General features: G+C 36.5%; 7 protein-coding genes across 15 annotated transcripts; 5 read left to right on the top strand and 2 right to left on the bottom strand.

Moving 5' to 3' along the window:
• The first annotated feature begins 6,913 nt into the window (after positions 1-6,913).
• Positions 6,914-15,480, top strand: LOC110603713. Of its 6 annotated transcripts, none has more exons than XM_021741573.2 (15): positions 6,914-7,246; positions 7,792-7,919; positions 8,004-8,075; positions 8,155-8,242; positions 12,083-12,177; positions 12,269-12,325; positions 12,539-12,592; positions 12,666-12,728; positions 12,895-12,957; positions 13,200-13,364; positions 13,487-13,642; positions 13,835-13,915; positions 14,030-14,091; positions 14,216-14,336; positions 15,117-15,480. In XM_021741573.2, exons 1-14 carry the CDS (start codon positions 7,075-7,077, stop codon positions 14,292-14,294), a joined length of 1,335 nt encoding a protein of 444 aa, XP_021597265.1. In that variant the 5' UTR covers positions 6,914-7,074; the 3' UTR covers positions 14,295-14,336; positions 15,117-15,480. The 6 variants fall into 6 exon arrangements, with proteins under 6 accessions (XP_021597265.1, XP_021597263.1, XP_021597262.1 ...); XM_021741571.2 differs by having other exon boundaries at positions 8,155-8,268; positions 12,076-12,177; positions 12,678-12,728; XM_021741570.2 differs by having other exon boundaries at positions 8,155-8,268; positions 12,076-12,177.
• Positions 15,481-16,660: 1,180 nt separating this feature from the next.
• On the bottom strand, positions 16,661-21,416 carry LOC110603712 (cryptochrome DASH, chloroplastic/mitochondrial). Of its 2 annotated transcripts, XM_021741569.2 has the most exons (13): positions 20,968-21,413; positions 20,668-20,807; positions 20,318-20,542; positions 20,096-20,221; positions 19,904-19,978; positions 19,338-19,454; positions 19,192-19,238; positions 19,019-19,095; positions 18,753-18,828; positions 18,303-18,372; positions 17,796-17,919; positions 17,574-17,623; positions 16,661-17,116 (listed from the first exon to the last, which is right to left on the bottom strand). In XM_021741569.2, exons 1-13 carry the CDS (start codon positions 21,383-21,385, stop codon positions 16,901-16,903), a joined length of 1,761 nt encoding a protein of 586 aa, XP_021597261.1. In that variant the 5' UTR covers positions 21,386-21,413; the 3' UTR covers positions 16,661-16,900. The 2 variants fall into 2 exon arrangements, with proteins under 2 accessions (XP_021597261.1, XP_043807886.1); XM_043951951.1 differs by lacking the exon at positions 17,574-17,623 and having other exon boundaries at positions 20,968-21,416.
• A 254-nt stretch (positions 21,417-21,670) lies between these two features.
• LOC110603715 (protein FAM32A-like) lies at positions 21,671-23,576 on the top strand. Its single transcript, XM_021741575.2, has 2 exons — positions 21,671-21,928; positions 23,064-23,576. Exons 1-2 carry the CDS (start codon positions 21,802-21,804, stop codon positions 23,321-23,323), a joined length of 387 nt encoding a protein of 128 aa, XP_021597267.1. The 5' UTR covers positions 21,671-21,801; the 3' UTR covers positions 23,324-23,576.
• A 2,021-nt stretch (positions 23,577-25,597) lies between these two features.
• LOC110602815 (pre-mRNA-splicing factor ATP-dependent RNA helicase DEAH7) lies at positions 25,598-39,248 on the top strand. Of its 2 annotated transcripts, none has more exons than XM_021740379.2 (17): positions 25,598-26,224; positions 26,583-26,724; positions 26,971-27,189; positions 27,281-27,348; positions 27,750-27,996; positions 28,231-28,395; positions 28,487-28,632; positions 28,835-28,932; positions 33,954-34,062; positions 34,628-34,805; positions 34,912-35,141; positions 35,233-35,409; positions 35,943-36,014; positions 36,130-36,306; positions 36,901-36,962; positions 37,064-37,216; positions 37,334-39,248. In XM_021740379.2, the coding sequence occupies exons 1-17, from the start codon at positions 26,222-26,224 to the stop codon at positions 38,931-38,933; spliced, it is 3,846 nt and encodes a 1,281-aa protein (XP_021596071.1). In that variant the 5' UTR covers positions 25,598-26,221; the 3' UTR covers positions 38,934-39,248. The 2 variants fall into 2 exon arrangements, with proteins under 2 accessions (XP_021596071.1, XP_021596070.1); XM_021740378.2 differs by having other exon boundaries at positions 28,213-28,395.
• Positions 39,249-42,592: 3,344 nt separating this feature from the next.
• On the bottom strand, positions 42,593-43,179 carry LOC122722048 (flowering-promoting factor 1-like protein 2). The gene has a single exon (XM_043951591.1). The coding sequence runs from the start codon at positions 43,077-43,079 to the stop codon at positions 42,777-42,779; it is 303 nt and encodes a 100-aa protein (XP_043807526.1). The 5' UTR covers positions 43,080-43,179; the 3' UTR covers positions 42,593-42,776.
• A 10,511-nt stretch (positions 43,180-53,690) lies between these two features.
• On the top strand, positions 53,691-55,959 carry LOC110603599 (probable plastid-lipid-associated protein 8, chloroplastic). The gene is made up of 4 exons (XM_021741380.2): positions 53,691-54,035; positions 54,114-54,237; positions 54,357-54,536; positions 55,582-55,959. The coding sequence occupies exons 1-4, from the start codon at positions 53,787-53,789 to the stop codon at positions 55,770-55,772; spliced, it is 744 nt and encodes a 247-aa protein (XP_021597072.1). The 5' UTR covers positions 53,691-53,786; the 3' UTR covers positions 55,773-55,959.
• Positions 55,960-56,820: 861 nt separating this feature from the next.
• LOC110603598 (protein ACTIVITY OF BC1 COMPLEX KINASE 1, chloroplastic) lies at positions 56,821-63,860 on the top strand. 2 transcript variants are annotated; one of them, XM_021741378.2, is made up of 14 exons: positions 56,821-57,298; positions 57,429-57,635; positions 57,837-57,926; positions 58,033-58,179; positions 58,537-58,701; positions 58,917-59,057; positions 59,147-59,326; positions 59,616-59,811; positions 60,015-60,142; positions 60,378-60,449; positions 62,881-62,993; positions 63,083-63,230; positions 63,340-63,409; positions 63,525-63,860. In XM_021741378.2, exons 1-14 carry the CDS (start codon positions 56,963-56,965, stop codon positions 63,587-63,589), a joined length of 2,058 nt encoding a protein of 685 aa, XP_021597070.1. In that variant the 5' UTR covers positions 56,821-56,962; the 3' UTR covers positions 63,590-63,860. The 2 variants fall into 2 exon arrangements, with proteins under 2 accessions (XP_021597070.1, XP_021597071.1); XM_021741379.2 differs by having other exon boundaries at positions 56,829-57,282.
• Positions 63,861-69,706: the final 5,846 nt, after the last annotated feature.

Genomic DNA, 69,706 nt, shown 5'->3' with positions numbered 1-69,706 from the left:
TAGGCAGATTATAAACATAATCACCAGGAAGGTAGGGAACTTTTGGAAGTCTTAGAAAACATTTGCCTATGAGGGTCATCCGTCCGAAATCTCATGAGAGTTTTGGTATCGTTCATATTTTGATAGCAATTTAGTTCTACGCTTATATGTAAATGGAGAATATACTTTTTAATAATAAAGCTAACAAAGTGTTTTCATATAGTATGTTCTTTGGTAAAAAGGGACAACAGACCACTTGTGCGTTGGTCCCACGAATCAAGGCCACAAGGCAATTCTCGCCAAGCCAAGTCACAAGGTAGTTTTCACTAGACCACTCGGACGTTAGTCCCACAAATCAAGGCCACAAGGCAGTCCTTGTTAGGGGAGGTCACAAGGCGGTTTTCGTCAAACCACTAGGGCGTTGGTCCCACGAATCAAGGCCATAAGGCAGTTCTCGCCAGGCCAGGTCATAAGGCGATTTTTGCGAGACCACTCGGGCGTTGGTCCTACAAATCAAGGCCACAAGGCAGTTCTCGCCAGACCAGGTCACAAGTCAATTTTTGTCGGACCACTCGGGCATTAGTCCCACGAATCAAGGCCACAAGGCAATTCTTGTAACATCCGAATAGGGGGGTGTTACAATTCTCGCCAGGCTAGATCACAAGGCAGTTTTTGCTAGACTTGTAACATCCTCTGGGCCCACACCAGTGAATATTGTCCGCTTTGGGTTCACGCCCAGCGTCCTTCCCCTCACGGGTTTATTTCTGGGTCAAGGGATTTACTACCCTGTCTTCCCAAAATGCGTCCACTGGGGTCTCTTGGGGCTTGCCCTTATAAGGCTTCCCCCCTCCTTACCTCTTTCCGATGTGGGATACTTTTAATCCACCTCATGGGGTTCCTTCCCCCCATAAGGCCTGAGCGTCCTCGCTCAGCACACCGTACTCATGAGGCCCAGGCTCTGATACCAATTGTAACATCCTCTAGGCCCACACCAGTGAATATTGTCCGCTTTGGGTTCACGCCCAGCGTCCTTCCTTTCACGGGTTTGTTTCTGGGTCAAGGGATTTACTACCCTGTCTTCCCAAAACACGTCCACTGGGGTCTCTTGGGGCTTGCCCTTATAAGGCTTCCCCCCTCCTTACCTCTTTCCGATGTGGGATACTTTTAATCCACCTCATGGGGTTCCTTCTCCTTATAAGGCCTGAGCGTCCTCGCTCAGCACACCGTACTCATGAGGCCCAGGCTCTAATACCAATTGTAACATCCTCTGGGCCCACACCAGTGAATATTGTCAGCTTTGGGTTCACGTCCAGCGTCCTTCCCCTCACGGGTTTGTTTCTGGGTCAAGGGATTTACTACCCTGTCTTCCCAAAACACGTCCACTGGGGTCTCTTGGGGCTTGCCCTTATAAGGCTTCCCCCCTCCTTACCTCTTTCCGATGTGGGATACTTTTAATCCACCTCATGGGGTTCCTTCCCCCCATAAGGCCTGAGCATCCTCGCTCAGCACACCGTACTCATGAGGCCCAGGCTCTGATACTAATTGTAACATCCTCTGGGCCCACACTAGTGAATATTGTCTGCTTTAGGTTCACGCCCAGCGTCCTTCCCCTCACGGGCTTGCCCTTATAAGGCTTCCCCCCAAGAGACCCCAGTGGACGCGTTTTGGAAAGACAGGGTAGTAAATCCCTTGACCCAGAAACAAACCCGTGAAGGGAAGGACGTTGGGCGTGAACCCAAAGCGGACAATATTCACTGGTGTGGGCCCAGAGGATGTTATAATTGGTATCAGAGCCTGGGCCTCATGAGTACGGTGTGCTGAGCGAGGACGCTCAGGCCTTATGGGGGGAAAGAACCCCATGAGGTGGATTAAAAGTATCCCACATCGGAAAGAGGTAAGGAGGGGAGAAGCCTTATAAGGGTAAGCCCCAAGAGACCCCAGTGGACGTGTTTTGGGAAGACAGGGTAGTAAATACCTTGACCCAGAAACAAACCCGTGAGGGGAAGGACGCTGGGCGTGAACCCAAAGCGGACAATATTCACTGGTGTGGGCCCAGAGGATGTTACAATTGGTATCAGAGCCTGGGCCTTATGAGTACGGTGTGGTGAGCGAGGACGCTCAGGCCTTATGGGGGGAAGGAACCCCATGAGGTGGATTAAAAGTATCCCACATCGGAAAGAGGTAAGGAGGGGGGAAGCCTTATAAGGGCAAGCCCCAAGAGACCCCAGTGGACGTGTTTTGGGAAGACAGGGTAGTAAATCCCTTGACCCAGAAACAAACCCGTGAAAGGAAGGACGCTGGGCGTGAACCCAAAGCGGACAATATTCACTGGTGTGGGCCTAGAGGATGTTACAATTGGTATCAGAGCCTGGGCCTCATGAGTACGGTGTGCTGAGCGAGGACGCTCAGGCCTTATGGGGGGAAGGAACCCCATGAGGTGGATTAAAGGTATCCCACATCGGAAAGAGGTAAGGAGGGGGGAAGCCTTATAAGGGCAAGCCCCAAGAGACCCCAGTGGACGCATTTTGGGAAGACAGGGTAGTAAATCCCTTGACCCAGAAATAAACCCGTGAGGGGAAGGACGCTGGGCGTGAACCCAAAGCGGACAATATTCACTGGTGTGGGCCCAGAGGATGTTACAAGACTACTTGAGCGTTAGTCCCACGAATTAAGACCACTAGGTAGTTCTCGCTAGGCTAGGTCACAAGGCGATTTTCACAAGACCGCTCAGGCATTAGTCTCATAAATCAAGGCTATAAGGCAATCGTCGCCCAAATAGGCCACAAGGCAAGTATCCACTGTACCTCATGTTTGGGTGTTAGTTCCATTCTGGAAACTCACTAAGTCTCTTATTTCATGGAATACAAAATAGGCCACCGATTAGGCGGGCGTTTGCCCCTTGAGCAAATTTTTCCTAAAAAAAAAGTATTCAGACCATATAAATGTTCAATGGAAAAAATATATGAAAAGTTACAAAAGGGTAGGGTCATCAATCGTATTTACCAAGTTTCTATTACATTGACATTTTTGGGTGAAACTCGAACAGAGGGTACATCATTAGCATGCTCCTCTTCGACAGGAGTATCTTCAGCATGCTATCCTCCACCCTCATTTTCCTCTTCAGGGAGGATGTCTTCTATCCAACAAAAATTCTCAGAAGGAAAATGCTTCATCAGCTCCTTCTTCACAGAATCTTAGCCATGAACAAACATCTCCCCACCCTGAGCCACTGTCTCCTAAAGTTTCACCTCGAGCTCAGCTACCCTGATTGAGGCAGCCCAGGCCTCCTTAGCTTGAGCCTGCAACTTCAAGACCTAGCACTGCAATAGGGCCACTTGATCCTCCGCATATTTAGCACGACTCTCCAGGCCTAAGTTAGAGGAAAGGGCCACGTAAGGATAAGCCCGAAGCTTATCCACCGACTCTAGGGTCTCCTTCATTGTACCCTCAACTTTGGCCACATGGGCCTTCAAGGTTGAACACTTTTTGGCTAAAAGCTCCTTGTGCGTCTCATTTGCACCAAACTCTCACTTCAAGGCTCTAAAATGCTCCTTGGCCATAAAGGCTCAAAGGGCATTCTCTAGCGCAGAATGGATGGCATTAACAAACAGTTCGTCCGTCTCAACCTCATTCAAGTGGTGGCGATCTGCAGGCCTTAGGGCGCTCTTGATCATCAGGAGACTCAAAGAAGGGTCATCAAGGAGAGAAGGTATCCAGTTTAGCGCCAAAACTAAATGTTGAATGCCGGCAGGCTAGAAGGACTCGACCCTCGCAGGAACGGAGAAAGAAGGGGCATCAGCAGGGAACACAGGATCTGAAGTAGGAGTAGAAGCACCCAGAGTCGAAGATTCAGGCACAAGGCGTGCTAGCCCCTAGGCCGTAAGCGGGGGAGGGGGAGGAGGAAGTACAATCACCTCCTTTGAAGGTCGAGCACGTTTGGCAAGGGGACTAGCAACAGTAATAGCCTTACCCTTTCGAGCAACACGTACCGTTTCAGCGAATTTGCTTGACCCATCCATATCTGAAAATAAAAGGAAAAGTAAGTATGAAAGTCAGTTCGAAAAACAAAAAAGGATGAAAAGAGAAGTACCATGATCCCAAGATAGGGATGTACTTTCGGGAAGGATGGACGAGTGAGGAGCACGAGTCTGACTGCTCTGTTAGGATAAGATGGCTTTCCTTAATGCCTGAGTAATATCAATCTTCCTTAAGGCTTTAGCCATTGCCATAAGAGAAGCTAAAACCTTATCTTTTTCTCTCCTCGGATGAACTCCATTCTTCTTCAACTCTACCCAATAGTGCCAGTTAGTTTGAAGACGCCCAAAATCCCCCAGCGAATGATATCAGAGGATAAAAAACTTATTTTTTTCACCGTTTCAAAAAAGAAGGCGTCCGGTAAAAAATTTTCAAGTACTTTCGACTGCTAAAGTACTAGAATTTCTCATTTTTACGGGTACCCAGTTGTTATAGCTGGAAAAAAAGCACTACGCTTGGTTCAATGTGATTATTAAAATATACGAATTGAAAGGCCACCAAGATTTTCTAGCTGTTAGGGCGAAACTGGGTAACATAAAGTTTGTGAAATTGGAGTACCTCCATAAAGAAAGGGTCTAGGAAAACGGAGACATGCCTTCAACTGCTCCTTGAAGACGATGATAGTATCGCTAGTGAGGATCAAATCATTTGCACGAACGCGGAGAAGGAGCAAAAATTTGGAAAGAATTCCAATGAATGTGATATGTGTCAAACAAATGATCCACGTCGCTATCTGAGAAGACGAACATGATATCACTAAGAGAGCTACTTTTATTCTCGGAGGCCTCCCTCAATGGAACAATGGGGGGCTGGTGCTCGGATGGGGCCATCAGAAGAGGAGCTGAAAATAGAGGCCCTGCTAAGGGAGGAAAATGTGTTCCTATCCATTTTAAAAAAAGGGGAGGGGACAACAAAGTTACCTTGAAACAAGGTAAAGACCTTAATAGCTATGAGAAGGGAGTCATAGAATAAGTTCTTCTAAAAAAGAAGTTGCAGAAAAGTGATGCTTGGAGAAGGCGAGGGACCTTTATAAAGATGGTTTCGATGGCATGCATTAAATGCGACATGATAAACATTGTAGTAGTTGTCAAAATGATCGGTAGGTGAAGGCGACGTGAGTAGCAAGAAACTAATCTCGGAGGGCCACATTCTTGAACGTTGATAAGAGATGTTCTCTTCGAATATAAAGAGTTGAAGACTAGCAGGAGGACCTCTAATGTTACATAACATCCGCCCAAAGTAAGCTATGAGCTGTCACCATAAAGCATGGACCACATGGCAAGAATCTGACAAGTGAAAAAAGCGGTCCCGCCATAGAAAAGGGAGACTCGGACACTTTAACATCCAGATTATCGTCAAGACTCGCCTCCACTGATAGGCCGAGTCTTGGCACAGAGTTACCGTTATTAGGCACATTCTCATTTCGCCTGTGATCACGGGATCACTAACCTATTAGCTAGGAATGTCCATTATCGAGCAGTTGGCCACATTATCCCCAAATTTTCAAAAAACACTATATTTATCTCCATCTTCTTAAAGTATAAAAGAAGAACAATTTCAGAGGCAAAGATATATTATCTCTAATATCATTCAAACTCTAAGTAATCTATTAGTTATATCTATTCATCAAGATACTGACTTGAGCATCGGAGTTGCTACCATTGACACCAACTACCACTTCACGATTCCTCTCTTACAAGTTCCAGCCAATCACAACATAGTGTCATTCCAACCATATCATCAAATCTAATATCAGTAATATTACATTGAATATTATAAGTTCCTCTCTTGACACAGAGTTACCGTTATTAGGCACATTTTCATTTTACCTGTGATCACGGGATCACTAACCTATTAGCTAGGAATGTCCATTATCGAGCAGTTGGCCACATTATTCCCAGATTTTCAAGAAACACTATGTCTATCTCCATCTTCTTAAAGTATAAAAGAAGAACAATTTCAGAGGCAAAGATATACTATCTCTAATATCATTCAAACTCTAAGTAATCTATTAGTTCTATCTATTCATCAAGATACTAACTTGAGCATCGAAATTGCTGCCATTGACACCCACTACCACTTCACAACACTACCACTTCACAATTCCTCTCTTACAAGTTCTAGTCAATCACAACACAATATCGTTCCGCCTATATCATCAAATCTAATATCAATAATATTACATTGAATATTAAAAGTTACAACATACAATATAAACTTACAATATTTTAATATTACTAAAGATATTTCATTTTCTATGTTTAAATTAAACTTTTAAACAATATTTCATTAAGTAAATCTATTACTTAAAAATGATTACATCTTATTTCAAAGGTTCTCTTTCGAAACTCAACACCTACCCTTTGTTATGATTCAAATACTGTTTTTTTCTATCGCCTGCCCACCTCCTTGATTTGTGCGCCGTGCAGAAATAATACTGATGCAACTCTCCAATTGTTTATTAGGTAATTTATATTATATGTATTAAAAACTCATAATTTCGTTATAAACAATTTAATATTTAAAATTTTATTTTATTGATAAAATAATCATAACTCTATCAGTCAAACATAAATTTAATTGTTATAAATATTTAAACTGTGTAAATAAAATTATTATAAAAATAAAATTTAAATATTAAATTATAATAATTTAATAAATGACTGTTTATAAAAATGAAATTTTAAAAAATTATTTCCCATTGAAAAAGCAGGGTTAAATTGTCAGTTTTAGAAAAATCAGGTATCACATTGTAAACTCGTCCTCTTTATATGAGGGAGTTCTTGTTTGTCCAGAGTAACCGCTACCTGTCCGTTCCCCGCACGACCTCTCCATGTCCATCCCTTACAGACACGTGTCAGTAGACTCAACGAAAAATGTACTATAAATATTGGTAGTGTTGACTCCGTTCACGATTTGAATCTCGTTGATATTTTAATCTTATAACACGTTTATAGGTGGCACTTGGTACCGCAAGCAACCTCTCGCTCTCGGAGAATCTAACCCGATAAAATCTGCTTTCCCCTTCTCTGCGTTTTAGCGAGATTGGGTTTCGGTTTCATGGCGGTCTCAAAGCTCCTCTTTTTCTCGTTCTTTTTTGCCCTAGTTTTCTCCACCGTTTGGCCTGATGAATCTATCGAAGCCGACGCTCAAGTCCTTGGATCGGACGCCGCTGATTCCTCCGCTTTGAAGATCGAACTTGACCAGCTCAAGTTTAAAATCCATGACCTTGGTTCGTGTGCTTATCATACCTTTGCTTTGTTTAAATCGAAACCATTTCCAAAAGGAAGTTCGCATGTTCCATTTTCAGTCTATCCTGAATTTGTTAACTTTCCTTCTCCCTGTTTTTGAGTGCTATTGTTGCTGAAATCTATTTTTGATCTGTATTCAAGGTTTCTCAGTACCTGAGAATTATGATTATATCGCCATATTTGAAACCGTAGAATATTGCTTTGCGTGTTCACGACTTGAGATATGCTAGTGATGGATTGCTATTTACTTTTTTTCACGTACAGCTCCTCTTCCCATTTTGAATTTTACATTATCATTTATCGCATTTAGCCGGATAATGTGGCAATATAAGATTGGCAGGGCATGTATTACTACTCTAAAGAAAATTAACTGTAACAACTATGTGAGAAATTGTGTTTAAAATGTTTACTATAACCTGGTTCCCACGTAGATTTTCTTCCCCATTCTGGAATGTTTTTATTTAACAATTTTTTGACCTTTTGAGTTCTTTGATTGTCGATCTGCCCTGATTATTGGAATGTGAAGAATCCCGTGTCAACGAGAAAACTCAAGAATTGAAGAGCAAAGATGATTTAATATCGCAGAAGGAGAAAATCATTCAAGAAAATTCTGATAGTATTGTGTCTTTGCAGAACGAAATATCTTCCCTCCTGGTAAGCATTGTGCAAAATCACGTGCTAAGAGAGAAACTTTCTTCTGGTGTTTATCATATGAACTTCTATTCTTTTGCTAAATAGAAAAAGGGAAAACTAGACACTGCAGAACAGGTGGGAAAGGCACATGCACGGGCAGGCGAACTGGAGAAGCAGGTTGAGATAATTCTATGCGCAAAAAATGCTAGTTTTGAAAGAAGTGCTGGATATTGGTAAATGCTACTTCTCAATGCAGGTTGATAAACTTAAAAAGGAATTGGAAACACAACAGAGGCAGAAAGATGCTCTGGAAGCAAAAGCTAGTGAAGCTGAAAAGAAAATAGGTGAATTAAACTTGAAACTAGAGAAAGTAAGCTATTTGTTCTTTGGAATTTTAGAAAATTCCTAATTTTTTTGATTGTCTTTCTTTTTCTTCTTTTTTTTTTTTTCTGTTGAATTTGGTAAACTTTCCTTCTTCAGTTGCTAAAATTTTGCAGGAATTTCTTTATACTTTCAATATTGAAGATGGATAGACATTCAAGAATCAGGAAAACCTATTTGTTACAAAATTGGTGTGACATAAGAAATGTATTCAATTTAAACACTTCCTTACACAAGAAAATTAGGGGCCAAATAAGTTGATAGATTTTCTCTTTAAATTCCTACTACACTTAACAACGGCATGCCACCTATAAAATATGGTATACACTGGGCATGGTGCAGATGAATGAGGCTAATAAATTATAACACAAACTTAACTCAACTAAGCTTAGATCTTAAATTATATACAGTAGGAGTTGGCCATGAGGATGTTATGTATTATAGGGGAAAGAAGAGAAATGTAAAGGAGAAAAATATCTAATTAGATTTAAGGGTAAATTGGGTATAGATTCATAAAATAGTTAGACAGCTGAAAGGTTGTTATCCAACTGGGTTTATGTTAGAAAAACAGTATATATTTGTGCAGCTTTTTCTAGAGAGGCTATCGAAACACATTAATACAGTATGCTATTCTCTTTGCCTCTCTAATTTCTCTCTCATCTATTTCTTTTCCTTCTCTACTCAGAATTCTTCTTCTTTCTCTCCCTTAATTCCTTTTTCAGTACTGTTTAGCAAATTGCTACAATACAATTGGTATTAGAGTTGTGTTTCAAAGTGGATAGTGTGTCAATTGGGTCGCAAAATGACTAGATCTGTAGTGATGGGTGCTGATTCTGTTAAATTGGATAGGTTGGAGGAACAAATTAGAATTATGCAAGAAAAGTCTAGGAAAAATATGGAATTGCTGAGAGAGGAAATCAAGCAAAATGCTGTAGTGACTAAAAATTTTATTATGGAGGAATTTCAATCTCTTCGTTCTGGAATTATAAATGTTAAGGGAAAAGGGGTAGTCAATAAAGAAAGTGTGATTAATGGGACTACTGTGAGTGTTGGGGGAAGGGGAATTTTACCCATACCCAAAGAAATTGTGAACCAACAGCAAGGATTTAGTTCTAGAAGTGGAAATTTTGCTGGAGGAGTGTTTGGGTCTTTAATTGATTCTGAAGGTAAAAATATATCTCATTGAATTAATAATTTTTGATGGTAAGGAGCCTAGAGTGTGGGTGAGAAAATGTATTAAGTATTTTGAAGTATATAAGGTTCCAAATGAGGAGAAGGTAGGAATTGCTAGCTTATTTTTTATTAACCGAGCTGATTTTGGTATCACAATTGGATTAAGGGTAGAGGTCCTCATTCTTGGAAGGATTTTGAGAGGAAGTTGTGTGTGAGGTTTGGGAATCAAGTGTTTAAAAAATATTGTAGAGGAATTTATGAAGATGAGACAAGAGGGAAGTGTAGAAGAGTATCAAAATAAGTTTGAAGATATAAGACTTTAGAATGAAGAGGGTGATGCCTCATTTAGGGGAAGACTATTTTCCTTGTGGATTTATCGGAGGAATGAAGGATGAAATTAGACCAATGGTTAGAATGCTAAAACCTATAGGCCTTGCCCATGTCATTAAGATTGCTAAATTTCAAGAACAACTCTTGGGTTATGCTAAGAAAATCAATTATTTTTCTAAAATCACTCATCCTTGTTCCAAGCCAAACACCTCCATTCAAAACCCATATTCATACAAATTCAACCAACCAAATCAGGTCTTTCCTTATCCACCAAATCCACCTGATTTGGAAGCAACAATTAATTCCAAAATAACCCTTGCAGCCATCAAAACCCAGCCAAACAGTAGCCAAATATCAGTAAATCAAACACTAAACAAGACAACTCTGAACCCAAATCCAGGAGGAGTGAGGCAATCAAAACCTAGCTATAGATGTGGAGAAATGTATTTTCTGGGGCACTAATGTAAATAGAAGACCCTAATGTCCTTGAAGGTGAGGAAGGGGATATAGTAAAAGGGGATGAAGAGCGACATGATGTGTTAGGAGATGAAGAGAAAAATCTAGTAGAGGTTTTGTCTTTAAAACCATAGAAGGCAATGAAGGATAAGCAACCATAAAGGTGCTAGGGCAGTACAGGAATAGCCAGCTTTTAATATTGGTAGATAGTGGCAGCACCTATAGCTTTATGGATGCAAAAGTGGCCGCTGAATTGAAATTGCTAAGGTACCTAAAATGACTGTGAAAGTAGCATATGGAAGGAAAATGACCAGTATGCATGTGTGCCTAGTCTTTACATGGTGGGTCCAGCATCACAAGTTCACCTTTGATTTCAGGATTTTGGAGATGAGAAGTTTTGACATTATTTTGGGAGTGAACTGGATGCAAGTGTTTAATAATGTTTTATTTGACTTCCACAACACCAAGGTGACTATCATGCAGCAAGGTATGCAAGTGGTTTTATAGGGTATAAGGGCTATTGCTTCTAATTCTAAGTTGCTATCTTGCAACATCTCCAAGGATCTCATGCATAAAAGGGGAAGGGACTTTCAATCTCCAGCTGCTTTCACGTTCTTGCCTATTGCTGAGACATCAATGCCTTTTGTTTTTGAGTTTTTTCAAAAGAGAACATATATTGCAGTCACTTGAAGAAAATTTGCAGGTTGCTCAGCAAGCAGACAAGAAGCGGATTGAGAGTGCATTTGAAGTTAGGTGTTCCTTTCTAGCCATACAAACAGACTTTCTTGGCTATGAGAAAGTCCTTCAAACTCCTAGCCAAGTTCTATGGGTCATCTAAATTGTTTCAAAGATTGGTTAGGTTGCTTATATGCTACAGTTGCCCCCTAATTCTATTTCATGTCTCCTTGTTGAAGAAGAAGATTGGGATGATATTACTCCTAGCAAGACCTGCATACCATGTCCTTGATTTTAAACCTTCTTGGGGACAAGAAGGTTACTCATGAAGAGGGTATTGTTACGTATTATAGGAGAAAGAAGAGAAATGTAAAGGAGGAAAATTTGGGTTGAGGTAAATTGGGTATAGATTCATAAAGTAGTTAGACAACTGGAAGGTTGTTATCCAGCTAGGTTTCTGTTAGAACAGTATATATGTGTGCAGCTTATTGTAGAGAGGCTATCTAAACATATTAATACAGAATGCTATTCTCTTGGCCTCTTTAATTTCTTCTTTTCACCTATTTTTTCTCCTTCTCTACTCATAATTCTTCTTCTTTCTCTTGCCTAATTTTTCAGTATTGTTTGGCAAACTGCTACGTTACAAAGGATCCTTTAGTCAAAATTAGCTTTTTCATTGATTTTTTTTAGTAATAATTATCTTTTATTTTTTATTAAATTTTGAGCGAAAATTGGCTTGGTGTTGAGATAAAAGATGGGCTTATTTATTCATTTCAATTTAAGTTCCATAGTTAAATTGAATTTTCAAAAATTTTATGCCATGTTAAGCAATTTATAATTTGATAACATTTTGAAATAATTATTATTTCCTAAATTAACATTTTTTGGCTTTGCAATAAAAAATTCATATCTTTTCCCTTTGTTTTGAGAGAAAGCTGGTTTCTTACATTCTTATTTCTGCATGCACACTTGTACCTTTCAACCTGGCACATGCCCATATTTGTGTGGCATTCGCTGCTGAATTTAATTTTAGTTATGCAATTGAGCTATTGCATCTCTGTTTTTGCCCATTCCCTTTTATTTGGGTCATACTATATCACTTTGAGGCTTTAGATGTATTTATGATTTGAGATTTGCTTTATATTTCATATTTTGGGATGAGATGAAAGAAACGAACGTCATTCTCATCTTACAGCTACAGGAGGTTAGTGATGAACAGAAGAACAAACTCCGCAAGACAGAGCGTGCTCTTAAAGTTGCTGAGGTATTTATCCTATTTATGAAGTTTGCAGTAAATTTAGTTCCTAATCTGATCATAGTTCTTATATGCTATTTATCCCTAAATAATTTTGTAGGAAGAAATGGTGAAGGCCAAGCTCGAAGCTTCCTCAAAAACTCAAGAGTTAAATGAGGTAATAACTATAAAATTTAACTAAGCCTGAATTATCATCTTGTGCTTTCTATCCTTTTTGTGCTCATTTTCTTCTTTAGATGTGTATTTTAAAAATCTTACATCAAATTGCTTGCACTGAATCTCTTCATTGAATTGTAAATTGACCTATTTTTTGTCATGGAAAAATCCAGATAAAATTTATTGATATTGGTGTTTGTTGTCCAATGCTCAGGTTCATGGTGCGTGGCTTCCACCTTGGCTTGCTGTACATGTAGTCCATTGTCAGGTAAACTGGTGCAATGTGTTATTTTGGACCAAACAAGCTTCTTGTATGGCATGATGATATTGTATTTTGGCAGTCTTTGGTCCAGACACATTGGAATGAGCATGGAAAGCCTGCCATGGACTTGTTTTTTGCAAAGGTAATAATCTTGTAGTTGCAGGAACATGCTCGTTTTTCCTATTTATGTTATTTTCTGTAGATTTTTAACTTAAACATAGTCCCAAGTTGGAATACTGGTCTCAAGTGTACAGTAAGTTTTTATAATAAAATGTTCATCACTAAAGGGACGATTTGAAATTTGTTAGGCCGTGGAGAAAAAAGCTCATGCCAAAAAGTGGGCCAAACCCTACTTGGAAACAATTAAAACTGTAAGATCATTTCTTTATTCTCTATGTTTCTGCTTTGACTTCCATTATTTAAAGACAGTAATCATGCAATCACTTTTTTTTTTTTTTTCCTTTTATTAGATAATGCATATTCTTGCTATGAGCTTATTGAAATTTGTTTTACAAAAAGAGACTGCTAGTTTAGCTTTTTGCTAATAATTGTCCTTCAGTAGAACAATGGTTGATTTTTTTATACTTAATTGTTCTTGATTTGTCGCTTGAAGAAATGGATCCCATCTGTGAAGGAGCAATTGTTGCTGATGAAAACTCATGTTGAACCACATGTGCAAACACTGACTGCAAAAACTATTGAAGCTTATGAAGCCTCAAAGACTACGTTGCATCCACATATCATTAAAGTGCAAGAATTTGTAGATCCATATTTTCAGGTGTATATCTAATGTCATTGGACATTATATATGCTATTGTAGGATACATCGAAATGCTTAATATATCTAATATTAATGTTTCTGCCATCTTAAGCTGCATCTGAATGCTTAATTTCTTCCAGGAAGCTAAGAAGTTCAGCAAGCCATATATTGATCATGTTGCCATGAAGACAAAACCCCATGTTGATAAGGTTAGGGTGGTTTTGAAGCCCTACACAAAGCAGGCAGTTCATGCTTATGGGAAATTTTTGGAGTCTGCAACTACGTACCACCATCAGGTATCAATGCCGTTGTTTATGTATCAATGTTGCTATGTAATGCTCTGTTGTATGTTGGTAAGATGAAATATTTGCTTTCTAGTTTTCTTGTGACTATTTCTGGGTAATAATATGAAGTGTTTATCTCATTACTACTTGCTATTGAAAAAAATTATTTCAGCAGATTAAACTGTTCTCCTTTTTCTTTTAAAGGTGCAAGGCACTGTACAAGAAACACTTAATAAGCATGAGCTGACAAAACCTCTTGCCACCCAGGAGTTGATCTGGTTTACGGTATAGATGTGTATTGTCCAAGTTTGTTTATTAAACAGTTTGAAAAAGAACTTACATATCGGAAGCTACCTAAATTGAACTGCTAACCAACTTAATGGTCTGCCAATGTTCTAGGCCTCTGCTTTATTGGCCTTACCCATCATCATTTTGTCCAGAATTAGTTCGGCTGTTTTCTGGTCAGTTTCTTAATTAATTATTGTCAAATATGTGTTTCATTTACATAATTACATTGATCTATTTTTAGCTTATTTCATTTGTGATTTGACTTAAATGGTTAGATTTGTTTCTCTCACATTGCAGCAAAAAGGCAAACAGACCTACAAATGCTAACACCAGCCGCTCCCGCCGCAAGTCTAAACGGGGGTATCCAGACAAGTAGAGTGCCATGCGGTTATGTGCTGGTTCTTTTCTTTCGAGAGCGGTAAGCTTCGTTATAATTGCTTTTACAGTATATAGGGTGCATTTCGTGCAATCACTATTTATGGATTTCATGCCCTACACTTTTAAAGCAACATTAATAATCTACTATGTTAGCACTGTGGTTACTTAACGGTATTTTTGGGATGGCCATGGGTCTAGTTTGTTGATTTGGACTTGCCTGTTTTTGAACTTTTAAAATGAGAGTGGGGTGCTCATTTCCGTCCCTTGTGGTAGTTTGGATTGTCACTGGAGGCTAGCATTCAATTAGTTTAAATAAAATGTGAATTGAACCAAACTAAGAGAGAAAATCGAATCAATTCGGTTAGGTTCGAATATCATTTTATAACATTCCTCAAACTTTGCTTTTTCCTTGGCCTGCTAAAAGACATCATTTAAGATTAAGGCGCCATTCATTTATGGAAACTATTTTCCAGGAAAATATATGTTTACATTTTCTGATATTTGGGCACTCAAAAAAATTAGTGAATGGAAAATATTTCCTAGTTGAAGGAAAAATAAGATTTCTGTCTGTCTTTCTTCAGTTTGGATCAAAAAAATAAATTTGACTGAAAAACTGGACCAATTTAACAGAATCAGAACAGTTTGGGCTCTTTTGCTTTTAATTGAAAACTGCTAAGCTTTGCCACTTTTTACTTCATTTTTTTTATTCTTTCCCTTATTTTTCTTCTGTCCTTTGCATTAAAAGAACATATTAACAACCTGCCAAGATATAATGCTTATGGCTGATTTTTTTTTCTCCTTTTTGCTTGCTATTTGCTAGATCTTGATTCAGTCTCTGTTGCTGATGGGAATTTGCCCTTTGCATTGCCACTTGGTTCGACGAAGTTCAGTTCTAGTCAAGAATTTCGATGTTTTTGGAGCTCCTGCATATTTTCTTTTCTTTTAGTCACTGTGAAAAATGTTTTAGAACCTTTTCACGCCGTAGATTGAAAAATCCTGATAATCGTTAGATGTTATGGGGTGTAATTCTGTTAATGTTGGTAGAGACTAGTTGTAATCTTTAATTTATTTTGTTCGGGGAGTTTGTTCTTAAATTACTGTTGAAAAAACTAGAATGTACCTCTTAGTTTCATTTAACAATTGCTTTTAACGAGAGTGGACTGGAGCAGAGGCATTTCGAGCCATTATCAATGGTTTAGTGGTATGAGTAGGTGAAATATATGGAAGCAAAGGCATAATTGGTATTCTTTTCGCATTGGTTTTGGAGCGGGCGATTTTTTTATCTTTTTAATTTTTGTGTTCTACGTGTTTCTGTAGCCTCGTGATGCTAGCCTTGCATCATCAAGAGATGCTAGTCTTGTATTGGAGTGAAACTGAGAGGTACACATTCTCATCCCCTAATAACTTCGGAAAAAAAAAAAAAAAAACTATGTAAATCGATATAGAAAGATTTTGTAATTTGTCAGGTAAAATGAGATCGAATTTTTGAACATGAAAAAAGAAGTGTGGTTTTATGTACATGCCTTAAATGTGGTCGTGGTATATATTTTTTATTCCTTTTTCTAATTTACAATTTTGAATCTTAAATTATACTTCATTTTAGGATGTAGGATTTTAAGTTATTGGAGCTTCAAATTTCTGTAAGTGCATCCAAAATAGGATTTTGTGAATTAAAAGTCATATTTATGATTTAAAGAAAAATATTTAATTTCATGAACAAGCATACTATATTTATAATGAAAAAGGTTTTTTCTTTTTTTGTTTGAAACGAAAAGAAAATTTGTGTTTCATCTTTCCTAATTTATTAATATTAGTTGTATTGAATCAATTTTTCAAAATTTTTGGGGTTAGGACTTTTCTTCTCCACTCCCAGGTCCCAAAGATGGCTGAAGAAATTTGAAGGTGGATTAACTAAAAAGGAGAATGCAGGGATCTCAATTCCTAACACATAATATCACACTACCTGCTGGGTATTTTACCCATTTGTCAGCCCCAAGTAATTTGATACATAACAAAAAAAAAAAAAAAAACAAAACTGAAAGTGCTTTGAACTAAACATAATTCATCCATACATTCTACCTTAGCAAACTTGGGTATTAATTGAATCATCCCTCACTCCTTCAATTATTTATTAATTGAGACAAAAAGATGAGAATAGTCTAAATTAAACCTTGTTACTAAATGTGACGGTAAATTTGAGCATTTGTTCAAACATAAAACAATAACATAAAGACACTTTATAATATATTGTTGATAAAATAATTTATACTAATATTTATTAATTAAAACTTGATTCTTTCAATTTCTATTCGAAAGGCAACAAAATCAGTAACGAAATCAAAATTTTCAGCATAACCAATCAAATTGAGCAGATAACAGAAATACATTTTACCATTATAATCGAATTTGACTTGAGGGTGCAGTTAGTTTATATATACCCTATTATTTTAACTCTTTGGAAACTTGTACAAAGTAAACGCGACTCCAATAAACTGCACCTTTTTCAGCAGATAAGAAGATCGCGCACATGTTATAGATGAAAAGTTCGATGAGAATGCCAAATGAATTCTCAAAACAAGCAATGTCACTCGCTAACTGAAAGATTTATTTTTTCTTCCTTTCCAATCTCTTAAATCCCTTTGTTTGTTTTTCAGCAAAGGCTGTCCCTTGACCATTGTGCTTCTTTGGGGTCCCAAATTTAAGTGGTACAATTTGCTCAATATATGAGTTTCCAGGAAAGTGTCTCTTATCTTTCTGAAGCTTTTGCAGCTCCGGCAACCAGTATGCAACATATTCACCTTCAGGATCATAGGTTTGTGCCTAAAAATCATAAAACCCTCATATTAGGCCCAAATGATTAACATATCATTCCACTTCCATAGCCTGCTCAATAACCTTCATGGCATATCCAGCCGATCATCTACTAATATGTAGTGAATTTTAAACTACATCATCTTCCTTGTTGGATGTGATGGAAACTCTTAACTACAATCTATCTTTTTTAATCATCTATAAATACTTGGCCCACGGAGATAGAATATAGTTCTTTAAAAATATTCTATTTTGTTGTTTGGAATACGAGAAAAATCTGATTTTAGTATTTGAAAACCAAATCCAATTTCAAGTATAATTTCCATAATTACTGTTATATTGTATTTTATTGGGATTCTCAAAATAAGAAATCTAGATACAGCATTCCTATGTTATTCCATTACCATAAACCAACTAAACATGATATTATTATTATAACAGGAAAATATGTGGAATGTCCACCTACTTGCTTTGGAATGCTGAAATAACGATCTTCCCTAGGGTCATTTCCAACTCCTTCACAGTAGAAGAGAAGATGAGTAATTCACAGAAATAAACACCTGCTAATAGGTAACAACTACTAGAGCTTGAAAAATTCAAAATACAGATGCTCCTAGAATGTTATACGGAGTTAGCATAGCCATATGTGGATGAATTACATAAATATTTACGGAAAAAAAAGCCTTACCTGCACCATAGGTCCAATTCCCATAATTGGAACAGGGGTCATAATCCAAGAGGCATGTCTCAAACCATTCAGCCCCCATACGCCAGTCAATGCCCATATCTCGAACCAGAAAGGAACATACAATCTGTTTATAAATAAAATAAAAAAAAAGAGGTTAATCACTTTTATGGTCCAGATTACGATAAGATATTAACTTCTGTTTCACAATAAATGATTATAATTTTTTTCATAGTATTAAATGACTTAAACTTAGTAGGGTATATATGAAAAATAAAAATTAATGTTAGCTTAAAATATTTTAAATGATAAATAATTTGAGATGAATAAAATTATCTAAAATGACCGTTATTATGGTACCGAGGTAGTAATTTATAGAATAAGGCTAATTGAATTACAAACACACATAAATAAATAGGCAGGGATATGAAAACAAATGGAGTTGTCATCTCGTTAGTGTAGCAGGTCAAATAAGGATGGAATGTGAAAGTATAATCATTGGCCTAATACCTGTCGTCCTCGATTTGACATGAACCCCGTGGTGGAAACTTCCTTCATGTTGGCATCTATGAGAGGGTACCTAGAAATTGGCAAATGGCAACTATACATAACGAATTTAAGGTGCATTACAAACTTCTTGTGCAAACAAGCTCAATATATTCTTATTAGGCAATGCATTTGATTTGCACTAACCATATCCATACATGGAAAAAGAAAGGAAAGCAGCAAAAGGAAAAATGCAGCGCTGATACAGATAATCTAGTTAGAAAACCAAGAAAAGGAAGTTTCAAAGGAAACAAAATAATAGCAAGAATTAATTTTTGTCTTTTTGTTTTCATCAACAAGAACAGTGAATTTTTAGTAGATCTGAAGCTTTTCATCGTGGCGGCTGAATTCTCCTGTGAGGCAAACATAAGAAATGGTGACACTTCACAAAAATCCTTGAATCAAACAACGTACCCCGTACAACCATCTCTCCAAGATTCAAACAACCTCTGCTCTTGACTCCATCTTTTCTCCACTTTCCGCGGGCCGCCTACAAACAAACGTTGAAAAGAGAACATGATGAGAACTCCATTTACCATGGATCCATAACAGTTTATATTTAGTTCTAAAGCTAGTCAGTCACAGTTTTAGGGTAGATTAATGACAATTCAATAAGAGAACTTGGCTTGAAGTTTAGATGTTCCATTGTTTTGAGATTGTAAGATAGAGGAGATAATTACCTAAATGGAAAATTGAATTTCCATATTTGATTGAGAGAAACCTGAAGTAATCCCTCCAAATCAATTCAAACAAAACCCTGAAATGGCAAACTGAAATTCAGGTAAGGACATCAGAAAACTCTGACACAGAGAAACGTTGGTTATCACTTTAAGAAAAGGAGCGAGGTAGAGACCAGTATGTTGAATCATTTGCTTGCCTTTCCTTTTCATATCTAATTACCTGTAGCAATTAATAGAAACAGCTTCTATGGATGAATTTGATCATTCACTATTCATTGAAGATTAAAAACTGCCACAGCAAAAGGGACTAGTTGTTGACCTCTTCATATATGAAACGAGGAGAAAGGCTTCCTGAAGCTAGCCATGGAGAGAATTTGGTTGAGTAATCAGGTCCCAACATCCCATTTCTTGTCTCCTTGTATGTTTTCAGCAAATCCTGTTTGTATATTCATTAAAGCAAATTTACTAAGATGACCCAGTCGGTGATAATTGATGTTTTTGTTCAGCATTACAGACTCTGCATGTAAACTTTCCAAAATATGTACTACCTAAACTGATTATACAACTTAATGAGGATTAGGTGCTACTTAATTTAATTATTTACAATCAAAGTTTAGGAAGCAACAACTCCAAGGATCAATAAAGATATATGACAATATGTTGTTTCAAATATTTAATTCTCAAGAAGAGACAGGGTTATTGGTTTGAAATTTTAAAATATTTATGAACATGAAGTTATTATCATCAATCCTGAAATCATCAATTTCCATTCTACAGCATTTAACACTTGAACATAATATACTTTCAACTTTGTCAACAGTCCCTTTGCATTCGAAGAGCGCAATAATTGTAGATATACACAAATACAGAGAGCAAACTACTTGCCTTCTTCCAGAAATACTCAAAAACCCTACTCAATGCAGCAGTTTCACCTCCCAGAAACTTCATTCCTTTGTTCACCTGCAAGAACAAAAGAAAAGGACGAAAAGACTTTATCATTCCTAGTCAGATGGTTCTTGTCACGGCATGGTTGTCAAATCACTTTTATAGCAGCAGCACATGGAACATAAATATTGCCTTTTGTGATTGAATTCCAAGCAGATCAATTGATGGAACACATCCCCAGTCTTCAACACTGGGCGTTGGTAGAAGAGAAGTTGGAATTTTCACGCAGCGTCGGATGGCACATTTTGCTTCAATGGACTGAAATGTTGCTTTCCACGAACAAATTTTCCAATAAACATCGATAGAGAAAAAAAGAAGGTGATGGAATAAAAACCAGTAGATAAGGAATCATGCCTTACGAAACTGAGTATACACATCCGGTATAGAATTGGTAGAGAAAGGGAGATCATCCATGTGGTACATAGTGCTGCCCCAAACAAGTTGTAGCTTAGGACAATTAGTAGAGTGGTGGCTGGTTGGTTTCTCTGGTGAAGGTGGTAACTTTACTTGCAGTAGTGCTTTTTTGACTAATCTCTCAACATCTACCTCCTCACTGCATGTTTCTTTTTGCGCATATACCTGGTTTGATTACATTGAAATAACCCAGTAAATTATTGCTTCAATGCGCAGAAAATTAGGATAACTATATTCCTTGATTATATACGGAGAATTATATAATAATAACAGCAAGGAAAACGCTTAACTGTGTGAGCTGCAAAACCTTGAACAAGAGAAGGGATAATTTCCTCAGGTTTGCCATGTCGAATAAGCAGGTTGAGTCCCCTCTTCATCAAATTTTTCTTCAAGTCAGCCAAACACTCGATGATAAATTGGGCTCTCAAAGCTGGTCAAAGTAGAAGAAGAGAAGGCACTTTACACTTTACACTGACCAGATGAACTTCTCATCCCCAATTAAAATCCAACGAAAATTGGTGCTTCGCACGTTTTTCGACAATAATACAACCAAAAGCAGAAGAGCAAGAATAGAATTGGATGGATAATACCTCCAGTTTTAGGGAAGCCAAAATAATAAGTACTTCCAAAAAGTCGAGGATCCACACAATACACAGGCAAAACCGCCTCGGACGAAGCCCAAGCCTTGAACAAAGCCTCATTGTCCAATATTCTCAGATCGTTCCTGAACCAAACAATGGCAGTCCCTTTACCTTTCCTCTTGACCGCGTTCGAAGAGTATCTATCAAAGGTCTGATCCGCAATGCGGCACATTTGATCGGAGTCCAGAGCTGGAACTTGGTAGGTGTGGATAGACGAAGAGCTTGCATTGGGATTCATGATTTGAAAGTGAATAGAGAGCTTTGCTTGGGTGGTTGGAATTGGATGTGTAAGAGCTGAAATGGGTTTTGATGGCTGTATTAGTTTCTTCAGGGGAAGAGAAGACATTGCAGAGTGGAGGATGACCATGTGCTAGCATATAGTTTGGATTTTGGAGAGAAAGCAGAAATGGAAGACACAGCGAGTGGGACAGTCGGCATACAGCCACGTGGCGTTCACTTGTTGCTTACGACGTGGCTACATAGCAGCCAATGGAGTTGGATCTGCTTCATTTCCAACGTAAGTCCAAATCAATAGCTGACTCAGACTCGGTTCAGTTTTGTTAAATTTGGGCAATTGGGCCAAAGCCGACTTTGGGTGGGCTTATAACAACAAAATTGCTACGTTCAACACGGCATCGTATTCTTCACTCGCGTTTTTTCAAACCTTCCCACGGCAACATACTTCGAGAGAGATCGGTTCCAGAACCTGCTACCATTACCACTGGGAGAAAAAAAACAGGTCTCCAGGCGATTGACTCCCATTTTTCAGTGGTCGACGGTGAGATGTCGGCGTATGAGAACGTGGTCGGTGGGAGGCTGAGGCTGAAGGGGAAGCCACTGGATGTGAAAACAGGTGGCATTTCTAAGAAGAAAAAGAAGCAGCATCATTATCATGATCAACGCCAACCAGGTTCCTTCATGTCATCCTTTCTTATCGGTTAATTAATTTACACGTATTACTTTCCACATTTTGCATATTAAGCGCTGATGTATATGGATTATGGATGCGGTGCTTATTCCCATTATGATCGCATAATAACTACTGAGCCCGAGGCAGCGAAATTTTTGGGAGTGGTATCACAATCTTCTAGTCCTAGCGGGGAATAAAGATTGGACGGAACGATTTTGTCTAGAGAAATTGCAAATCGGGTTGTAACATGTTCAAAGATCAGAAGTTGGAAAGGCAGAGCTTGCTATAGAAGATTGGGCAACTGGACAAAAGGCCAATTGTTACCTGTTTTTCATTTTAATTCGAACTTTTCAAATTTGAATTTATCGTCGGTGCCTTCTTTTGCTAATTTTTTAATATTGGGGTAATAAATATGAAATTAGAATTTTTGGATTAAAATGCAAAAAAACTACCTTTATTGTTCAATTGACCTTGAAGATTTATACAGCTTAACATTTTATTTGATGTTTTATTGTATAGTAAATATGATTTGAATCAAAACAAGGATGAGGGAGTGTACTAAATAAGTTGTGACCGTATAAAAATAAAAAGATGGGCAGCTTTGATAAAATGTGATATATTGCGAGTATTAGATAGCTTCTGGTGGTCCATTTCACTCTTGTAGCTATTCTTCTGTGTCCAAAACCAGACCGGGAGTAGAGTTCGTTGTACAAGCTGATTATTTATGCTAGCTCCAAGAATACTAGGGGAACGTGCTTTTCAGCCAAATTAGGATAGCATTACTTTCTGGGTGATTGCTAGTGAATGAACATGAAGTGGATACATCTAACTAGTAACTTGTTTGTTTCAATAGGGTTATTAGATTGGGTTCTTTTCCAGTGGTCTTCATGACTGATCTAAGGCCTGAACTCGTGGAGCTTATGATTTTTACATGTTAGGCTATGATAAGTATGGATTCAGTAATGAGGTCTCAGTGGGTGACTTATTGAGGATAAATTTGCGGTTTATCTTCTAAGAAAAAAAAAATCCTGTAATTACTTCTCTAACATTTGGTGAAATGATTAATCTGCTTTTTTTTTTTTTTTTAATCATATTCATTGGACTAACATAATTTCTTCATCTTGGAGGCTGACAGGTGGAAATAACTCATCATCAACAGAGCATGGTGAGGAAACAAATGAGACAGACAAAGATGATGAAAATGGTGAGGCTGCCAAGTATGATGACTATCTTACACCAGCTGAGAGGCGGTATCTTCAGCAGTGGGAGAACATTGATCTCCAAAGGATTAGTAAGGTGGCTAGTAAATCACACCGTGATCGGATTCAGGAATTCAACCAATATCTGGCTAACCTAAGTGAGCATTATGACATTCCTAAAGTGGGGCCTGGTTAGTTTATTTCTTTGACTGGCAAGTCAAATTGAATTTTGATTGCAATTGTATTATGGAATTGCAAACTTATTTCCTCTTCGGTTGAAATGGTGTGATTTCTATTCTGAAAATTAGGTCCTAGTAGATGACTGTTTAAGAACTCGCATCTTTTAATAATCTCAAATGGTTGGACTTAAAAGTTTGTATTGAAGTACCTTCCTTGATATTTATTTGGCAAGTCATATTGTAAATAAAGATGAAACTTTTTCTGGAGTATATTGGAAGAGGCCGTTGTTTGGTGATTGATTGCATCTACTAAGCATCTTTTATGTTAACTTTAAATTCCTGTTAACAGCCTATCAGCTTTAGTATCACTACTTCAGTGCTCGTGTTGGATGGGATGGAGCACCCTCTTTGTCATCACTCATCACCTTTTTCAATTTACATAGCATAGTCGACAAGCCTAAAGAGTACCTATATTTTTGTTGTGCTCAAAATGGTAGACAAGCACAAACGAAAACTCCAGGGAGAGAGAGAGTTGAAAAGAGGCAGAGCTCTAAGATCTCTCAATTTCATATAGCTAGAGAAGGTGGCCACAGAGAGATACTCGGCTAACTCTTAACGCCCTCAAGGTATCTCCTCTTTTTTACAGCAACTGGGCAATATCTCTTACCGTCACCAACAATCCAGAACACACAGCAAGAAACATCTACAAAGAAACAAAACAGAGGGCAAAAGCAAAGTAGAGCATCTAAAGTGCCCTCGTCTAAGTTTTGCAGCAAAAGCTAAAAATATCATATTTACAATCATTTCTAAGAGTGGGTTTTTTATTAGAAAGAGGGAAGATGTGGATCCGACAGAATGAAAAGGTAAAACTCTAAAGAAAGAAAGAAAAAAGGCTTAAAGAGGAAAAATCTCTCCCGAGTCTAGAATAGAGAATATTACTGAGTTTGAGGAGACTATTGATCAGGCCCCTTTAATTTCTAGCAGACTACCATGAAGGTTGCTGAGATTGTGTTCATTATTCAATCATCAAGCCTGAAAGTGGGAATGAGTTGCTCAAGTAAAAATGGCGGGCTGTTGAATTTGCTACATCTGTAGAAATTTTATCAACGTGATAAGAAAATTTTGTGAGGGAAATTTTTCTGTATTATGTGCCAATGACAAGTGAAATATATATATATATATATATATATATAGTTCAAAAAATACAAGCACAAAAAAAAGAAGTACATTATTTAGAATCAGGAGAGAAGACTCAATTATGGACGCAAGTACATAATTAACACCGGCCTATGCAGATCTAAGATATAAAAAAAATTAAATTAAATGATATGATTATACAATAAATAAATTTAGTATATCAAATAATAAATTTATTTTTAATATAAAATAAGAAATATTAGATACTAAATATTAAATAATATTATAAATACTTTTTTTAAAAAAAAGAGCAAAATATAATAAATACTCTTTAAAATATTATTCAAGTATTATTAGATGAAAAATAGATATTTACATAAATATTTACATTAATTTTCTATTTTATACATTTTTAGTTATTTATATTTTAATATTTTTTTATAAATATAATGTACTATTTAAAGTTAAAGTATAGTTTTGGTTCAAAAAAAAAAAGTTATAGTTATAAAATTCTATTTATAAATATATACACACTCTTTACCTAATTGATCATCTTTAACATACTTTGATTATTTTTATTTTTGTTATTGTGAGTTTATCTTCAAAAATTTAAATTTTCATTTAATTTAAATATAAAGCAACCATGATAAATAATATATATTAATAATTTGAATTATTTATAGTAATTTTTTAATTAAATAACTTAATTATAAAAAAATATATGGATACCCATTAACTAATTTATATGGTTTTATATGTAGTTTTGAATATTTATAAGTTTATTAAATAAACTCACAAGTTACATCATTTGTGATCTTCAAATATTTATATTTTATAAATTATTTACAATTTAATCTTAAATTATAATAAAAAAATGTTATGACTATACAATAAATAAATTCAATTTAAACATAAATTAGCTTCTACAAATTATATAAATGTCATTAATAATTTTTATTATATATAGTATTTTTTAATTAAATAACTTAATATTTGAAATTACTAAATCATAATTTTAATTAAATAAAGTAGTTTTGAATGAAATAATCTAATTATAAAAAATTTATTTTTGAATTAAATTATCTAATTATTAAAAATATATCTAAAAGTAGTTTTAACAAAAACTACTTGGTTTTATTAAGAACAACCTAGCAAATATGAAGTATCAGTCAAGGAATCCTAATTTTCTATCGCCCATCGAGGACGCCGCTCTCCAGCCATCGCCTGATCAGCTCGCGTTTCCACCATCGCGCGCCCCTGAGCAGCAGCACCACTGCCGCACGCGTAGCTCCTGCCAGTGCCGCGCCGCCGCATCAGCTCGGTTCTTTTCAGCGCAGCACCCGAAAGAGCAGCCGCACGCGCAAGTTGCAAAACTGTTGAATTGTCCACCAACTAAACCCAATACATACTCGGGTCGGTTTGGATATTTAATTTAGACCCCTTTCAATTTCATTATTCTGTCGGTTTGGAAGAAAAAAACCATTTATGCTCGATCTCGCATTCTAGCCCTAACAACTCTTTCTCTATTTCTGCGATTTCTTCACACATTGTAGCCCTAACAATTGTATATCTTCTCTGTGATTTCACACATTTTAGTCCTAACCATAAACCCGATCCTCACATTCTAGCCCTATCAACTGTATCTTCTCTTCATTGTTATTCATATGCCACCGTCGACTTCAAGCAGCAGATTTTCTTGCAGCCGACAATAAAATCCTCCAGAGACTTCTTGCAGCAGCCCTTTGGGTTACGTCTCTTCAATTTCGATTGACATAACAATGGTTAGTGATGTTGTGTTAACGGGATTGCTTTTTGAATGTTGCTAGCTTTCAATATTTAGATGGTGAAATAATTTTTAAAATATCACATATTTTCTGGTTTGCTATCTTGGTTATGCTTTTACTTGAAGATTGTTAATTATAACTACAATTCCATTTTGATTTGTGGCTGCTTTTTAAAAAAAAAATAATACTCTAAGTTGGCCCTTTTTTTTAAAAAAAAAATTCGAGCTTTTGTTAAACTTCTTGAATCAGCATTGTGATGGGAAATTGTTAAAATTTTGCTTGCTGCGGTATTTCTATTTCCTTCTCTGAAATTACTGACAAAGGCGACAATGTTTATATTACTTGTAACATACAGAAGCAAGGAGGTGATAGTTCAGCTGTGGATATTGAAAAGACAACAATAAAAATGGAACCTGACCAGAGCAGCAATGGAGGATTATATGTTCCTGGAAAGGAAAGGGTTGAATTCAGGGCTCCTCAAAGGAAGTCCCTTTTAGGTATGAGATAGTTATTTAAGTTTTTGAATCTATATAATTTTTCTTCTACATTGTGTTTTGCCACTTTTCTGCTGTATTTTTATTTAGTTGTTTTGAATCATATGCTGTGTGATGGCGTTCAAGTTTGTCGCTATCTTTCTTTGCTTTGCCTACACTTGAATGCATATTCAAATTTTATTCCCCCTCTCCTGTTCAACTGAATGCTACCTATTTTTGCTTCATCAACTAACATTGAAAGGTTAACAGGTTTAGATGACCTCGCAAAGGAAAAACGTGGAAAATCTGATTCGAATGTGATGTTTAAGGTCCCAAGAGAAAGAGTTACCTCTGTTGCAGCATCTGTCAACGAGGTAGAGCTCGAATCATCTGGATTGGATGAAATCACAGGTGCTGAATCAAATAGTTTGAACAATCATTTAAATAGACGGTATCGCGATACAACAGCACGGGAGATAACTCAAGAAGGTATGCGTAATGAACTTGTCTGTGGTTGAAATAGTCAAATGTTGTAGGCTAGGATATTTCATGATTTCTCAAAAGACTCTCATAATTGCAGAAAGTACTGTGACTCAAGGAGTAGCAGTTTGTGATAGGAGTCATCACTCAAGAGAAAATACATCAGATGTGAGTTAATCCTCAACTTCTGTTTCTCATTCTTTTCAATTATTTGTTTAATTGTTATGTCAAATTTGTAGCTTGCAGTTGTTAGAGAACTACAAATTAAAGTTAGTGATAATTATGATGTAGTTGTTAACAAGTGTTAACAAGTATCTTTATTTAAGTTTGAATGATCTAACTGCAGGTTTTTCCTTGTGGTTTAATGGATTGTTTATAAAAATTTGGTAATGTGAAATAAGTTAGTTGTCCTGGGTGATAAAACTAGAATAATGGCCAGAATAATGTCACAATAGTCAAAATTTTGAACTTCTTAATTTCGTAGTTTCTAGGAGAAATATGTTGCCAATGTTTTTGAGATTCTTGTATTTTCTTCAAGGCATTAAATAATGTTATTTTTTTAATTGAAGGATCGTACTGCTATCAAGAGTTCGAGGACTAGCCGATCAAGGAGTCCTAGGAGTGGGAGAGATGACTTAAGTAATGTGAGAAGAGATGCTAAGGATGATTCCAGGGGTGAAAGGAGTAGGCACAGGCATAGGGATAGTAGTGAAGAGTGGAGTCATGGACGGGACGCACGGTTCTCATATGAAAGAGATCGTAGCAGAGATTATGGCAGAAAACGAGGTAGATATGAAGGTTCAGGGCGGACACCAGGTACTTATCGTTTCTTTTATTGTTCTCTTGGATATCTTTCTCTTTATGCATGATGGAAAAGTGGGAGATGATGCAAAAATAGCATAATCATTTTTATTGCTCTATAAAACTAACCTTCTTTTCGAAAGTTATTTTTTAGTCATTTTAATTTTTATTATCCTTTTCCAATTGGTGGGCAACGACAATGTGGTGTTGTTCATTTGTAATGGAAAAAAGTGAATGTTTTCCATTCAGGTAGATCTGACTGGGATGATGGGAGATGGGAATGGGAAGAAGCTCCTCGTCGGGATAGTCAGTCTAATACAAGCCGACATCATCATTATTCACCATCTCCAATGTTTGTTGGGGCCTCTCCTGATGCACGATTAGTTTCCCCATGGCATACACCTTCCTCTACTGGTAGGATAATAATTTTAATTTGTCTCGAAACTGGTATAACCTTCTCTTCCTAATTTTTTGGCTTATAACTTCATTTTTTGGAAATGCACAGGTTCTACTGCTTCTCCATGGGATCAAATTGCTCCCTCTCCGGTTCCAATTCGTCCCTCTGGATCTTCAGCCAAGTCTTCTAGCTCTAGGCATGGTGGGAAGTCCCATCAACTTACTTTCTCCTCTGCAAGGTCACAGTCATTAGAGGTAATGTGTAGGTTGGCTAGTGATGCAGTTAATTTTGTTTGCCTGCTTTGACAAAAAAAAAGTTTGCTTATTCTTGTATATGTATTATTTACTTGTCAAATTCTTCTGTATGTTTGAATAATCACGCGCACTTCCTTACTTGATCAATTGTATGTTCAACATTAATCCAAGTCAATGTCTTTGCCTCATTATATATGTGCAGGAGGAAGGAGAAGATAAAGCTTATTCATCTGTAGAACACAATCATGAGATTACTGAAAGCATGCGCCTGGAGATGGAGTACAATTCTGATAGAGCATGGTAATTAGTTTGAGATTACACATATTAGCTTCATTCTCTTGATTGATGTTATTGGATAACAAGCAAATCATGTGTAACAAAAACTTGTAGAGAAATGTACAAATCCTTGAATGCCATTTCCTTTTCTTTGATGTTTCTTGGTTGCCCTATAGCTGCATCTTTATACATTTTCATACTTGTGGATTACTTTCCTGGTATATCTACCATATGAAGTGGGGTCATGACTTAACAAAAATGAACTTTCAGCAAATGTACTATTGTGGTGTCTTCTTCTCCTCATTATTATTATTATTTTAATTATAGCCTATTCATGATGGACTAGTTACAATTATAACCAAGCTTAAAATTTTCATGTATAGTAGTATTTTTCAGTGAGTTCTTTTTTATCCAATGGATCTTATACCATCTCTACAGATTTCATATTGGCCTTTTTTATCTAGTGGAGTTGTTATTGTTCCTAATGGTTTTTGTTGGAGCTTACTGGAATGATATTTCATCCGAATGTTATTATTTCTGTAAATAGCCTAGATTTATAGTGGTAATTAGGGATATGATTGTGTGATATGATTAGGATATAATTAGGCTATAATTAGGGAATTAATTTATTTTCTTACCTAGTGTGTACTCTTGTAAGTAGTATATATACCCCAATTGGCTTGAGGGAAATAATCAAGTATTTTCTCTCAAATCTTCTGCTCTCTTTTTCTTCCTTCCATCAAAGTTTCATGGTATCAGAGCCAAGAAATTTGGTTCACCTTTGAGTTGCATATCTGACATCTTGCTTTGGTGACTTTCTGGAAATCAGTTAGTCTCACCACCCAGCCCATTCTCCACGCCGGCCTTTGATCTACTTTCCGGCGAAGCACCGCCTACAGACGCGCCTCCATGCGCCACCTTGCACAGAACTGTTTCCAGCCACGCGCCGGCGCGTGCACCACTTTTCGGTGACCGTTTCACGCCGGCGACTCTTCTCCCAGCTTCGCCCGGCGCCGACGACCAAAGCCCAGTAGGTTTGGTCGTCAGATCAGCTCGCCTTCACACGTCTTTCACCCACGCGCGGATGCGTGCCCCACTTTCCAGCGACCGTTTCACGCCGGCGATTCTTCTCCCAGCTCTGCCTGGCGCCGGCGATCAAAGCCAAGTAGGTGCGATCGTTAGATTTACTGTTCACATGCGTTCTTTTTGGCAGATTCGGCTCCTTTTTGCAGATTCGGGTCCCTACTCGGTCTCTTGTTGTTTCAGAATCTCTCTCGACATGTCTGAGAATCAAAACACCCTCAATACAGATTTAGATTCAGTCTCCATGGCCCAATCAAATATTGCCCATTCTGGTAATTCTTTTACTTATCTAACCAAGTCTTTACCCATTGGTTCATGGATCCTCGACTCTGGTGCTTCTGATCACATCTCTGGTAATCCTTCTCTTTTCTCTGCTCTTGTTTCACCTTCCACACCATCTAAAGTCACATTAGCTAATGGTTCACAAACTCAAGTTAAAGGGATCGATAACATATATCTCCTTCCTTCTATCCCCTTGACTAATGTTTTATTTACTCCATACTGTCCATACAACCTAATCTCTATTAGCAAATTGACTAAAGTTCAGTCATTTTTACTACTGAATCTATGGTTGTGCAGGACCAGAGTACTGGAAAGATGATTGGAGCAGGATATGAGTCACAAGGATTGTACTATTTTTCCACTTCTAACTCTTCAATTGCTTTTGTGTCTTCCACCTCCGCTGAACTCATTCATAGTCGTTGGGGACATCCAAGTTTGAACAAGTTACAAAAATTGGCTCCTGGCCTCTCTTCCTTGCCTTCTTTAGAATGTGAGTCTTGTCAACTCGAGAAGCAAACTCGAGCTTCTTTTCCCAAGCGAATTAATAATAGGGCTAGTTCTATGTTTGACATTGTTCATTCAGATATTTGGGGTCCAAGTCGGGTTAGTACAACTCTGGGATTTCAATATTTTGTTACCTTTATTGATGATTATTCTCGTTGCACTTGGCTTTTTCTGATGAAGAATCGTTCTGATTTGTTCCCTATTTTTCAAAAGTTTTATGCTGAAATTCATAATCAATTTGGTGTTCGCATTAAGATACTGCGAAGTGATAATGCAAGAGAATATTTGTCTTCTTCATTTACTAATTTCTTGTCTACTCAGGGTATTGCTCACCAAACTTCTTGCTCTTATACTCCACAACAAAATAGAGTTGCCGGACGGAAAAATCAGCATTTAATTGAAACAGCCCACACTTTACTCCTACATCACAATGTTTCGTTGCGTTTTTGGGGGGAAGCTGTCCTTGCCGCCTGTTACTTGATTAACCGAATGCCTTCCTCTGTTTTGCAGCATCAAAGTTCTCATTGTCCTATTTCCTAACCAGAATACCACCCAGTTATCTCTGCGTGTTTTCGGATGTGTATGCTTTGTTCATGATCATACTCCTGGCAAAAATAAACTCCAACCCAAATCAGTTAAATGTGTCTTTCTTGGCTATTCACGGCTTCAAAAAGGTTACAAATGTTATGATCCTACTACTAACAGATATTTTGTGTCTGCAGATGTCACCTTTTTTTGAAACCTCTCCTTATTTTTCTTCTAGTCCAACACACAAAACTTTTGTCCCTAGCGCTTTGCCTGTACCTCCGGCTCCTATTTCTTCTTTGCCGCAAGTGTGTCCATCTCTCACTCCTATGCCACCTCTTCAGGTCTATACACGTTGGTCTCACCCATCTGCTAATAACAATGACATTTCTCTCCCTAATGCAGGTACTTCTAATGACTCACCTCCCGTTCCGTCATCACCTACTTCGGTCATGCCTTCAACTACAGCAGCTACTCCTCCTCTTGCTCTTCGAAAAGGTATTCGCTCTTCCTGAAATCCTCATCTCATTTATAATTTTGTGAGTTACCATCGTTTGTCTCCTTCCTATTATACTTTTGTCTCTGCTGTGTCTGCTGTCTCCATACCCAAGACAGTTAGAGAAGTATTAAATCATCCTGGTTGGTGTAATGTCATGGTTGAGGAAATGACTGCCCTGCATAACAATGGAACTTGGGAACTAGTATCCTTACCACCCGATAAGTCTACTGTTGGTTGTCGATGGGTTTACACAGTTAAGGTGGGACCTGATGGCAAAATTGATCGCCTTAAAGCTCGCCTTGTAGCTAAAGGTTACACAGATTTTTGGGCTTGATTACAGTGATACTTTCTCTCCCGTAGCCAAAATAGCTTCTGTTCGCCTCCTTATCTCATTGGCTGCAATTAATCACTGGACCCTGCATCAACTGGACATTAAAAATGCCTTTCTTCATGGAGAGCTCGCTGAAGAAGTTTATATGGAGCAACCTCCAGGGTTTGTTGCTCAGGCCCGTCAGGCTTAGTATGTCGTCTTCGGCGCTCTTTGTATGGGCTAAAACAGTCTCCAAGAGCATGGTTTGGACGATTTAGCACTGTAGTTCAACAGTTTGGAATGTCTCGAAGTAATTCTGATCATTCCGTATTTTTTCGTTATAATGGTGATAGATGCATCTACTTGGTGGTCTATGTTGATGATATTGTCATTACAGGAAATGATCATGATGGAATCTCTTAGCTTAAGCAACATTTGTTCAGTCATTTCCAAACTAAAGATCTGGGGAAACTGAAGTATTTCTTGGGAATTGAAGTGGCACAGTCTAAAACAGGTATTGCAATTTCTCAATGGAAATATGCTTTGGATATATTGGAAGAAATAGGCATGTTAGACTGTAGACATGTGGACAGTCCCATGGATCCAAATGTTAAGCTTGTTCCTGAACAGGGGGTGCCACTTAAAGATCCTGCTAGATACAGAAGATTAGTCGGCAAGCTCAATTATCTCACTATCACACGACCAGATATTTTCTTTGTTGTAAGTGTGGTTAGTCAATTTCTTCAAACTCCATACAGTAGTCACTGGGATGCAGTCATTCGCATTCTTAGATATATCAAAGAAGCTCCAGAACAGGGTCTACTCTATGAGGACAAGGGTCACTCACAAATTGTTGGCTATTCTGATGCAGATTGGGCAGGTTCCCCTTCAGATAGACGATCTACTTCAGGATATTGCATTATGATTGGAGGGAATCACATATCCTGGAAAAGCAAAAAATAGAGTGTAGTTGCAAGATCAAGTGCAGAAGCAGAATATCGAGCTATGGTTTTAGCAACATGCGAACTCATCTGGTTGAAGCAACTCCTTAAGGAATTGAAATATAGTGATACTGGCCAAATGAAGTTGATATGTGATAATCAAGCTGCCCTCCATATTGCATCAAATCCAGTTTTTCATGAGAGGACGAAGCATATAGAGGTGGATTGTTATTTTATTAGGCAAAAGATTGAGTCCGGATGCATTTCTACTAGCTTTGTCAACTCAAATGATCAGCTAACTGATGTTTTCACAAAATCACTTCGAGGACCACGAATTGAGTATATTTGTAACAAGTTTGGAGCATATGATATGTACGCTCCAGCTTGAGGGGGAGTGTTGAGATTATTTCTGTAAATAGCCTAGATTTGTAGTGGTAATTAGGGATATGATTGTGTGATATGATTGGGATATGATTAGGCTGTAATTAGGGAATTAATTTATTTTCTTACCTAGTGTGTATTCTTGTAAGTAGTATATATACCCCAATTGGCTTGAGGGGAATAATCAAGTATTTTCTCTCAAATCTTTTGCTCTCTTTTTCTTCCTTTCATCAAAGTTTAAACACTAGAAATGAAACCAATATATAAGTGCAGGTGACAGTAATACATTTTTGAAGAATTATAGTGAATTGTAAATTTAGCAATTTTTTGGATGATTAACCCTATTAATTACAGACTTTTCAAATTAGAGTAAACTTCCATTATTTGATATGTGTCCGGCAATGATGGCTTCCCCAAGTATTAGTGTTCTTTTTGGTTGTTGAATCCTTCTACACTATTAACTTTATATCAGAGTTATTTTTATGCTTCTATGTTTGCTAAATGAAGGTTCATGCATTAGGTATGACAGAGAAGAAGGTAACACAATGTTTGATGCTGATAGCTCATCTTTTTTCCTTGGAGATGAGGCTTCATTCCAGAAAAAAGAAGCAGAATTGGCCAAAAGGCTGGTATGCTTAAAAATGCTTGGAATTTTTTTCCTTCTCTCTCTCTTACTGTGTCATTTGTTCTGCATGATTGTCATTGTGTTTGATTAAACTGATGCTGTGAGTGAATGACTTTATTTTGTTTCCTGCCTAACGAAATTTCCATGCCTTCTCAATATCAAATTGATTAATGTTATTGAGTGCATATTTTGGTTCAGGATGCTGTTTTCTGCATCAAATACTTGTATGTATATCTAAAGAAGTAAGGAAATGAATTAAAAAGGGTTTGACATCTGAGTTGATTAGAAATGTCATTGCTATCCACAATAGTCTTAAATAAGTAGCAACTAGCAAGTTAGAGTCTCTTTTACATTAGTGTAGATGGTCATTAAATATTGACCTTATACGGAGTTTTTGTTCTAAACATTCCATTTCTTTATCCATTCATATGTGCTCCCTCCCCCTTTTCTTACATACGTATGGGGACACAGAAGTCCCAGAAATTGGATGAGGTGGACATAATAACAATTGTTTGTTCATTCTAGCATGCCGAGTTCCCTATTGGCACATAATGGCATCTTTTGTACAGGTTCGAAGGGATGGCACCAGAATGTCACTTGCACAAAGCAAAAGGTTGTCTCAGCTTACTGCTGACAATGCCCAATGGGAGGACCGACAATTATTGAGATCTGGAGCCGTTAGGGGCACTGAAGTGCAGACTGATTTTGATGATGAGGAAGAACGCAAGGTTATTCTTCTTGTACATGGTAAGAGAACATCTCAAACATCCTTGTAAGATAATTAGTGAGCAGAATGCAAGACAAATTATTCTCTCTCCTCTAGCTAAACTTTTTGTCTTTTGTTTTGTGGTAGATACAAAACCTCCTTTCCTGGATGGAAGAGTTGTTTTTACTAAACAAGCAGAGCCTATAATGCCCATAAAAGATCCTACCTCAGACATGGCCATTATTTCACGCAAAGGTTCTACTTTGGTTAGGGAAATTCATGAGAAGCAAAGTATGAATAAATCACGTCAGCGTTTTTGGGAGCTTGCAGGCTCAAAACTTGGTGATATTCTTGGTGTTGAGAAGACAGCTGAACAGGTACACATCTGAATGAAAATGTAATTTCTTTAAGCTTTTTGAGAATGTGAGATTATTGGTCTTAAAACATTACTTTATATTTTGATCCTAGATTGATGCCGATACAGCTGTAGTAGGCGAGCAAGGTGAAATCGATTTTAAGGAAGATGCAAAATTTGCACAGCATTTGAAGAAGGAGGAAGCTGTAAGTGATTTTGCAAGGTCAAAGTCCATTGCTGAGCAGCGACAATATCTGCCCATATATTCAGTGCGAGAGGATTTATTACAGGTTTGACATGTCGCTTATCATTATATGCTTGTGTGATTTTGCATTCAGCAGCATGGCAAATTGCTAGTTTCTCCCTTCAATAAGGGGATATTGTGAACTACAAAATTTTGTCCCCATAGGATATGTTGCCTCAATTGTCCAACATGCAATATTGTGGCTGCTCTGTTTATTGTAATTGTTCTTTTTGTAATTTTTTGGGTGTGTGTTGAGTAATAGGGGGTTCTACATGGAAAATTGCAGTGATGGAAGATCACTATTTTTTGGGGTATAATTATGTAGCAAATAGAGCTGTTAAAAAGCTTTCTTTCCTTTTTCCCCTTCACAGTGTTCTACTTTGCACTTACTTTAATTAACAAAGGTGATTTGATCACTATACATCTCAATGGTGGTTCATTTTTATGTCTTATGTTTGAGATGCATATAAAATTTCTGGTAGTAACTTTTTCATTTGTTACCAAGTGGCTGCGCCCTTTGAAGCATATATTATTGCAGAGTTTTTTGGCTCATTCTCTTAGTAATTGTGTTCTACATAGGTGATTCGAGAAAATCAGGTGGTGGTTGTCGTTGGAGAAACTGGGTCAGGGAAGACTACTCAACTGACACAGGTAATCCCAAGTATTAGATTCTCCTTTTAATTTTCAGGAAAATTTTAACTAGTTCATAAATATTGAAGTTGTAGGCTCCTCATGAACTGGAATCTGACATCAGTTTTGAAAACAGTATCTCCATGAAGGCGGGTATACAAAAAATGGTATAGTTGGTTGCACCCAACCAAGGCGTGTGGCAGCCATGAGTGTTGCAAAGAGAGTTAGCGAAGAGATGGAAACTGAATTGGGAGATAAGGTTGGTTATGCTATCCGTTTTGAGGATGTGACTGGACCAAATACCATAATTAAGGTGAGTGGTTTTATAATGTTTGATAGTGAATTCATTTAATGCTATTTGATTGTATCTGAATAAGCTTTTGTTGCCAATGGTTATTGCTGAAGAATTTGTGCAATGGGTGCCTTTGTTCATTATTTTTCTTTCAGGTGATTTGGTTTCAGTCTGCCCTTGTAGCCATAGAATCTTTTAACTTAATTCATGGGATTTGGATTGATAAAATAAATCTACTTTGTTTTTAAAAAGTTAATTTCCCTATACAATGATGTTTTATGTGTCAATGATGTGTGTATGTGTGTGTATATATATATATATAGTTTAAATAAAACTAATAGAAAATATAAAAGAAAATATAGAATTTGCTCTCTTGAAAATGGTTTGAATCACCCATAACAGTTTAAGAACCAGTACAATAATATCTTGAGGAATTGGCTTTTTATTTTTATGCAGATTTATAAGTAATATGAAGGTAGCCAGATGAATGAGTTATTAATATCCTGGTTGCAGTTATTTATTGTTGAGAAATTTATCTTATTTTCTTTGCTATTTCAAGTTAGGTTCTAACTGTAAGATTGCCACATTCTAAATTTGTCATTCTCAATTGTGTAGTATATGACTGATGGAGTGCTATTGCGTGAAACTCTCAAAGATTCTGATCTTGACAAGTATCGGTACGTGAAGTTGTAAATTCGTATGCATCTTGTTTTTATTATTAATTTGTTGTTTTTGCTAGAAACAAGAGTATTTCATTTTGTAATTGTGATGGTAACAGGGTCATAGTCATGGATGAAGCACATGAAAGATCGTTAAGCACAGATGTGTTGTTTGGAATACTTAAGAAGGTGGTTGCCCAACGTCGTGACTTCAAGCTCATTGTTACATCTGCAACTCTAAATGCTGAGAAATTTTCTAATTTCTTTGGAAGGCAAGTTTTATGCTTATGCTACCAAAAATAAGAAAACATGTCATCATCCATTTGCCAGCATAAACCTTTTTTTTAATGTCAACAGAAACATAACCTATTGTTCTAAACAATTTGTAGTGTCCCAATATTCCACATCCCAGGGAGAACATTCCCGGTGAATATCTTGTACAGCAAAACGCCTTGTGAAGATTATGTTGAAGGTGCTGTGAAGCAAGCCATGACCATCCACATTACAAGTCCTCCAGGTGACATACTTATTTTTATGACTGGCCAGGACGAGATAGAAGCAGCCTGCTATGCCCTTGCTGAGCGCATGGAACAACTTATCTCTACTACAAAGAAAGCAGTCCCTAAGCTCCTGATACTGCCTATATACTCCCAACTGCCAGCTGATTTGCAAGCAAAGATATTCCAGAAAGCTGAAGATGGGGCCCGCAAATGCATTGTTGCCACAAACATTGCTGAAACATCATTGACAGTGGATGGAATTTTTTATGTTATTGACACAGGATATGGTAAAATGAAAGTTTACAATCCTAGGATGGGTATGGATGCGCTGCAAGTTTTCCCAGTTAGTCGTGCTGCTGCGGATCAGCGAGCTGGACGCGCTGGTAGAACTGGCCCTGGCACATGTTACAGGCTTTATACAGAAAGTGCTTACCTCAATGAAATGCTGCCTAGTCCAGTGCCAGAGATCCAGAGGACCAACCTTGGTAATGTGGTTTTGTTGCTCAAGTCTCTCAAAATTGAGAACTTGCTAGATTTTGATTTCATGGACCCACCTCCACAGGATAACATCCTTAATTCAATGTATCAGTTGTGGGTCTTGGGAGCCCTCAACAATGTTGGGGGGCTAACTGATCTTGGCTGGAAAATGGTGGAGTTCCCTTTAGATCCCCCGCTAGCCAAGATGCTCTTGATGGGAGAGCAATTAGGCTGTATAAATGAGGTTTTGACAATTGTATCAATGCTTTCAGTGCCATCAGTGTTTTTCCGGCCCAAAGATAGAGCAGAGGAGAGTGATGCTGCAAGGGAAAAATTTTTTGTTCCCGAATCTGACCACTTGACTCTGCTTAATGTTTATTTGCAATGGAAAGAGCACCAGTATCGTGGTGATTGGTGTAATGATCACTTTTTGCATGTCAAAGGATTACGGAAGGCTAGAGAAGTCAGATCCCAGCTGCTGGATATTCTCAAAACTTTGAAAATTCCATTAACTTCTTGTGGCCATGATTGGGACGTTATACGGAAGGCTATATGTTCTGCGTATTTCCACAATGCTGCAAGATTGAAGGGTGTTGGGGAATATGTTAATTGCCGGAATGGGATGCCATGTCATCTTCACCCAAGCAGTGCGCTATATGGTTTAGGGTATACTCCAGAGCATGTGGTATATCATGAATTGATCTTGACAACGAAGGAATACATGCAGTGTGCCACTGCAGTGGAGCCCCAGTGGTTGGCCGAACTGGGACCAATGTTTTTCTCCGTGAAGGAATCAGATACATCCATGTTGGAGCACAAGAAAAGACAGAAGGAAGAAAAAACAGCAATGGAAGAGGAAATGGAAAATTTGAGGAAGGAGCAAGCAGAGGTGGAGAAAGAGAGCAAGGAGAGAGAGAGACAAAAGAGGGCAAAGCAGCAGCAACAAGTCTCTATGCCAGGGCTGCGACAAGGTTCTTCCACTTACTTGAGACCGAAAAAGTTTGGATTGTGAATGTCATATATTCTGTATTTAGGGTTTTGAATCTTATAAACACTAACTCTAAAAATAGGGATGTTGTAAAAGGAGTCGTCTCAACTGTTGACGGTAACAGAAAAATCAATTGTCAATTTTGTAAAGTGCTCGCACAAGTTTGCAGGTAGAATATTGGAATCATGGGCTGTGCTCGTTGATTCTGAGTTCTGCTGTTTTTGCCCCCTCGTTACTTTTTTCTGTTCCGAGATTCGTCACACGCATCATCCAAATTTTGCTTCCTGTAAAAACGGTACCTTCATATTCGGAAACTATTAGTTGCTGTGCAATTTCTCAGCTTTCCAGAATTCAGGTCAAGAGTTTGGGTTAGAGCGTGCATGTGGTTGGGATCGTGATTGAATTTAAACATATTGATAATTAGTTTGTAAAAATGGTTTTGTTATTAAGTTAGTTCCATTAGAGTTGCCAAAATTTATTGATAATAAGTATATTGTTTGAGGTAAGGCTAGATTTTATATCAACACAAGTTTAATAGTAATTACTACCTCTATTATCGAGAGCAAGTCTACCACTTAATGCTTACTATTTCAAGAATTCACCCATTTCCCTTCATCAAATTTGTCACAAGTCCTAATCCGTCGGAATCTGAAATATCATGAGGTCGGACTGAAGAAGCAAAGCTTGCCTAGTTATTGTGATAAATGTGAGCAAATACTATGGGTCCATGGAAGGATCTACGCGGAGATGTGATGGATTTAGATTTAGTGTCAATTCATTTGAAGGGATTTGCATTTAGAGTAGTAGAGAGGAAGAATGTGAGCTTCCATGTTCTCAGTTTCAAGTTTTACCATAGTAATAAGTTTCATATAAAATAAAATTTATGAAATTTTGATTTTTGATATTTAAAAATTAAGAAAAAAATACTATTTAATTAATATTTTATTAAAAATTTATTAGTAGATTAAAATATTTTTAAAATTTTAAAAAAATTATTAATTAATATTTTTAAAATTTTAAAAATTTATTAATTAATTATTTTATTAATTTTAGTAGGTAAACATTTTACTATTTAGTCACTGTATTTTAAAAAAATTTATTAATTGATCTATCGAACAAAAAATTATTAATTGATCTATCAACTTTGTAAGAAATATATTATTTAAATCATTTCGATTAAAGACATTTTAGACTTTTGACGGTACTTAAAATTAACTGTCAATAATTTAAAATATTATAAATATTTTAATATATTTTTTAAAAATAAAAACAGTTGAAAGATATTTTTCATAATTAAATAATAAATTTTTTGAGACTTTTTGTATAATAAAATTTTACATATAAAATAAAATTTCTGAAATTTTAATTTTCGATGTTAAGAAAGATAAATTAAATTTTCAGGAATTTAATGTGTTTTATAAATTTGTTTACCAATAACAACAAAATATTAGTTAAGAAAACATCATGTATATACATATATAACATTAAATTGACTTTCAGAAAAAAAAAAAACATAAAATTGAAATACTAGATAATAGTCATTTAAAAAAAATTAGTATTTTACTCAAAGTGGAACTAAACTTAAACTTAAATCATAATAATTAAAAAAATAAAATAAAATATTTTCCAATTTTGAATATTTTAAAAAGATCATTGATATGACCATTGTCCATGTCAAAATAATATTTCCATATATATTGTCTTAAGCCCAAATTTCACTCCAGTAAATTAATATTGAAACTTCCTTTCATTTATAAATATATAATGTATTTGCCTTCAAAAACAATTAATTGATAAAATAGTAAGTAAATAAGAGTATTCGTATTTTGGTCTATACACTTATCATTTTTCCAGTGAAATTTTCATAAAAATAAGTAAGAAATTAAAATTACACAAAAATACATGGGTCAAAACGGAAAAAGTACATTAAAAATGATAAAATTTTAATTTTTCAAAATTTTGAGGTGAAAATAGTCATTGCATTAAAAAGCATATCAAAATTCGTAAGTAAACTTTTTGGTTTAATGATTTTGGAGAATCCACGACTAATTCTAATTAAAATAATAAAATATAACTATTTAATCTATATAATATAAAAAAATATATTTTAATTTTAAAAAATATATTAATTATTTTATTATTAATTTTAATTATTAAATATTTTATTATTTAATTCATATAATTTTAAAAAATACATTAGTTCTTTCTATTTATAAAAGTTTACAAAAATTTTTTATAATTTTTAATAATCGAAATTAAAGAAAAAATATTTAATATATTTTTTAAAATGAAAAAATCATAATGTTTCAAAATTTATTATTTAATTTACAATCAATATCTATTTATAACTTTTTTTAAAAAAAAAAGAGTTCCGAAAAGATGGAAGGAGTCCACTCATGATAAGGTCCAAATAACTCCTCATTAATTCAGCCCTTAGTCAGACAAAGCATGAGAATAAACAGAGACATTGAAGGCAATATCTCCTGCATCAACCCCGCCCCATGACTCTTATCTTCCTATTCCCCAAACACAGAGGTTGTCATGGATTTCCTCACTTGCTGCTTTCTTTCTTTCTTAATTTCAACGGAGAACCTAAATATCTACGAAATTCAATCTCTGTTTTCTAACCCAATATTCATCTAAGCAACAACTTTTCTCATAATTTCATATATCTAACTTTTTATATATTACTCATCAATATGTGGTCACGTGCCTAAACTCTAGGGGGGCATATATGGAAAAAGATAGAAAACAACTCTTTTAAAGGAACTGCCACGTGCTGTACTCACATCATATTTGGACATTTGGCATCACTCTGTCAATCCAGTGCACGTGAAGCCGCATGGGTCCTCAATTCTCGGGGGACCTTTGTCAGTGCCCAAAATCTACATATGATTAGATCACAGATTCTGTCTTGGACACATATCTCATTGGTCACACTACTTGTCTTACATTTCTCTCTCTACATATGATTGGATAAGATACTACCTTTTTCCAGCAGGAAATCATTATCTGGAACCGGTACAGTCACACACATATTCACCAACTCACATCTTAAACGCCCAATAGAATTTTGCCAGATCAGAACCCTCTCCCCTTCCATGGTTTCTTGGTCCTGCCTGTTCACTACAAAATGAAACAATTCAAGAAACTACCATATACATACCTTTGACTCAAATTGCTGATCTCGTTCTCTTCTTCTTCTCTCATGTTTATATATTAGGATTTTTGTTTTTTTTTTCAGTTTCTCTATTCCTCGCAGACACATATATATAAGTGAGCCTTAAAAACCAAGCATAAAATATATATTATTTACTTAATATGGATAATGGAATTGATGGAGCACAAATGCATGATTTCTCATCAAACGGTGTCGGGCCCATGTCACCATAGCTAAAAGGTAAAAATTGTCTGGCTTTCTTCTTCTGCGTAATTTATGCTTACTGTAGTGTGCCTGTCCCTTTGCAAGGAACAGACAACAAAATCAATCTACATTTGAAGACAACATGGTAGATGTATATTCATAAGACTTTTTTTTTTTTTTTTTTTTTTTTCCATTGTTCATTTGATTTCAACTGAAAATGAAACTCAAAATCTCAAACATAATATTCTTTAGAATAAAAATGGCATATCTGAGAAACATGCAAAAACCAATTCAATATTCAATTAAACATAAACCAAACTGTTACAGTACAAAAAAAAAACACATAATTAAACAGCCAGCAGCTTCCTTCTTATTTTTTATATAGTAAAGGAAGGAAAAACCAAATAAAGCCTACACACTCATGAAACAAAACACACAAATAAGAAAACAAGCTAATAAAAGGGATGGCGTAGCATATAGAGAAGATCACGCACAGCTTACGTTTACATGTTGCGAACGTGGAAGATATTGGGGTTCTTAATCACAATATCGTACATGTAAACGGAGGTGAACTTGGAGAAATCCCTTGGCAGAGAGATTAGATCAATGGAAGATTGTTTGTGGAATTGGAAGAGGTCAGGGTCACCACCATAGTACCTCTCCCATCCTAATTCTTTCAGGATCTGCTCCAGAGAAGAGTAAGAAGATATAATTTGGTCTGTTGGCAAGTGCACCAAAACCTTTCTCTTGGAAGTATTTTGGGTAGTTATTACGCCATTAGGATTGAAAACCCAAACTCCTGACATTCTTTTATATATATATATATATATATATATATATTTTTCTGGTGCAGTTGCAGTTAATATATATATGTGGTGTTGTGAGGAAGAGAAGGTAGTAGAAGAAGTGATTGATGAGTGGCGAGTGAAGAAGGAAGGGGAAGTGGGATATATATATTGAGTAAGAGGAGCAGAAAAAACAAGGGAAAAATACTGGGGGAGTGGAGTGATAGGGGATGTTTGGCTTTAGGTACAGAATATAGAAACAGTGGGTCCAAATGGGTTTAAATAAGAGGGTACATGGATGCTCCTAGGGTATGATTTAGGGCACATGTACCATCTGTGGGGTTGGGTTTAGGAGGAGAATCCATTTTTATGTTGTGCAAGCTTTTCTCTGATTGCTTTAGAATACAGAATCAATGGGACACACGCACGCACACACAACTTCATGCAAAATATTATTTCCAAAAGTCAATCAACATAAAGACATTGCTCCACTAATATCACGAGTTGTCCACGTGAAGAGATTGGCTTACATTGGTAGATTTTTATTATTTATTTGCTTTCTGTTGGTGCGTTAGGCAACTGAAAGGACCATTTTGTGCTTCTTAATTAGCTTTGTCGCTTCTTACTCATCATTGGGGATTTATACATTTGAAACCTTAAAAACCCAAATTTTCTCCTTTACCTTCTCAAATCCCTCTTCCTTCTTTTGCTTCCTAACCATGATTCTGCGCAAATTGAGTGAATTTCATGTGCCACCAAGCTCTTTACAACTCTTCAAATAATTAATGTTTTCTTAAATTTCAAAAGTAGTTTATAAAGTAATACGCTAAGTGATAATTGTTGATTGGGTATATGTAATTCTCTATAAATATATTAGTTTGTGTCTAAAATTTATGTATATTTTTTTATGGATTGAATTGTGATCCAACTCAAAAAAAAAAAAAAAAGTATTGCAATTCAAATTGAATAAAAAGAGAGAATATGCATTAGGAGTGGATGCCAACGAAAGGGTATAAATAAATGTATTTTTTCAATGTCTCTGTCAAGTAAAATTTCAGGAAATATATTAGAACTAAGATTTTGGGAAATCTAAGAAATTTAAAATTTTTTGTTTTATATATATATATATATATATATTGTTTTACATTGCAATTAAAAAGGTATTTATATTTAAAATTGTGCGAATAGAGACTTTCATAAATTAATAAGATGAATTTTTATATGACATGTAATAATTTATTTATAATACCATTTTTATGACACTTACAAGCTTAGTACGGTGATAAGTGTATCTAAGAGGTTTCAGGTTCTACCTTCTTAATCTCCATTTTAAATTAAATATAGTTAAAATTAATTTAAAAAGTTATTATTTAATTTAAAATTAAAAATTTAGAGTATAAATAAAACTCATAAAATTGGATATTTTTAGAGCAATAGGATTTTATTAAAATGGTGGGTGATTCATTTACACTTTTAAAGCTTTACGCTATGTTGTTTAGGGAGGACATTTAATTTATAGGTTTTATGTGGTATATATGTTTTGTGTTAGGTAGCCTTTTAAAGGTTTTGAATTTAGATTATTCCAATACATCATAATTAAAATCAACATCAAAAGATTCTTACTGGAAGTGTATGAGAATTTTATTTTTTTAAAAAAAAGAAATAGATTTTTAATGGATTTAAGATGATGATTAATTAAAAATTTCTATACAAAATTTAAGTATATCTAAAACTTCTTCAATACACATATTTCTAACTTAATTTCAAACTTTGCATATCACAGTCAAGGAGGTGTTAAATTCTGTGAGAAATAGATAAATTGAATTCACAAATGGATGAGGTGTATAGTACTTCCCAGAAGGACCACCGCACTAGATTTCACTCGTCATTGTCATATATGAAAGAAAGAAAGAAAGATCACATGGGATAGAATGGTCCATGAATGAAGATGACCCTTGACCTGCTGCAGTCTAATATAATTCCCCTTCCACATTTTTATTTAATTATAACTTATAATTTTATATAAATTAAAAATTAATTTATGGAGGGTGATGCGTAAAAGTCCTTAATTTCTCTGCTACTAACTTTGCTATAATTTTAAGTAATAGACTAACAAATCCTTTCTCTTGTTTAGTAGCTAGCTCGCTGCTGAGCTTTCAAGAAAACTGATGGAGTAATGTTAGTCTTATGATGAGTTTGTGGTCCAAGAAAACATATTGAAAAAATAATATATATATATATGGCTTTAGCAATCCAAGGCAGGAGGAGAATGTATGAGTTGTTCCTCTTTAGCCATACCAATGATATAGACCTATCATCCCAATATCATCATGTTTGTGATTTGGTAAATCCTGAAAGTGGTGCCTATTTCATCTCATTCCTGCTTGTGATTTCATTTCTTTCCCACACTGTCCAACCACGAATCACCACCTGTCTTGCCTTTCTTTTTTAGATGTTATATGAATTTTTGGATTTGGCTGCACACGTCAACTTCAGCTTAAAGGAGGAAAATCCAATGTGTGATTCCATTTTTCAAATGGATAAACTTGCAAACGTCAACAATTTTTCCATTTTTCTTTCTTTTTATATTTTGGGTATATATTTTCATGCTAATTTGAGATTAAATATCTTATTTAAATGATTTTTAAATTCTAAAAACTTGTGTAATTCCAAACAGGAGGAGTATGTTACATCGTTTCCCGTTTCCCACATCCCAATCATGTGTTTGGTTTTTGGAGGACAAATTTAGATGAGCAAGAATTTCCAATGCCTTTATATATTTCCCATACCTTTTTCCATTTTTTTTTTTTTTTTTGTATATATACAGACTCATCCCATTTTAAGCTGGAAATGTTATTTCATTCTTAAACTACGACATCAATACTAATTCAATTAGTAGTATCCAATTAAATCGATCTAAAATAGAATTACAAAAGCCTAATTGATCAATCAATTGTAAGAAAAATCTGATCAATCCAATTAAATCAACTATGGAGAAGCAAAAGGAAGAGGCAGGCTAATGAGGGTAGCTAGAGTTTGAGGTGAGGATAAAATTAAAAATGATTTACCAAAAGAGTGAAATTTCGATTCAATTATTTTACTTTTTTAACCTTAATAATTGAATCAAATGGAAAATTCAAATTTTATATTTCATTAATCAAAATTAAATTAATATGTACTAAAATTTAAATTAGCTATGATTCAATTTCATTTTTGAACTTAAATTGATTAGTCCTTCGGCTATAGATTTGATGATAATAAAATTAGTTTTGATTTGATCTTATTCAATCTAGTTTTTTTTTTTTTTTTTTTTACTTTTCTGAAAAATAAAAAGATTAAAGAGAGTAAAAAAAAGGATAATTAATTTATAACTGAAATGAATGTATTAATTTAAGAAAATGGGAATATATATATAGTTTAATGAAATTGAATTAGAATTTGATTGTGTGTGTTGAAGAAAAGTGTGAAGATTGGATGGTGGTGCGAAATGAAGATGCACGACCACGACAAGGCTTAGCCTCATCAAAAGTAATTTTCAGGATAAAGACAGAAAAAGGGTGATGGTTACGTAGTCTACACATTATTTCAAAAAAAAAAAACCTAATTTCTGAAGGATGCAGCTGCTTCCACCTTGCTCCTGCAAATATAGATTCGCTCCCTCCTGCTTTAATATTTATCTTTCTTTTTTTTTCTTTAATTTTTAAATATAAATAAGAAGAAAGTTCGTACGTATAGGCATAAAATTTCAATGAAATTAATACATTTGATATATATATGTTAGAAGCTGGGACAGTATTATACGCATTTTTATGCATTACCTTACCTGTCTTAGGTCATAGGCACCTTATAATAAAATTATAGTTGTTATTCAAAATTAAAGCTAATGGACTTATTAAAAAGTTAAAAACAAAAATGAGTTATAATTTATATGGATACAATAAATATATCTTAATGGTATAATTAATTTTCAAGTAAGTGTTTTCTTTTTAAAAAATAAATAATTGAAAAAGCTAATTTGGGATATAACATTTAAGAAAAATTATCCATGTTATATATTATTAAAATTAAATAATCTTATAACACTTTGTCAACTTTGAATGTCAAAATTTAAAAAAAAAAAAAAAAAAAAAAGTAAAATTTTCATATCCTTTGATTAGTTTATGGATGGGATGCTGCTTTTGTTGATTGAGTAATTAGGCATCAATTAATAAGGAAATGGGTATATAAGTAGTAATTGTACAAATTTAATTAGTTATCCAAAGCAATCTAGAAGGAATTATACAGAAGAGCAGCAATATTAATATATATAAGAAATTAAGCAGACAGCTAGCATTAGCATATACTGGTTTTATTAGTCTAATTATGAATTAAAAGCAAAGATTAAAGGGTATAACTACAATTGGCAAAACCCTATCTCACACCCTTAATTTAAAGGAATATTGCAAAAGCTCCCATTCAACTAACTATAAATACTCTGCATGGGATCTATTCTTTTTCTTTATAACCAACTCTATTTTATTAATATAAAATCTTTTTCTTAAAGAATAAATTACAAACCACACATCATTAAAACATTATTAAATGTCTTTTCACAAATTATGTTTAAACAAAAGCTATGATTCTCCTATGTTTAAACAACTTCTTTTTGTTTACATAGTTGAGGAAATTTTAATTAATACAATTCAATATCTTTTATTTTCGCCTTTGAGCCCATATTATAAACCAATTTGATAGGTAACAAAGTAGTTTGCTTCTCTAAATGTGGGCTTTGAATGCATCTCTCCAGGGATCGGCACCTTCAGAGCCTTATAAAATTTATATGCTCCGAGGCATTCAGAACTTGACTGATCACTCGTCACCACCCGCACCTCCCAAGAAGCCACCTGCCACAACAGCTCCAGCTTCTTCACGTCATGCCTTTATTTATTTATTATTATTTTTGAAAAGGTAAAGAAATTCATTGATGAAAGTTGGGAGATTACAGAGTTCAAAAGATTGAAATGCGTCAACTAGGCTAGAGGCCCAAAGTGCAATAGAGACTCCTACAACCCAAGTCCAAGTGAAGCCAGGCATAGACCCATAGCCAAACCCTAATTCTAACATCTCCTTCATCCAAAACTGAAGACTGCAATAACTTGAAGCTGCAGCGCTGCGCACTCGGAAACCAGCACCAAACAGAAGAGACCACCATGAAGAACAATATCCACTGAGCTTTGATCGAAAGGAACATACAAGCACATAAATTACCCTTGGAAACTCCATAACTCCTTAGATTGCACAGTGAATGTTTGTTACGAAATAGGGATGAGAGATGAATATTGAGAAAGTGATCATGATTTATTCACTCTCTGTATCACATATATACAAGAAAAAGAGTGTAACCTCACATGAAATACCTTCTCTTTTATAAAATGACAATCTACTTCAATGTATTTTGTTCTCTCATGCATAATAGGAATATTAGTAATGGGAATTACAAACATGCTATCACAAAATAGTTGTATAGGTTGAGGGATTGTCATATTTAAGTATGACAGAAGAGATACTAACTATAAGATTTCTGAAACTGTCATTGCCATATATCTATATTATGCTTCAATAGAATTCTTAAAAATTATTGACTGCTTTTTGGATTTTCAGCTTATTAATGAATTTTCAAGAAATATACAAAAACCCGTGAGAGAATGAACATATATGAACAAACCTTACTCCGAAGCATTTTTCAGTTATTTAAGAATTTTAAAAGCAGCATATAGATGAACTTGAGTAGGCTTATCCATAAACTGTGATAATATATGCACACCATAAGAAATGTCTGGCATTGTTAGTATGATATACATCAATTTTCCCACAATTTGTCTGTAGAAGTAGACAGTGAGATCTATCAGGAATTTTAGGTCAACATAAGTTAATTTCGCATTTACTTCAACAGGAAAGACACTTAGTTTAGATCCAAGTATGCCATATTCCTTCGGTAGCTCCAAAATAATCCAAGTATGCCATATTCCTTCAGTAGCTTCAAAATAAACTATCTCTGAGAAATCATGATGACTTTTGTACTTTTGGCTATTTCAAGTCCAAGTAAATATTGCAAGGTACCCAAATCCTTTAGCTTGAAATGGGAACTCAGGCAATTTTTGAACCAGTTAACTAATCACTTATCATTACTACCAACAACAATGATATCATCCACTTAAATAAGAACAACAATGAAGTCTTTATTTACATATTTTGTACACAATAAATAGTCTAATTTAGACTGTGAGAAATTTTTGCAATCAAACACTATGTGAACTTTACATTCTATTGTCTTGAAACCTATTTTAGGCCATATAAAGATTTTTGTAACTTGCATACTAACTTTGAATTGACTCCATACTCCCCTTGGAGTATATAACCCAGAGGCATGTCCATGTAGACATCCCCATTCAAATCTCCATTTAAAAAAGCATTATTATTGAGAAACAAACCAATCTTGTGTTGCAGCCATGCTAGAAAAGTCTTAGCAGTAATAGGTTTAGCCACATGACTAAAAGTTTTTGTAAAATCAAAACCCTCCATTTGTGTAGCTTTTGGATACTAATTGTAATACCCGGCTAGACTCCGGTATCGGAATTCCCATCGTCCGGTTGGAATCTCGGAAACCTCTAGAAGGGTAAAATCATGTTTTTATAAAGTGTTTTAATGTATCTTATGGTTTTAAGCAAAAAGGAAATTGAGTTTTAAAAGAAAAAGACCAAGGAGACATTTCCAGGTTTGGGCGCCGAACCTTAAGTTTGGGCGCCGAACGTGGGATGGTTTAGGAGGGCAAGTTAGGCTTCCGAAAGTTTCAAAAGGTTCGGCCGCCGAACCTCATGTTCGGCCGCCGAACTTACATGAGCTTTGGAGGCACTTTAGACTGCCGAAAGGTGGTCTGCCAGCCCCTATATAAGAGCTCCATGGCCGAAACGGGCGAGTTTTTTCCCCTATTTTCGGCCACGGTGAGTTCTTGCTCTCCCATGGTTCATTTTAGATGTTTTTCCTTCGATCTTTCATGTTTTAACAAGCTTTATGTTGATTTGAAGATATTTGAACAAAAGAGCAAGTTTTGGAAGCTTGGAGACCAAAGAGTTGAGATCTCTCCCATCTCCAAGTTGGATCGTCTCTCCTCTCGTTCTACAAGAGGTAAGAGTAGATCCATAGTTCCTTTCATGTTTTAAGTAAGTTTTATGAAGTTTCTTGGGGTAGAAATACATGTGTAGGTTTATGTGGAGTTTATGGGTTTACTGTGCGTTTATGAACAATGTATGTTGGATATGCATGTTTGATGTGTTGTAGATGGGGTTTAGAATAGTTTGAAGCCCCTAGGAGCTTGTATGCTTGAGTATGCATGTTGTAGAATAGGAAAATGCATGATTGAATGAGTTGGGAGGCGTTTATGCATGTTGAGCTGAGTTTCTGTCCTTTGGGAAGAACTCAGGTTCGGCAGCCGAAAGCTCTTTCGGCCGCTGAACCTGCCTTTAGTAGCATGTATCGGCTGCCGAACCCTGCCCCCGAAAGTGGACTTTCGGCTTTGGAAGGGAGTTTCGACCGCTGAAGGTGCCGCCGAACATGCATAAGTTTCGTCTCTGGAGGGAACCTTCGGCCGCCGAAAGTGCCGCCGAAGGTGCATGACTTTTGGCTCTGGAGGGCCTTTCGGCCGTCGAAAGTGCCATGTTCAGCCCTCCTTTGCATGATTTATGTGATTGTTTTAAGGTGTTTTAGGGGGATTTTTGGGGAGTATTTGAGAGTCATGTTTATGTATGTTAGGTCCCTCATTTGAGTCCACCTGTGTAGGTTCGGACCTGAGGAACCGAGGACCCCAGCAGTGAGTTCAGCTGCTTCTGAGTCTGTTAGAGCTTCAGCCAGAGGTTTCTGAGTCTGTTAGAGCTTCAGCCAGAGGTGAGTGGAATACCTTATTTTGTTTCAAAGTAAATAAATAAAGTCTGAGCATGATACACGCATCATAAATGCCATGAGATATACTAGGGTGCTTGCATTAGAATTCACGAATATGTTGCATTGCATATTATGTTGTTGATGTGGATGAATGTTGAATGATCCATTAGCCCTCACACGTTATGACATGATGTTATGATATGGAAGTCCAGGCGTGCCTGCACTACGCCCCTGGCACTATGTAAGAGAAAGACCGGGTGAGCCTGCACTACGCCCCCGATACTATTGGATATGTATGTTATGCTATGGAAGTCCAGGCGTGCCTGCACTACGCCCCTGGCATGATTAGACTGTATGGAGGGTTAAATGATGACAAGTTCATCCTTGATGTGAATTATTTGTGATGTGTTACATTTCATGAAAGCATAAAATTTAAATTGAACGTTTAATTATTCTGCTCACTGGGCTTTATAGCTCACCCCTCTCCCTTAACCCCCAGGTTTGCAGGTACAGGGTAGACTAAGAGGTCAGAAGGAGTAGAGTTGTGTATTATGTAATAGCTAGATGTGGACATGGATATGTTGTAATGTAAAAGTAAAGTATTGAAATGTTATGTAATGATGCTTATGGAAGTTTAGAGTTGTGCTTGACCATAGTATGTGTTAATCTCTTTTTAGTACATGATCTTAACGTTTAACGATGATTATTGAAAACCAAACTTAATGTATGTATGTTACCCTATTGGAGCATTGTTGAGGACTCCAGTGTGGGTTGATGATTATGATTATGTATAGTGCATGCACAGGTTGAGTTTGGTGATTGAATGGAAAGAAAAGTTCAAAATTTTTTATGTATGTTGTTGATCATGTATGGGATTAAACAGGTTCACAGGATGAATGTTTGGCTTGCTACGGGTCCCAGCGGCCTTAAGCCGATTTGGATCCTAGCACCGGTAGCGGTCCGATTTTCGAGTCGTTACACTAATCTAGCTTTATATTTTTCAATACCCGCATCAGACTTGAATTTGATTTTATACACCCACTTACACCCTATAGACTTGACCCTAGCGAGAAGACTTGTAATGAACCATGTATTATTGGATTGTAAGGCATCTAATTCATCCTGCATAACTTGTCTCTAATGTGGAAATTTGACAGCTTGATAATAAGTGATTTACTCAATAGTAGAGCTGACATTTAACACAAGTAATTTATATGAGGGAGATAATCTATCATAGGAAAGGTAACGTTGAATAGGAAAAGAAATAACACAGGATGAAGATTGATGAGAGCTTTTATTGAGATAAACATGATAATTCTATAGATAGCTTAGCAGTTTAAAAAGTCTACTACTTTTTCTGATAGGAAGAGTAGGAGAAGATGGAGTAGGCTCTATGGCAGGGCTGGTGTGATCATGAACAGGGGATTGATGTATGATATGGTCAGTAGCGTCATGAGCAGGAAAACAATCTGGAGAGAGAATTGAGTGAGGTATTTCTAGATTTGGCACAGTAGATAGAACTAGGTGAGAAACATTTGTGGTGTCAATTAGAATTAAGTCTCCTCCTTAGCTTCTTCTTTCTCTTCTACATTGTATGTATGAGTCTCCTTTAGCTCTTCAATTTTTACTTTCTTCTTTCTTACTACTTTCCCACCGGCAACACGTACGAATTAGAGTTGGCCAGGCGACTGGAGCTCCAGTTGCCCTTTGTGGATGTAATAGGCTTCATTGTTTCATTTTGTTCCTCGGACTTTTGCTTTCTTGTTGCCGTAGAAGGGAGGATGGAAAGAGGAATGTCCGTACAAATTAATTTTTTCTGCTTTTTCGCAATGCGAATTTATTTATACGGTAAAATTTATTTAATTTTATTATATTTATCTAATTTTATTAATCAATGGTTGATTTCTTTAATTTATCATTCAATTATTAATATTCTAATTATGTGTTTATATAGATTAAAATAATTTACAAATCTATTAGTCTATTAATTAATCTATACAAATCAAATAAAGTTTTTCATTATTACTGTTTTGCCATGTATATGGTTTCTATAGGGTTGTCATGTGGCATTCTCCGTATAAAGTATGTTGTGCTTTTGGATTAATAATCATTTGTCTTATATTAAGTTTAATTCTCTTTTTAATTATTACTTGGTAAAAAATATTTTTACATTGAAAATCTTTTCTCCTTCGTGCAAATATAGAGATAATTTTTTTTTTTTATCGATAATTTTCTTTCATATAGAGCAAGTCTATTTTGTTTGGTAAGTATCGATTATTTCCTACCCACCTGAGTAGTGACTGACCTTTTTCCTCTTTATTTCAAAAGTAAGTATTTTTCTTGCACCTTCAAATAGAATTTTATTAGTTAGGGCTTTTTAGTAACGTTCAATTTAGTTGGAAGTGAAGTTCTCCATTTTAGTTGTGAGGTAACTCTTAAAAATGCTTGGTAACTCAAAAATTATTTATTCACTTATTAATACATATCTATTTAATATATATTGAAAATCTTGCATTAATTTTAAAGTAATATATTAATGTAAACATAAGACATATTTTTATTTTTCAAAATAAATTTAAAAGTATATAAATAAAAATCTAAAGAGGGAACCTATTAAGTAAAATAAACGGATAATGTAAGAGAGGAGAACTGCCTACGTGGCGGTGCATGAACCAATAAGGAACAATAGGTTGGCCACACCACGATTTCCATGCCAACGTGTCACCAGAAGCCCAAGAGAAATAATAGGAATCACGGTTTCAGCAACTCCAATAGTATCTCCAACGGGCAACAGCTTCTTCTGCAGCTCCAATGGCTGCTGCTGCTGCTGCTGCTTCTTCTTCTTCCTTTGCTCTATTACCTGCGTTTACAGGCCCCGGATCTTGCAATCCCAGATCCCTAATCTCTCTATCCAAACCCCTAAACTTTCCTATTGCCCTTTCATTGCCATCTCAAAACAGACTGAACAGAGCTCCGCGAATCGTGTCTTCGATTTCCATCTCGAGTCCAGAAGTGCTAACCGGGCGACCCGATGATCTTGTTGCCTCTATTTTGTCCAAGGTATGATCCAATTCCAATGGATTTGATGGAAATTTGTTCTCTATAGAAAACTGAGTCATTAACTGGGGGATTAACCAGGTTACGCAAACAGATGGAGGAGTTTCGCTGACTAAAGAAGAGCACGAAGAGGTATCTGCAGTTGCTCAGCAATTGCAGAATTATTGTGTGGCTGAACCGGTGAAATGTCCTCTTATCTTTGGAGGTAAATTTCAAAGAATGTTGTTGGTAATTGACTATCGTGATTATCTTAGGCGATCAAACAATTGCAATTTATCGTAATCGTAACCATGTTATGAGTCTGATCAATGGGGTGATTAACAGAGTGGGATGTGGTGTACTGTTCGACGCCAACTTCACCTGGAGGTGGGTATAGGAGTGCATTGGGCCGTCTTGTATTTAGAACCAAGGAAATGATTCAGGCAGTTGAAGCTCCTGAAACTGTAAGGAACAAGGTCTCCTTTTCTCTTTTGGGGTTCCTTGATGGAGAGGTCTCTCTCAAAGGTAGGCCAATCTGTAAAAGACATTTTTTTTAAAAAAAATTATTCTACAAATTTATAGAACAGCAAAGTTCCCAATACCATATCTGTTGAAAAAAAAATGGAGTTTTCAGACGTTAAAGTTTTGTTGTCCCACATTGATCAGGAAAAGAGTTTGACTTGCGTTCTAGTTATTGGGCAAGAGAAGGTGTGAGGAGTAGGGCTAGTGCGCACAGGATTGCTCGAAAATCTAATTTCAATTTAAATTGGTCGATTGTGTTACTTGTTTAATCTAAATTTTATTTTTTAACCATATCCTGCTCCTCCATTCCTTTCTGCTCTTTTCTATTCTCTATTCTGTATTTCTGGGTTGCAAATACAATATATTCTTACTGTTCTAATCTTGGAATAACAATTTCAAAAGGCCTTTTTTATCCTAAGGACAGTGTTACTATCATTCTGCGGTATTTTTCTAACAATATCTTGATTGCCGTCAAAGCTGTTGGTAGTAAAGATGCTGGACTCTAGCGCATCTATTGCTATTGTTTATTTATTTGTGCCTCCTAGGCTGTGGTCTGTAATCCACTCTCGAACTCCTCTTCCCCTGTTGCCCCCGTAGGTGGTGCATGTGCCTTCTACGTTTTAAGTCATAGGATGCGGTTTTCTATTCTTGCAATTATGTAAAGTTGCGTTGGGGATTTTTCAGCACGGCAGTTCCACAGCGCGCAGTGTGTGCAGTTGGCAACTAGGAATGCTCCATTCAGTGATCCTCAGTGTAGTTTTCTCTATTATCTAATTTGGAGAGAAAAGAAAACAGTATTGCCCAAAAATGCTACCCACTATCTTTGTTGCTTTTGATTCAAAATCACATCCCAGTTTCACCAAACACAAATTGACCTGAAACTGAAAAGAATCTCCAGATCCTCTACTGCTCCTAGTTTACCATTTGAGTTTTCAATTTTGGCATTGACATTGTCCACACTTATGCATCTCTTTGCAGTTTAACATCAACCTATGGTCCTTTTTCTAAATGATCGGATGTTGAATACCCTCATTTTCTCAATATTCAGGTAAACTGAAGGCTTTGGATGAGAGTTGGATCCAAGTTATATTTGAGGCACCTCAGCTGAAGGTTGGAGCACTGGAGTTTCAGTATGGCGGTCAAAGTGAGGTTAAGCTGCAGATAACATACATAGATGAGAAGATTAGGTTAGGAAAGGGCTCCAGAGGTTCTCTATTTGTTTTTCAAAGACGCAGATAGACAATGGAAATATTGGTGACTTGGTGTATGAAGATTCCTTCTCTGTAATCTGTTTCTGGTGTGGGAGAAATGTTGAACTTCTTTACATAGTGATGGGCTTCTATCCCATTCACAATAGAAACTTATGTTTAACCTCTTGATGTACTGAATTGAATAACATTACAGTGATTTCTTATTCCTGTCTTCATTTATTCTTCTACTTGTGGTTGTTGAATTCATGACTTTTCTCCCCGGAAAACTGGAATAATAGCTTTTAGCTGATAAACTGAGTAATGTTAAACGCTTATTTGGCCTTCATTTGCTATATCGGATCTTAAAGGAGGAGGTTAGAATTTTACAAACTAACGCATGTTGATATTAAATGGAATACTATATCTACATGGCATGTGCAGCTCTCCAAGGACAGATAGAGTTTCCACGAAGATGATTCCTGGCCAATTTCAACACCATAATGGTTGGGAATGGGCGACAGACAGATTAGTTTACACACAACCATGCTTTAGAAGTGTTCCTTCAATCTGCCGCTGTTGATATTGAAAGCTGGGAGCATTAATTATTTCCCTCAAATTATGTTGCGAGCAAATCGCATTTTGGCACAAATACTCGAGAAAACTAATCCCTTCTCACCATCAAAAACTATGCCAGATTAATCAAGCAAGAATCCAACTGAATGAATTAATTCCAACTTTCTAAATATCTATATATATATAAATTTCATTAATAATAAAATTGAATGAATTATATTGAATCAAAAACTAAATCCAAATATGAACCCTAAAATATTTTTAAAATGAAATCACCGATCTAATGTCAACGCCTATTCAAAATCATCAATAACGTAAAATTGCACGGCATCCAAGCTCAACATCGCGATGGATACAATACCTGGATTTATTTGCCTTTTTTCCTTCAACATATAATCCATTTTGGAATTTAATTAGAGGAGGAGAACATTATCGGAATTTAGGATTTTAATTCTGTTCTTCTTTTTTTTTTTTTTTTTTTTTTTTCTGCCAAACTAATTATTATTATTATTGTTATTTATCCACTTCTATTGTGTTCTAATTTTGTGTGGTCATCAATATCATTTCCATCGTCTTACTAACCGACTTTTAAACGGTCAGCTACTTCCTCCCGCACCAAATTCACCTTCAAATCTCTCTCTCCCTCTCCGCTCTCAGCTTTTCTCCATGGATTTGGTTTTCTCGAATTGTAAAAATGCGCCATCTTTGTCCGCTAAGAATCATAGAAATGTACACCCACGTTCCCAGATTTCACGCTCAATGCCTCAAATAAGGATCAGATGGTCGCCGATTCGAGTTTCCAATCTCGCAGCAGCTTCCCCACCTCAAAATTCCAGAAATGGAACCGCCACAGCTACTAGCATCAATAGGAGTATAGCTTCCACCACTGAGAATGAGAAGCCGGCTTCTTTACAGTTACTAGGCAAGTCTAGCGCCGCCATGGAACAACTCGACATCGAGCGTGGAGTCTGCCTGCCGTTTCGCAAGTACTCTCCCGAGATAGTATGATTATTATCTTTTTTTTTTTTGAGATTAACGGCTTGTTTCTCTGAATAGATGAGAGAAATTCCGTCACTTGTTCTAAACATCCTAATTTCCTTGATATGAAAACGATCTTCTTGTTGTGAAACAGGTGAGGAATAAGGTGTTGGAATCCAGAGCGTCTATATTTTCTCTTATGTTGCGTGGAGTGGAAATAGTGTGGAATTTGGGGTTGTACTGGTCTTCCTTGATGTATGATTGCTTGGTAGGAAGGGATATAGAGGTCGTTCCATATCGAGCACGTCAGCTGAGGATCCTCTTGTGCGATTTAGGACCTTCTTTTATCAAAGCTGGGCAGGTCTATTACTTGTTTATCTTTTTGAACTTCTTTGTTCATTGAATTATCCTCTTCCATTTTATATTTTCAAGTTGCAACTGCTTTGCCTGATATTTGGATTTCCTGGGTTTCAGAAAGAGAAATTCAGACTGGCTTTCTGAATTTACCCGTAGTGGTTTTGGGCTCCAGTATTGACTTGATAGTCTTTGTGCCTTTTTCCAGGTTCTGGCCAACAGACCTGATATCATTAGAGAAGATTACATGAATGAGCTCTGCATTCTTCAAGATGATGTTCCTTCTTTCCCCAATCAGGTAAAAACGTATGCTTTACTGGCAATTAGTTTTTACATGTATTGAGGCTTTGCCATGGGTCCCTGGAATGCCTTTTTTTGCATAACCAGTTTGAAATTTTTGATAGGTAGCTTTCAAGATTATAGAAGAAGAGCTGGGCCAACCGCTTGAAGCTGTATTCTCTAAAATTTCATCACAAACAATAGCAGCTGCAAGCTTGGGTCAAGTTTATCGAGCTACCTTAAGAGATACAGGCGAGGATGTTGCAATCAAGGTAATCTGATGCTAATAGGACACAAACTATCCTGTCACCTTTTTTGTTGGGTTCTTTTCCATTTGTTCCTCTAATGTTTATATGACTAATAAAGCAGTCACCAATGACATACTTATTGTGAATGATACTACCTTCCTTCAGTGTTTGTAATTCCATGTTTTATGACTCCTTGCTCCTTATAAATGTAAATTGTGGCATGAGATGGGAGAAGAAAAATTGTAAAAGGATGCTGGACCCAGTAAGCAGTAAATTAGATGGCAAACATCTAGGTTTTAAAAGGATTCCTCCTGCAAGTTATATCAAGAAACTGAAAGTTTCCTGTATCATATCAACAATATAAAGTCATTTTATTTGCAGGTACAAAGGCCTGAGATAGAACCTATAATCTACCGGGATCTTTTCCTTTTCAGAACTCTTGCTTCATTCCTAAATGGCATCAGCTTACAGAAACTGGGATGCAATGCTGAGCTGATAGTTGACGAATTTGGTGAGAAACTTCTGGAGGAGCTTGATTACACCTTGGTATCTTTCAAAACCGTCCTTCAATAATCTTCTTGTGCACTGTTAAACCTAGATAAAGAGTTATTATAAACCAAAACATGTCTGAGAATTTTGTACTTGATTTCTATTTCCATGGCTGCCAAACCAATATGATGTTTCTCCTATCCTTATCAATGACATTTTTTTAATCTTTATTTTTTAATGTATTTTACTGATAGTCCTGTTTCCTTACTCAGGAGGCCCGGAATATTGAAGATTTTCTGGAAAACTTTAAAGATGATCCTACTGTTAAAATTCCTCAGGTTTACAGAAAGCTTTCTGGTTCCCGTGTTTTAGTAATGGAGTGGATAGATGGTATTCGGTGCACAAACCCACAGGTTTGGATATCAAAATCATGGTGAAATTTTCAGTTTCTTTCTTTCATTTCTTTAAGTCAAGAGATGACATATTGCTTAATGTAACTCAGGCTATCAAGGAAGCTGGCATTGACATAGATGGATTTTTAACAGTTGGGGTGAGTGCTGCTTTGCGGCAATTGCTAGAGTTTGGGTTATTTCATGGAGACCCACATCCTGGGAATATATTTGCTATGCGAGATGGACGTATTGCATATGTGGACTTCGGGAATGTTGCAGTACTTAGTCAGGTAGGAGTTTGTTTCCAGGAAATGCAGGCAAAAAGACATCTATTTACAATGAGGCATTATTTCTTATTAGATTTACCATGCAAGGGAAATGATATTATATTTTTCTGAAAGTGATATGATATATATTGATTTATTGGCGGAGGAGAATGTCTCTTGAGCATGCATAACTTTAGTATAGCAGGAAATTAGTTTAGTACATCAAGTGGGAAACTTGAGCTTCTAGTTAAGTTTATTTACATTGAGCATACATGTTGTTGCCTTACATAGTGACATGATTTCTATATTTCAGCAAAATAAGCAAATACTGATTGATGCTGTTGTGCATGCTGTAAATGAGGATTATGCTGAGATGGCAAACGATTTCACTAGGCTTGGCTTCTTGGCCAGTGGAACTGATGTCTCTCCTATCATTCCAGCTCTGGAAGCAATTTGGCAGAACTCAGCTGGGAAAGGACTTTCTGATTTTAATTTCAGAAGCGTCACGGGTAATTTTATGGCTGTAATCCTTGGTTTGTTTGCTGACACAACATAACACACCACTGAATATTTCCATGTTCATGGTCACAGAATCATAAGGCTGCTCTTTCACAGAGTTAACATGTGGTTCTGAGTAAAGTAAGACAATCCTTGCCATAATGAGAGATGAATTTCAATTATCATGAGTTCTTATTCTGTATACACACTGCAGGGAAATTTAACCAGTTGGTTTACAATTATCCCATCCGTATACCCGAGCGATTTTCCCTTGTTATCCGTTCTTTATTGACTCAAGAGGGAATCTGTCTCACCCTGAAGCCAGATTTTAAATTTCTTGAGGTGAAGACATGTCTTTTCTCTCCTTTTTACTTTTTTCTTTTAATATTTTGTTGAATGATTCCCACATTACAACTTCCCATTTTTATTTTAATATTTTGTGCCAATGGTGTATATAGCTTGTGACCTTTTCATAGTTCGGTGTACTGTGAGCAGTGTAGGGTTTTTTGCTCTTAAAAAGATTGAAGCATATTGTGCTAGACTTTATCTAATCAAGATGTAATTGAACATTTGATAGGTTGCCTACCCATATGTGGCAAAGCGCCTTCTAACAGACCCAAATCCAGCTCTTCGTGAACGCCTAATACAGGTGATTTAAAATATATTCTTTGCCTACCAGTTATATCCTGCATATAAGGGTTAGAGTTGTGCATCAACTCCACATTTTTTATTTTAAGATATGCTTTGTTCTCTTGGATCATTGATCGCGGTTGTCGAAGCCAGTCAAAAATAACCTTTCTGGTTATCAACAATTTACAACGGCAGATAGTGGTGAAATGATCGAATCCACAGGAAATTGAATACTTACCTATTTTTCTTATCAAGACCAAAAGAATTAATTGAAACAAAAATAAACTGAAACAAAAATAAAACTGAAAGAGAAATAAACTGAAAGCAAATATAACTGAAAGAGAAATAAACTGAAACGAGATAAAATTGAAAGCAAAAATAACTGAAACGAGATAAAACTGAAATGAGATAAAACTGAAAGCAAAAATAACTGAAACGAGATAAATCTGAAAGCGGAATAAAAATAAATTGCAATAAAAGTAAAATGGGGGGTTTGAGATTGATTTGATTAATAAACTACTGAAAGCAATTAAAATAAGCGAATAATAAAATAAAAGAGAAATAAATAATAAGAAAGCTCTAGTTGAAGAATTGGATCCACTTCAGTTGTTGGGGTTGATCATTGACACTTAGTTTCTTTTGATTGATTCAATAGATTAGTTATGGAGATAGAAGACGCTTCTCACCACTATGTCTCTCCTTAGGGAACGTCCTCTAATTAATTACTAATTAACAAATTGCCAAGGAACGTCCTTGGGCCTTAGGCATCAAACAATTGTTAATTGCATGAAGAAAGAGAGAGATCTAATCCTAACTACTCAAACGCATGAGATGTCGTTAGATCATACAATTTCCTTAGTTTTTACACCAAGTGTTCTTATGTTTGAATAATCCAAGCAATTACGGACTTAAATCATCCAAACTAATATATTATTACTTTGCAATCAAGAATCAACGTAGATCTAAACAACAAAGCAATATTGAAATCAAGCATGAAATTGCACAAATATTGAATAACCAAAAGTTAAACAATGTTTGATCAAGTCTCCCAATCCATAAACCAACTAAAGCACCTAATCTTCAACTAGAATAAAAGATTTCAGCCTCTCATGGCTGAAACAAAATTAAAAATAAAAGAAAAGAAGAAAGGTAGAAGAAGAGATGTGAATTTCGTAGGTGCCCCTAAGGGGGGCATAAAAGTTGTGTGGAGGCTCCTTATGTGTCTTTTTATAGTTGAAAGTGCTGCCCTAGGTCATACTTGCTTCCTAATTAGTGAAGAGGCTGCCCAAAGTGCTGAAAAGGAAAGAATCGCATTGCAAATTCTCCAGAAGGAAGGAGGCGCGCGGATCAGGCTTCAGAAGAGGAAGGATGCGCGCGGATTGCAGAAGAGGAAGTGGAGCGCAGTCATTAATGTGCAGAAGTGGAAAGAAATCTGTCCAGTCTTTCCTTTTTAGGTGGAGCCTTCGTTTGAATTTTGAATGCTGAATGAAGAAGAGGCAAGTGCATCTCCTTGAAATCTTGCTGCCTAAATAGGAAGATTTGACTGCTGCAGTGTGTGCACATCTTTGAATAAGGAAAGAAAGATATGCGATTTGAATTTCAAATAATCTTCTAACTGAGCTTTCCTTATTTGCTTTTGCTTCTGCACTTCCCTTATTTGAGGACTTTCCTTTTCTGAAAACGTTCCTTATTTGACACTTTCCATAATTGGTTTCACCTTCTGAATAAGGAAAGAAGAATCTGCAATTTGAATTTCAAAGAATCTGTTGATTACGCTTTCCTTTTCTGGCACTTTCCTTATCAGAAAACCTTCCTTATTTAGCACTTTTCATATTTGAAAACTTTCCATTTTTGGCACTTTCCATATTTGGCACTTTTTGACAGTTTTAAGAGCATTTTCTCTAGAATGTCTCTTTACACCTAATATCTGCAAAACATGATTAAAACCACAAAATTAGGTAGAAAATGTGTAAATAAACATCAATAAGATCATGATAATATGGACTAAAATATGCTCTATCAATCATCATGGGCCAATTACCTCTAAAGAAATTATTGTTCTCTTTCAGAAACTATCATTATTTTATTCTTCCGTCCTCTGTATAGTTATCACATTACATGCCAGTTGCCACCAGCGGCCACACTGGCTTGGGTCCTAGTACACTGCTTTTATATGGTCTTTTAAGGTTAATTTTAGGCACATCATAACTTGTGTATTTAGTGGCCGTACTGTCTTATCATTCACTGTGAACTGTAATTTTAGAGAGCCCATTAATATTTGCCAGCATAAAACTTTAAATTCTAATGATCCAATCAATATTGCCTGGAGATTCAAGGCTTACGGAAGGTAAACAGGGACATTCCCTAGTCCTGCCATGTGCTAAGTGCTTGGTGGAGTGGTGGATTAACTTTGATTGCCTTTAATCAATAATGATGCTTTCCTGTGATAGGTTTTGTTTAAAGATGGTCTTTTCCAGTGGAAACGGCTTGAAAACCTTATTATTCTTGCAAAGGAGAATGTAGCTAGGATGAGCAGCAACCCTGCATTGCAAGTAAAGAATATGTGTGTATCCTTTCACAGCCCGAGAAAACTAGTTTTGCTTCAATGTTTAAAGACGCTATTTCTAACCTATATAAACTTTTGCCCCTCAGGCGAAATTCAAGAACCTTGCAAGTGCAAAGGAAGTTAGATCTGACAGACACTATAAAAGATGGAGCTCGTCTTTTCTTTACGGATGAAGGAATTCGTAGACAGCTGCTTTTGGCTCTGACTGAAGATTCTAAGCTTCACATTGAAGAGGTCTATCTGTACTATGTTTACAATAACTTGTGGGAAAGCTGCAAATGCTATTGTATGGAAACAAGTGGGATTATTAATCTGTGTTCTGAATGACATTTGCCTTGTGTAGCTTGTAGATGTTTATAGACTGGTGGAGGAAGAAATAGATATACCCTCAGTAGCTGTCGAAGTTGTACGAGGTAAATAGGCATAATCAAGCCAATCACTTGATTCTCTCGCTTCATTTTTTTGTTTTTTCCTTTAAGTCATTACGCAATGCCCGCTACTAAAAAATTTTATGCATTTGAATTGCAGAAATTCCAAATGTAATCCGGGATCTCATGCTTTCGTGGAGTGACTCGGTCTTATCGGATAGATGATTTAATGTGTCGGTGTAAGATCCATGCATACGATCTAGTTTGAATTAAACTTTACTCGCCAACAAAAGTCATCTAAGTTGTGCAACTCTGTTTGTGGACGGCAAATTTTCCAAGTTGTAACTTGTAAATGCCTAGGGAACATCATTTGCTGTATATAAACAAATCAAAGGGAAAAAAAAAAAAAAAAAAAAAAAAAAAAAAAGGCAAGCTGTATTATATATAGAGAGTATTTCTATGCAATATGACCGACTTCCTAGCCGCCTTCTTCGTCTGACCTTTTCTGGCAATGGAGTAAATGGAAGCACACCTTTCCTTTATAATTTATAAAGGACTTCAATTTTATAATGAGAAATACTAAAATATGAAGTTCAGAATACAGTTAATACTTTCTTGATTACTTAACTATTAATTATTTTGGACATCATCACATATAATTTGAATTAAATTTGGTGAGGGTTTTAATCATAGATTTTACCAAATTTTGAGCTTTACATTGTCATTTACCTATGTAAAAAAATTGAAATATGTTAATAATGAGTTATATATATATATATTAGGTCTTTTCCTTAACAATACCAGTTGTTTGAATAGCTGTGATGTTGTATTAATAACTAGTAGTTGTTATAGTATCGATTAAATAAATATTATAAGAAGTCTAATAATTAAAAATTAAAAAAATTAATTTTAAATTAAATTTAATATATTTTCATTTGCAAACACATATTAAAATAACAAAGTAACGAATCATAATAATGTAAACTTTTTGTTACTTGCTTATAAAATAAGGTTTATAATATTTTTAGAAACTTTTAATATCATAGTTGTGTTTTTTTAATTGCTTTATTAATTATTTTCTTCAATTTTATAACATTTTCTATTAATATCTTCTCCTTTTTAATATTTGATAGTATTTTTTACATGCACCTAAATTTACATATATTATATTGATAAATAAATAACAAACAAGAGTACAAAATTATGATAAGTCCCACCTTAATCAATCATATTAGCTAAGTATATGCACACCATGCACGGGTAAGAAACTCCAAATATTAACATTAAATTTTATTAATCAAACTAAAATGAATAATTGAATAATCGAATAATTGATAAGTATTCAGCCTTAGCTTGGACCTTCCTCAGCATCCAGAAAGTGTAGGAGAACGGACTAGTGTAATAGACATCTATGGAGCTCTCATATATCCAAGCAGGAAGTTCAGGTCAATCGTCGAGATTGGAGCGTGATTGGGGTGCTAGACTAGCTAAATTTTACAAGAGAAGTAATTCTGTCGAAAACGGGCGGAAATAATAACTGCGGTATAAGGAGCTAGCTGGCACGTAGGCAGGTGTTAGGAGCGTGCTGGGAAGCGTAGCGCAAGGACGCCCATAGGCCTACGAATGGGGCGCGCTGAATCTCATTTGGCTGCCAGGCGCACGTAGGCCATTAGACGCGTTGTCGGTGGTCAAAAATCGGTGCGGGACATATGGAAGGAAGCAACTGCTTGGCAGACAGGTGCACGCCAAAAACCCACGTGGTAGGCCTACAGATTTGGACATGTGAATTTAGAGTTTAGTCAATTCAAGTGTCAACTTTCAAGTATGTGACAAATAGTATCAGAGCACCAAGATTGAAGAGATGGCAGATTTGGTTGAGCAGATTGTCCAAGGAGGACATGGTAGTGGTGAAGAGCAACTTCCTATGATATCACAACCTTCTGTTCATAGGAAGAAAGGAAGAGATAAGTCTCGTGAACCTTCTCATATTGTTAGAGAGAAGTTAGGTGACATAGAAATTAGACTAGCCAAGATGAAGCTCAAGCTTATTGATGGCGAGGAGAAGTTCGAAGAGCTTGATTTGCACTTGGATGAACTATCTACAAGTATGGAGGAGTTTGACCGAGTGCTTGCAAGAGTGAGGAAGGCCATGGACAAGGTGACTTTGTTTAAGAAGACAGTAGCACAAGGGAGTGTGTCAAGTCTTTCAATGTTCGTGGGCATGATTGGCATTGCTCAAAAGGTTGAGGTGCCAAAGCCAAATATGTTCAAGGGTGATAGGAGTGCCAAAGAGATTGATAATTTCCTATACAACCTTAAATAATACTTTAGAGCGTTGGGAGTTATGGATGATGGTTGACCATGCTTCCATATTCTTAGTCGATGTCGCCATGGTTTGGGTGAGGATAATATATGCCGATGTTGAGAAAGGACTCAACACTATTGCCATGTGGAATGATTTTAAGAGAGAGTTGAAGAAGCAATTCTATATTGAGAATGCTACTTACGAGACAAAGGCGAGATTAAGGCGACTCACTCAATGAGGAAGCATTCATGAGTATGTTAAGGAATTCTTGAAATTCCTAATTATCCTGATGGAGAGGCCTTATTTGCTTTTATGGATGGGTTGTAGTCTTGGGTGCGTATAGAGATTGAGAGGCGTGGAGCTAAAGATCTCGCCACAATAATCTCTATAGTCGAGTCCTTGGTGGATTTCCAAAAAAGAGTGGACGAAGAGAAGCCAAGGCAACTCAAGGAGAAGAATAGTGCCAATGATAGTTGTAATACCCGGCTAAATTCCAGCGTCGGAATTCCCATTTCCTATGAAAATCTCCATCGGAATTTGAAATCTCAAAGCCGGAATGTTTAGAAGGGTAAAATGGGGTTTTCATAAGATGAATATTTGAGTTTTGGTAAGGTTTAAAGGTTCGGCCGCCGAAGCTGACTTCTCCAGCCACCTATAAAGGACCTTCAACCCGAAAATCGAGAGAAACTCTTCTCCATTTTCGGGCAGAGGTAATCCCATGCGCTTCTTTGGTTTTTCTTGCCGTTTTACTTTAATTTTTGGAGAATTCATAAGTTTTTAACTACGGTTTTGAAGATCCGAGTTGCATTTCAAGTCTTAAACCTTGGAGACCTCCGGAGATCGATTTTCCTTTTTCTCCAAGTTTGAGTTGTTGTCACCATTGTTGTCTCTAAGAGGTAAGCCTAAACCCTCACTTTTCTCTTGTTTTCGAAAGGTTTTTAGCTTGTTTTTTGAGGGTTTAATGGTTGTAGTTGCATGTTTGTCCTTGTTGTTCGTTGTAGAGTTTGAGTTTAAATGTTCTTAATGCATGCTTTCTCTTGTGTTTATTTTATTGCATGTTGGGTTAGAGGCAGTCTTTGAGGTCTCTTAGGTATGTTAAATAGGTTTGGTTGCTGTGAGGTCCTTGCATGTGAGTTTTGTAGTGTTTTGGGAGACTGAATGCTAGGGCAGAATCAGGTTCTGCCTAAACTGAAGAACCCAAGTTCTGCCGCCGAACCTGCAGGTAGAGGCAGCCTTTGGCCGCCTAAACTGCCCTCGAAAGTATGGACTTTCGGATCTGTGAAGGGGTTTAGGCCGCTGAACCTGCCTCCGAAAGTTACTGACTTTCGGATCTGTGAAGGGTTTTAGGCTGCCGAACCTGCCCACGAAAGTTACTGACTTTCGGATCTGTGAGGGACCTTCGGCCGCCGAAAGTTCCCTGCCCAGCCTTCCCCTGCTTGCTTTTTATGCATGTTTTGGCATGTTTTAGAGGGTTCTTGGGGAGTTGTTTAGAGTCTTGTAAAGTGTAACGACCCGGAAATCCGACCCGTTACCGGCGCTAGGATCCAGATCGGCTTAAGGCCGCCGGGACCCGTAGCAAGCCTACATACCTCCAGTAAACCTGTGGAATCCCATACATAATAACATATACATGATCTGTAAAAAAATTTCTTTTCTCTTATCCAAGCAAAACCTGTGCATGCACAAAATCATACATAAACCCCACACTGGAGTCCTCATCAAATACTCCAATGGGGTATCATCATCATACATATCAGCTTGGATAATCATGGTCATTAACATCATTACTCATTAAACACTCTGAACATAATGGGGATTCACACATCTCTAGGTCAAGCACTACTATAATCCTCAATACATCATCAAATCATTCGTTACATTACATGGTCATAAATACTCATTACATCATGTTCATGTCCACTACTATCTATTACAACATACATGACTTAACTTCACTCTAGCCGACTTCTTGATCTATCCTGTACCTGCAATTCTGGGGATAAAGGGAGTGGGGTGAGCTACTAGAGCCCAGTGAGCAGAAACTAAAAACATTTGTTTTAATTCCTCCATTTTTAGGTATATTATTATTCATTTAACTTTTTCTTTCTTTTTCTTATTCATGCTTTCATGTATGCGCCATAACACAAACATTTCACAACAAGGATGAACTTGTCACCATTTAGCCCCTATCTTTCTTACTTATACATGCCGGGGGCGTAGAGCCGTAGCAGGCACACCCGGACTTCCATAATCTGTCATAGTGCCAGGGGCGTAGAGCCGTAGCAGGCACACCTGGACTCACATAGGCTATCATGACATACAAGGGCTAATGGATCATTCAACATTCATCCACATCAACAACAAAGTATGCAATGCAACATATTCGTGAATTCTAATGCAAACAACCTAATATTGCATGGCATAATGATGCATGGGCAATGCTTTATGGTTCATTCATTTATTCATTTACTTTAAAACTTAAGGGGTTGTTCCACTCACCTGGTAACTGAAGCTTTAACAACGAACTCTGAACGACTATCTCACAACCGGGGGTCTCGGTTCCTCGGGTCCGAACCTACACAGGTGGACTCAAGTGAGGCACCAAACATACATGAATATGACTCTAAAAATACTCCCCAAACACCCCCTAAAACATCCTGAAAACATCACATGAAATCATGCAAGAAACGGCTGAACAGGGCACTTTCGGCGGCAGGTTCGGCGGCCGAAAGTCCCTCTGCAGCCGAAAGTCATGCAGGTTCGGCGGCACTTTCGGCGGCCGAACCTCCCAGACAGAGACGAAACTTAAGTTTCGGGGGCAGGCTTCGGCAGCCGAAACTGCCTTCACAAGGGGGTTCGGTGGCCGAAAGTCACTTCGGCGGCTGAACCTGAGTTTCTGCCGAAGGGCAGAAACTTGGCTCCCTTGTGTCCACAGCCTCCAAAACGCCTCAAAACATGCATAAACTTGTTTATACACATGCATACACATCATACATCACACCTAGGGGTCTCAAACTATAATATACCCTAACTACAACACTTCAAACAACACATTTCCAACATACATTGTTCAAATCACAACATAAACCTAACAACAAGCCTAAACATGCATTCTACCCCATCAACTTGCATAAAACCTTCATAAAACATAAAAGAAACATAGATCGAAGCTTACCTCTTGAAGATCTAGAGGAAGAACGACCCTAGCTCGGAAAATGGAGGGATTTAGCTCCAAGACTTCCAAGCTCCAAACTTGCTTAAAAACACTCAAAAACTTTTGTGGAACCTTAAAACTCAAAGAAAATGGTGGGGATTGAAGGAAAAACACAAGATTTGGGAGAGGGAGGTCGGAAGCTCGCTGAGGTCGAAAATGGGAGAAAACTCTCCCATTTCGGCTAAGTGCCCCTTTTATAGGTGGCTGGCCAGGCCACGTTCGGGGGCCGAAGGTGCCTCCGCATGCATGCAAGGTTCGGCGGCCGAACTTGGAGTTCGGCGGCCGAACCTGCATTTCCCTCACTCAAAATTTTCGGGCGCCTAAAGTCCCTCCGAAAGCATGCATGTTCGGCGGCCGATCTTTGGAGTTCGGCGGCCGAACCTGGGTTTTCCTTTCAAAGATTTTTCATGCAAAAACTCAATTAATTCTTACTTAAAAACATGAAATACATGAAAACATTTCATAAAATCATAGTTTTACCCTTCTAGAGGTTTCCGACATCCGAGGTCCCACCGGACGGTAGGGATTCCGACACCGGAGTCTAGCCGGGTATTACATTCTCCCCCCCTTAAGAACATTCGTCCCCGAATGTTCCTCAACTAACATACAAAGCATGGCATCAATCATAACATACAACATAGCATACAATACATCATACATGCAACACATAGAACAACTAACACTCACCTCAAAACAGATGGGGGTATTGCTGGAGCATGGACTCCCGTGTCTCCCAGGTGCATTCCTCTAAGTTGTGGTGGTTCCAAAGGACCTTTACCATCGGGATTTCCTTGTTCCTCAACTTTCTGATCTGAGTGTCTAG

The sequence above is a fragment of the Manihot esculenta genome, chromosome 16, assembly GCF_001659605.2.
Source record: "Manihot esculenta cultivar AM560-2 chromosome 16, M.esculenta_v8, whole genome shotgun sequence".
Lineage (NCBI taxonomy): Eukaryota > Viridiplantae > Streptophyta > Magnoliopsida > Malpighiales > Euphorbiaceae > Manihot > Manihot esculenta.
Note: the sequence above shows the minus strand (reverse complement) of the source record. Positions and strands in the feature narration are given on the sequence as shown.

Coding starts and splice junctions, on each gene's coding strand:
- LOC110603713 (XM_021741570.2), top strand. CDS start 7,075: ATGGCGGTCTCAAAGCTCCTCTTTTTCTCGTTCTTTTTTGCCCTAGTT. Junction 8,076..8,154: donor CAGGCGAACTGGAGAAGCAG/GTTGAGATAATT, acceptor TTCTCAATGCAG/GTTGATAAACTTAAAAAGGA. Junction 12,729..12,894: donor TGGACTTGTTTTTTGCAAAG/GTAATAATCTTG, acceptor GAAATTTGTTAG/GCCGTGGAGAAAAAAGCTCA.
- LOC110603712 (XM_021741569.2), bottom strand. CDS start 21,385: ATGGTCATCCTCCACTCTGCAATGTCTTCTCTTCCCCTGAAGAAACTA. Junction 20,222..20,317: donor TGTATACTCAGTTTCGTAAG/GCATGATTCCTT, acceptor GCAACATTTCAG/TCCATTGAAGCAAAATGTGC. Junction 17,624..17,795: donor GAATTGGACCTATGGTGCAG/GTAAGGCTTTTT, acceptor TCTACTGTGAAG/GAGTTGGAAATGACCCTAGG.
- LOC110603715 (XM_021741575.2), top strand. CDS start 21,802: ATGTCGGCGTATGAGAACGTGGTCGGTGGGAGGCTGAGGCTGAAGGGG. Junction 21,929..23,063: donor TCATGATCAACGCCAACCAG/GTTCCTTCATGT, acceptor GGAGGCTGACAG/GTGGAAATAACTCATCATCA.
- LOC110602815 (XM_021740378.2), top strand. Junction 27,190..27,280: donor ACGGGAGATAACTCAAGAAG/GTATGCGTAATG, acceptor TCATAATTGCAG/AAAGTACTGTGACTCAAGGA. Junction 34,806..34,911: donor GGTTATTCTTCTTGTACATG/GTAAGAGAACAT, acceptor GTTTTGTGGTAG/ATACAAAACCTCCTTTCCTG.
- LOC122722048 (XM_043951591.1), bottom strand. CDS start 43,079: ATGTCAGGAGTTTGGGTTTTCAATCCTAATGGCGTAATAACTACCCAA.
- LOC110603599 (XM_021741380.2), top strand. CDS start 53,787: ATGGCTGCTGCTGCTGCTGCTGCTTCTTCTTCTTCCTTTGCTCTATTA. Junction 54,238..54,356: donor ATGTCCTCTTATCTTTGGAG/GTAAATTTCAAA, acceptor GGTGATTAACAG/AGTGGGATGTGGTGTACTGT. Junction 54,537..55,581: donor TGGAGAGGTCTCTCTCAAAG/GTAGGCCAATCT, acceptor CTCAATATTCAG/GTAAACTGAAGGCTTTGGAT.
- LOC110603598 (XM_021741378.2), top strand. CDS start 56,963: ATGGATTTGGTTTTCTCGAATTGTAAAAATGCGCCATCTTTGTCCGCT. Junction 57,927..58,032: donor TTCCTTCTTTCCCCAATCAG/GTAAAAACGTAT, acceptor AATTTTTGATAG/GTAGCTTTCAAGATTATAGA. Junction 63,410..63,524: donor AGCTGTCGAAGTTGTACGAG/GTAAATAGGCAT, acceptor TTTGAATTGCAG/AAATTCCAAATGTAATCCGG.